This window comes from Gordionus sp. m RMFG-2023, chromosome 2, assembly GCF_954871325.1.
Source record: "Gordionus sp. m RMFG-2023 chromosome 2, tfGorSpeb1-WG-v2, whole genome shotgun sequence".
NCBI classification, from domain to species: Eukaryota; Metazoa; Nematomorpha; class Gordioida; order Chordodea; family Parachordodidae; genus Gordionus; species Gordionus sp. m RMFG-2023.
In genome coordinates, this window is record NC_088776.1 from 1,815,869 (window position 1) to 1,876,816 (window position 60,948).

General features: G+C 24.3%; 2 protein-coding genes across 2 annotated transcripts; both read left to right on the plus strand.

Moving 5' to 3' along the window:
• Positions 1–37,423: 37,423 nt before the first annotated feature.
• On the plus strand, positions 37,424–38,876 carry LOC135923110 (uncharacterized). Its single transcript, XM_065457686.1, has 2 exons — positions 37,424–38,347; positions 38,388–38,876. Exons 1-2 carry the CDS (start codon positions 37,424–37,426, stop codon positions 38,832–38,834), a joined length of 1,371 nt encoding a protein of 456 aa, XP_065313758.1. The 3' UTR covers positions 38,835–38,876.
• A 15,779-nt stretch (positions 38,877–54,655) lies between these two features.
• On the plus strand, positions 54,656–55,838 carry LOC135923113 (uncharacterized). Its single transcript, XM_065457693.1, has 4 exons — positions 54,656–54,959; positions 55,394–55,459; positions 55,623–55,694; positions 55,753–55,838. Exons 1-4 carry the CDS (start codon positions 54,656–54,658, stop codon positions 55,836–55,838), a joined length of 528 nt encoding a protein of 175 aa, XP_065313765.1.
• The last annotated feature ends 5,110 nt before the right edge of the window (positions 55,839–60,948 follow it).

A 60,948-nucleotide genomic window follows, 5' to 3' on the forward strand; every position in this document is an offset into this window, starting at 1 on the left:
TCATGAAGTTATATAATAAAATAATTATAAATTGGGATATTTATGTTGATAAAATGAAATTGATATGAATAAATAAAAATAATCATAAGGTTTTTATAAAAAACTTTTACCAAAACTCATTCAATGAGCGAAATAGTATACTAATTTAAATCGACTCTTATTTAATGTCATCCTTTTAAAGAAATAAATTTAACAGATAAATATTCTCCACAAAGATACCTTAAAAAATGTAATCGTACAAAAGTCATGAATTTTTAAAATTTTAATTTTAAAATTTTTATCTATAATTTAAAATGTACCAAAATGAAATACATTGAATTTTAAAAAAATTTCAGTTTACTTTCATTATCCACTTGTTCTTTCGAGTCATTTACTTAAGTTGATAAAAATAATTGTTAACATATATTAAAAAATATTATCAGCATTCTTTCATAAAGTTAAATATAATTAAAAATTAAATAAGAATTATTATACCTTGTTTATGTTCTGTAAGGGCTATTGATAAAAGAAATTGATAATAAAAAATAAAAATAATCATAAGGTTTTTATAAAAACTATTACCAAAATTCATTCAATGAGCGAAATAGTATACTAATTTAAATCAACTCTAATTTAATGTCATCATTTTAACGAAATAAATTTAACAGATAAATATTCTAAACAAAGATACCTTAAAAAATGTAATCGTACAAAAGTCATCAATTTATAAAATTTTAATTCTTAACTTTTTATCTATAATTCAAAATGTTTCAAAATTAAATACATTGAAGTATAAAAAATGTTTCAGTTTACTTTCATTATCCACTTGTTCTTTAGAGTCATTTACTTAAGTTGATAAAAATAAATGTTAACAATTATTAAAAAATAAGCATTCTTTCATAAAGTTAAATAATAAAATAATTATAATATAAATTAGAATTATTATACCTTGTTTATGCTCTGTAAGCGCTATTTAGGTTGATAAAAAGGAATTGATATGAATAAAAAATAAAAATAATCATAAGGTTTTTATAAAAAACTATTGCCAAAATTCATTCAATGAGCGAAAAGTATACTAATTTAAATCGACTCTAATTTAATGTCATCATTTTAAAGATATAAATTTAACACATATATATTCTACACAAAGATACCTTAAAAAATGTAATCGTACAAAAGTCATCAATTTATAAAATTTTAATTCTTTAACTTTTTATCTATAATTCAAAATGTTTCAAAATGAAATACATTGAAATATAAAAAATGTTTCAGTTTACTTTTATTATCCACTTGTTCTTTAGAGTCATTTACTTGTTGATAAAAATAATTGTTAACAATTATTAAAAAATAAGCATTCTTTCATAAAGTTAAATAAAAAAATAATTATAATATAAATTAGAATTATTATACCTTGTTTATGTTCTGTAAGCGCTATTTAGGTTGATAAAAAGAAATTGATATGAATATAAAAATAAATATAATCATAAGGCTTTTCTAAAAAACTATTACCAAAATTTCAATGCGCGAAATAGTATACTAATTTAAATCGACTCTAATTTAATGTCATCATTTTAAAGATATAAATTTAACAGATATATATTCTCCACAAAGATACCTTAAAAAATGGCACCGACCAAAAGACATCAGTTTTTAAAATTTATATTCTTTAATTTTTATCTATAATTTAAAATGTTTCAAAATGAAATACATTGAATTTTAAAAAATGTTTCAGTTTACTTTCATTATCCACTTGTTCTTTAGAGTCATTTTCTTAAGTTGATAAAAATAAATGTTAACAATTATTAAAAAATATTATCAGCATTCTTTCATAAAGTTAAAATAATTATAAATTAAAATAAGAATTATAATACCTTGTTTATATTCTGTAAGCGTTATTTAGGTTGATAAAAAGAAATTGATATGAATAAAAAATAAAAACTATTACCAAAATTCAATCAAGCGAAATATTATACTAATTTAAATCGACTCTAATTTAATGTCATCATTTTAAAGAAATAAAACAGATAAATATTCTCCACAAAGATACTATAAAAATTTGAATCGTACAAAAGTTATCAATTTATAAAATTTTAATTCTTAACTTTTTATCTATTATTTAAAATGTTTCAAAATGAAATACATTATATTTTAAAAATGTTTCAGTTTACTTTCATTATCCACTTGTTCTTTAGAGTCATTTACTTAAGTTGATAAAATTAAATTTTAACAATTATTAAAAAAATATTATAAGCATTCTTAAATAATTAAATAATTATAAATTAAAATAACAATTATTATACCTTGTATATGTTCTGTAAGGGCTATTTAGGTTGATAAAAAGAAATTGATATGAATAAAAAATAAAAATAATCATAAGGTTTTTATTAAAAACTATTACCAAACTTCATTCAATGAGCGAAATAGTATACGAATTTAAATCGACTCTAATTTAATGTCATCATTTTAAAGAAATAAAACAGATAAATATTCTTAACATAAATACCTTAAAAAATTGAATCGTACGAAAGTTATCAATTTATAAAATTTTAATTCTACTTTTTACCTCTAATTTAAAATTTTTCAAAATAAAATACAATTTTTAATATTTAAAATATTTTATTTAAGAACTGAATATAATATCAAATGAAATAATATTAAAATTAACATATCAAATATAGGATAAAATTAAAAAAAAATAATATATAAAAACGGAGGTGGGACTATAAGTTCTCTAAAAACATGTATAATTATATTTTAAAATAATGATTTGCATGTTTTGTCTTAAAAAATAATATTCTTTTGGTTCTGATATAAGGGCTCTTATCTTATCGCCAATATTTTTTAAGAATTTTGAGGTTCCGCTTGTCATGTGTCTAAGGGAAGATATAACAATCGGTGTAAATAAATAATTTGTGAATTTGGAATATTTCATTGTTTTTTATCTCGGCTATATCAACAAGATTTGAATTTAAATTTTTTAGGAAAGAAGATAAGCATGTGAAGTCCCAAATTAAGGATTTCGCTTAAGACCAAGGCACGGAAGTTAAGCCATCTGGTCTTAAGCCATCAGCTAATGATAAATTTGTAGGCTCCAGGATCTTTGGTATCCGGGCCGTGGTATGAGAACGGCTAATAGCTAAATTTATTGCTGCATGCTTGCATGCCTGCCTTGACTATATATACAATTTAGACCATGTCACCATTTGGAGTCAACGAATTTTTTACATTTGATGCATGTATGTGGTTGAACAATGTTACATATAATTCGATGGCCTATGGCAACTCTTAATTGTTCATCTGATAAGAGGTTACTTAGGTTACGACTTGGTAATGCTTCCAACCATTCATAACCACTAGTACAGCCAGCATTCTGTAATAGTTGAATATACTCCAAAGGGGGGTTTGATGAGATTATTATAAAAAAATTTTTTAATTAAAGGTTCGAAAATAGATTGGTGTGTTAAGATTGTGGGTAAAACAGCTTCAGGTGGAGCTAAAGATACCCAAGCTGTCAAGGCTGAGTTTTAAAGATTATTTATAAAGTAGAGATTAAAGAAGATATCATGGCGTTATTCATCAAACGCGATGCCAAAAATGAGGAAAGAGATAAAAGATTTAAAGGATATAAATCTAAGCCACCCATTTTCGAGGGTAATTGTGAGAAACCCCAATTAAAATCTTTCAGTTTAATATTTAAAATATTTTCTAATAAACTTCGAAAAAATTCATGAACACGATTAATAATTTCATTATTTAAAAAAAAGGAAGAAGATCTAAAAATATGTAAAATTTTTGGTAAAAATAAATATTTTTTTAAAAGAAAAAAGCTCTGGTGTGAAGGAATTTCTTTTAAAATATTTTCAAGTCCTAATAAGCCTTTGAAAAAATATTCCACGAACACCTCACAGTTGGAAAAACTGCTTAAAGGTGAACCTAGAAGATTAATTTCGCTTTTTTTAACGATTTTAAACCCTTGGACTTCGAGAGTATTTGAATTTAAAAAGCATATTTCAGATTTAGCTTTATTTAGAGTAAGGCCTATGTTTAGAGAATTCTTCTCTATATATTCTATCGCTGCAAGAATATTTTTAGAAGGTCCGCAAATGTTACCATCATCTAGATACCATATGTTTAAATCTAGATTAAAAATGGATTTTAGACAATGAACTAGGTTATGTATACCTAAACTAAAAATCAAAGGGCCCAAAGGGTCTCCTTGTTGAATACCTTCGTCAGATGGAATTGTATATTCCCTGAATTTGAAAGGGGTTCTACAGCCATAAGTTTGTTCAATAAATCTTCATAAATTGGGAATTTATCATAAAAAATATTCAAAAATATTTTTCTGGATAAAGAATTAAAAGCATTTTTAAAATCAAGCTTACAGACGACGGCGTCTGGAGGAGGATCTTCGATATATATGCGAAGAGGTGAGCGGCTATTTCGCATCCCCCTTTAGTACCAAAGCCTAGTTGATATGTTTGGAACATTTTTGAAGCATCAGGTTTGATGCGCTAAACTATTATCTTAACTAATAGTCTTCTAAAAAAGGACCCTATTGCAATCGGCCGAACTCCACCATCAGGTTTAAAAAGGCAATTAATCTTGCGCCAAAAAGAATTTGGTGAACTTGACTAGGTAAATCATTGTTCAATATATTTTCACTAAGTATTACCAATATGAATTTACAATTGAATCTTGGTGAGGATTTATAGAGTTAATTAAAAATTGGAAATAAGAGGGACGAAAACCGTCAATTCCCCCTTAAGAGTTTTTATTAAAAGATAAAACTGTTTTAATTAGTTCTTCCTTACCTATTTCGATTAAATTAGATTCTATAGGGATAGAAAGATCTTTAGGAAAAGCCTGAGGGTGCAATTCTTTTAATAAAGTGAAAGTATGTTCATCAAATGAAGCCAATTTATTATTAGATGAAGCTAATTTAAGAGCTCCACATACGTCCCCTTGGTCTATTTTTTTTGATATGATTTTACATTTATGGGCAAAAAAATACATTAATTTTTAAAAAATGTTTCAAAATGAGATACATTAAATTTTAAAAAATGTTTTTACTTTCATTATCCACTTGTTCTTTAGTGTCATTTACTTAAGTTGATAAAAATAAATGTTAAAAATTATTAAAAAAATATTAAAGCTTTCTTTCATAAAGTTATATAATAAAATAATTATAAATTAAAATAAGAATTATTGTACCTTGTTTATGTTCTGTAAGGGCTATTTAGGTTGATAAAAAGAAATTGATATGTAAAAAATAATAATAATCATAACTTTTTTATAAAAAATTATTACCAAAATTCATTCAATGAGCGAAATAGTATACTAATTTTAATATTCGACTCTTAGTCATCATTTTAAAGAAATAAATTTAACAGATAAATATTCTCCACAGAGATACCTTAAAAAATGAATGGCACAGTGCAAAAGACATCAATTTTTAAAATTTATATTCTTAACTTTTACCTCTAATTTAAAATGTTTCAAAATAAAATACATTGAATTTTAAATAATGTTTCAGTTTACTTTCATTATCCTGTTCTTTAGAGTCATTTACTTAAGTTGATAAAAATTAATGTTAACAATTATTAAAAAAATATTATAAGCATTCTTTCATAAAGCTAAATAATAAAATAATTATAAATTAAAATAAGAATTATTATACCATGTTTATATTCTGTAAGCGTTAAGGTTGATAAAAAGAAATTGATATGAATAAAAAATAAAAATAATCATAAGGTTTTTATAAAACTATTACCAAAATTCATTCAATGAGCGAAATAGTATACTAATTTAAATCAACTCTAATTTAATGTCATCATTTTAAAGAAATAAATTTAACAGATAAATATTCTCCACAAAGATACCTTAAAAAATGGCACAGTGCAAAAGACATCAATTTTTAAAATTTATATTCTTAACTTTTTACCTTTAATTTAAAATGTTTTAAAATGAAATGCATTAAATTTTAAAAAATGTTTAAGTTTACTTTTTTTATCCACTTGTTTTGTCGAGTTATTTACTTAAGTTGATAAAAATAAATGTTAATAATTAAAAAAAATATTATCAGCTTTCTTTTATAAAGTTAAATAATAAAATAATAGTATAAAATAAATTTTTACTTCGTTTATTTTCTGTAAGCGTTATTTAAGTTGACAAAAAGAAATATTGATATGAATAATAAATAAAAATACTCATAACGTTTTTATAAAAAACTATTACCAATTCATTCAATGAGCGAGTATACTAATTAAATCGACTCTAATTAAATATCATCATTTTACAGAAATAAATTTATCAGAGAGATGTACTCCACAAAGATACCATTCCGTCACAAAAATACATTTAACAAAAATATACCACTTATACAATAGCATAGTACAAAATACATCAATTTTTAAAATTTATACTTATCTTTTTACTTACATTATTTACATTGAATTTGGATTAATATTTAATTGTCTTTTAAATCTGATATTTATGGCATAACAAGAACTTTTAGTTTTATTTTTACTAATATTTATTTATGCTCTTCTAGTTTTCATAAATTAAATTAGTCAACTAATATTTCAAAGTATATAAAACTTAATCTAAAAAGTTTCAAAATGAAATATAGGGTTATAAAAAATGTTTAAATTTACTTTCTTTATCTACTTTTACTATCGAGTAATTTATTTAAGTTGATAAAAATAAATATTAACAATAATTAAAAAAATATTATTTTTATTCTTTCATAAAGTTAAATAATAAAATAATAGTAAATATAAAAAAAATTATTATACCTCGTTTATGTTCTGTAAGCGTTATTTAGGTTGATAAAAATAAATATTAATATGAATAAAAAATAAAAATAATCATAATCATAATATTTTTATAAAAAACTATTACCAAAATTCATTTATTGAGCGTAATATAATATTAATTAAATCGACTCTTATTTAAAGTTATAATTTTACAGTAATAAATTTAACAGAAAATATTCTGCATAAAGATACCATAACGTGATAAAAATACATTTAACAAAATTTACCACTTATAAAATAACACCGTACAAAAGACATTAATTTTTAAAATTTAAATTCTTAACTTTTTACCTATAATTTAAAATGTTTCAAAATGAAATACATGTTTTAAAAATTGTTTCAGTTTACTTTCATTATTCACTTGTTCTTTCGTATCTTTTACTTAAGTTGATAAAAATCAATATTAACATTTATTAAAATAATATTATCAGCATTCTTTTATAAAGTTAAATAATAAAATAATATTAAATTAAAGAAAAATTATTATACCTCGTTTATGTTCTGTAAGCGTTATTTAGGTTGATAAAAACAAATATTGATATGAATAAAAAATAAAAATATTCATAACAATTTTATAAAAAATTATTACAAAAATTCATTATTTGAGCGTAATAGTATATTAATTAAATCGACTCTTATTTAATATTATAATTTTACAAAAATAAATTTAATAGCGAAATATTCTCCGCAAAGATATTATTCTATGATAAAAATACATTTAACTAAAATATACCACTTATAAAATGGCATCTTACAAAAGACATCAATTTTTTAAAAAAAACCTTAACTTTTTACCTATATTAATTACATTCAAAAAATTTGGATTAATATTTATTTTGGTGTTTGTCTTTTAATTATGATATTTTTGGTGTAATAATAACTTTAAGATCTATGTCACTATTAATTTTTAATGCTCGTTTTCATAAATTAATTAAATGAACTAATAATGCTAAATAAAAAAAAACTTAATTTAAAAAGTTTCAAAATGAAATACATTGTGTTTTAAAAAATATTATAGTTTACTTTCTTTTTCCACTTGTTGTTTCGAGTTATTAAGTTAAGTGGATAAAAATATGTTAACAATTATTAATAAAATTACAGCATTCTTTCATAAAGTTAAATAATAAAATGAGAAAAACAAATTATTATACCTCGTTTTTTTTCTATAAGCATTATTAAGGTTGATAAAAAGATATATTGTAATGAATAAAAAATAAATATAATCATACATTCTTATAAAAAATTATTACCAAAATTCTTCATTTAGCGTAATAATAGTAATTAAATCGACTCTTATTTAATTATATATTTTACAGAAATAAATTTAACAGAGAAATATTTTCCGCAAAGATACCATTCCGTTAAATAAATACATTTAACAAAAATATACCACTTATAAAATATCATCTTACAAAAGACATCAATTTAAATTTGGATTAATATTTATTTTTGTGTTTTTCTTTTAATTCTGACATTTTTGGAATAACAAGAACTTTCAAATGTATTTTCAATAATAATTATTTATTATCTTTAAGTTTTAATAAATTAATAAACTAATGGTGCAAAGTTAAAAAAACAACCTTAATTTATATAGGTTCAAAATGAAATACATTAGGTTTTAAAAAATATTTCAGTTTACTTTCTCTAGCCACTTGTTTTTTCCAGTCATTTACTTAAGTTGATAAAAATATATGTTAAAAATTATTAATAAAATAGAGCATTTTTCATAATTTCAATATAATTAAATATTTGTGAATTAAAAAAAAAATTATATCTCGTTTATTTACTGTAAGCATTATTAAGGTTTATAAAAAGAAATATTGATATGAATAAAAAATAAAAATAATCATAAGGTTTTTGTAAAAAATTATTAAAAAAATTGATTCATTGAGCATAGTATATTAATTAAATCGACTCTTATTTAATGTTATTATTTTAGAGAAATAAATTTAACAGAAAAATATTCCCCGTAAAACCATTACGTGACAAAAATATATTTAAGAAAAATATACCACATATAAAATAAAATCGTACAAAAGACATCAATTTTTAACATTTAAATTATTAACTTTTTACCTATTTTAATTATATTAAAAAATTTGGATTAATAATTAGTTTTGTGTTTGTAATTTAATTCCGATATTTTTGCTATATTAAGAACTTTTAGATCTATTTTCACTAATAATTGTTTATGCTCTTCTAGTTTTCATAAATTAAATAAATCAACTAATAAAGCTCAAGTAATTAATAAAAGATTTAATTTATAAAGTTTCAAAATGAAATAAATTGTGTTTTAAAAAATGTTTTAGTTTACTTTCTTTATCTAATTTAACTATCGAGTCATTTATTTAAGTTGATAAAAATAAATGTTAACAATTATTAAAAAAATATTATTTGCATTCTTTCATAAAGTTTAATAATAAAATAATAGTAAATATATAAAAAAATATATACTTCGTTTTTTTTCTGTAAGTGTTATTTAGGTTGACAAAAAGAAATATTTATATGAATAAAAATAATCATAAGTTTTTATAAAAAACTATTACCAAAATTCATTCATTGAGCATAAGAGTAATTAGATCAACTCTTATTTAATGTAATAATTTTACAAAAATAAATTTATCAGAGAGATATTCTCCACAAAGATATTATTCCGTGACAAAATTACATTTAACGAAAATATACCACTTATAAAATAACACCGTACAAAAGACATTAATTTTTAAAATTTAAATTCTTAACTTTTTACCTATAATTTAAAATGTTTCAAAATGAAATACATGTTTTAAAAATTGTTTCAGTTTACTTTCATTATTCACTTGTTCTTTCGTATCTTTTACTTAAGTTGATAAAAATCAATATTAACATTTATTAAAATAATATTATCAGCATTCTTTTATAAAGTTAAATAATAAAATAATATTAAATTAAAGAAAAATTATTATACCTCGTTTATGTTCTGTAAGCGTTATTTAGGTTGATAAAAACAAATATTGATTTTAATAAAAAATAAAAATATTCATAACAATTTTATAAAAAATTATTACAAAAATTCATTATTTGAGCGTAATAGTATATTAATTAAATCGACTCTTATTTAATATTATAAATTTACAAAAATAAATTTAATAGCCAAATATTCTTCGCAAAGATATTATTCTATGATAAAAATACATTTAACTAAAATATACCACTTATAAAATGGCATCTTACAAAAGACATCAATTTTTTAAAAAAAACCTTAACTTTTTACCTATATTAATTACATTCAAAAAATTTGGATTAATATTTATTTTGGTGTTTGTCTTTTAATTATGATATTTTTGGTGTAATAATAACTTTAAGATCTATGTCACTATTAATTTTTAATGCTCGTTTTCATAAATTAATTAAATGAACTAATAATGCTATATAAAAAAAAACTTAATTTAAAAAGTTTCAAAATGAAATACATTGTGTTTTAAAAAATATTATAGTTTACTTTCTTTTTCCACTTGTTGTTTCGAGTTATTAAGTTAAGTGGATAAAAATATGTTAACAATTATTAATAAAATTACAGCATTCTTTCATAAAGTTAAATAATAAAATGAGAAAAACAAATTATTATACCTCGTTTTTTTTCTATAAGCATTATTAAGGTTGATAAAAAGATATATTGTAATGAATAAAAAATAAATATAATCATACATTCTTATAAAAAATTATTACCAAAATTCTTCATTTAGCGTAATAATAGTAATTAAATCGACTCTTATTTAATTATATATTTTACAGAAATAAATTTAACAGAGAAATATTTTCCGCAAAGATACCATTCCGTTATAAAAATACATTTAACAAAAATATACCACTTATAAAATATCATCTTACAAAAGACATCAATTTAAATTTGGATTAATATTTATTTTTGTGTTTTTCTTTTAATTCTGACATTTTTGGAATAACAAGAACTTTTAAATGTATTTTCACTTATAATTATTTATTATCTTTAAGTTTTAATAAATTAATAAACTAATGATGCAAAGTAAAAAAAAAAACCTTAATTTATATAGGTTCAAAATGAAATACATTAGGTTTCAAAAAATATTTCAGTTTACTTTCTCTAGCCACTTGTTTTTTCCAGTCATTTACTTAAGTTGATAAAAATATATGTTAAAAATTATTAATAAAAAAGGGCATTTTTCATAATTTCAATATAATTAAATATTTGTGAATTAAAAAAAAAATTATATCTCGTTTATTTGCTGTAAGCGTTATTAAGGTTTATAAAAAGAAATATTGATATGAATAAAAAATAAAAATAATCATAAGGTTTTTGTAAAAAATTATTAAAAAAATTGATTCATTGAGCATAGTATATTAATTAAATCGACTCTTATTTAATGTTATTATTTTAGAGAAATAAATTTAACAGAAAAATATTCCCCGTAAAACCATTACGTGACAAAAATATATTTAAGAAAAATATACCACATATAAAATAAAATCGTACAAAAGACATCAATTTTTAACATTTAAATTATTAACTTTTTACCTATTTTAATTATATTAAAAAATTTGGATTAATAATTAGTTTTGTGTTTGTAATTTAATTCCGATATTTTTGCTATATTAAGAACTTTTAGATCTATTTTCACTAATAATTGTTTATGCTCTTCTAGTTTTCATAAATTAAATAAATCAACTAATAAAGCTCAAGTAATTAATAAAAGATTTAATTTATAAAGTTTCAAAATGAAATAAATTGTGTTTTAAAAAATGTTTTAGTTTACTTTCTTTATCTAATTTAACTATCGAGTCATTTATTTAAGTTGATAAAAATAAATGCTAACAATTATTAAAAAAATATTATTTGCATTCTTTCATAAAGTTTAATAATAAAATAATAGTAAATATATAAAAAAATATATACTTCGTTTATTTTCTGTAAGTGTTATTTAGGTTGACAAAAAGAAATATTTATATGAATAAAAATAAAAATAATCATAAGTTTTTATAAAAAACTATTACCAAAATTCATTCATTGAGCGTAAGAGTAATTAGATCAACTCTTATTTAATGTAATAATTTTACAAAAATAAATTTATCAGAGAGATATTCTCCACAAAGATATTATTCCGTGACAAAATTACATTTAACGAAAATATACCACTTATAAAATAACACCGTACAAAAGACATTAATTTTTAAAATTTAAATTCTTAACTTTTTACCTATAATTTAAAATGTTTCAAAATGAAATACATGTTTTAAAAATTGTTTCAGTTTACTTTCATTATTCAATTGTTCTTTCGTATCTTTTACTTAAGTTGATAAAAATCAATATTAACATTTATTAAAATAATATTATCAGCATTCTTTTATAAAGTTAAATAATAAAATAATATTAAATTAAAGAAAAATTATTATACCTCGTTTAGGTTCTGTAAGCGTTATTTAGGTTGATAAAAAAATAACAATAATCATAAGGTTTTTGTAAAAAACTATTACCAAAATTCATTCATTGAGCGTAATAATAGTAAATCTATTAAATCGACTCTTAATTAATGTTATAATTTTAGAGAAATAAATTTAACAGAAAAATATTCTTCGCAAAGATACCATTAAGTGACAAAAATATATTTAACAACAATATACCACTTATAAAATAAAACCGTACAAAAGACATCAATTTTTAAAATCTAAATTGTTAACTTTTTGCCTATTTAATTACATTCAAAAAATATGGATTAAAATTTTTGTGTTTGTAATTTAATTCCGATATTTTTGGTATAATAAGAACTTTTAGATCTAATTTCACTAATAATTGTTTATGCTCTTCTAGTTTTCATAAATTAAATAAATCAACTAATAAAGCTCAAGTAATAAATAAAAGATATTTATATGAATAAAAAATAACAATAATCATAAGGTTTTTGAAAAAAACTAATGCTAAAATTATTGAGCGTAATAGTAAATCAATTAAATCGTCTCTTATTTAATGTTATAATTTTAGAGAAATAAATTAAAATATTCTTCGCAAAGATACCATTGTTACATCTGAATATTTATTATTGTAAAGGTTAAGATATATTTTAAAAGGACGTTATTTGATATTATAACTTTCCGACATGTAATATTATATTATAGAGGTTAATCAAATTGCATATTATTAGATTGGATAATTATATAAATGTATATATACCAAAAGAATTTCAAATAAAATTCATTATCGTTTTTTAAACTTTAATCGATTTAATATTTGACGACGAGGTAAAAAGTCACGCGGTTTTCGGTCTTCGGTCAAGTTAAATGTTATATAGAATCATAAAAAAAAATTTCTGTTTATAAAAACAATAATTGATTTGTTTTGAAATTATGGATAAAAGAAGAATGAGATAAATGGGCTGACGACTATAGACACATAAAATATCCTCAAAATTTTCTATTGATAGAGGACAATTGATTTTATTAGATTAAGTCGCAGCCCTACTCAATCCGTGATGAGCTATATAAAAAAAATATATATATAAAGGAGCTAGCTCGAAGATGCGAATTTGAAGATAACGTAGAACTAAGAATTCGCGATCAATTAATCGTTGGAGAACTATGTTTACGATACCCAGATATTAAAGACGAAGACCAACCGTTAAACTTAAACAAAGTTATAGAATTTATGATAATAATAAAGGGCACTATCAAAATGATTGATGCAGCCTATTTAGATTTCCATGGATTATAGAATTTATGATAATGATAAAGGCACTATCAAAATGATTGTTGCACCCTATTTTATTTCCATGGATTATAGAATTTATGATAATGATAAAGGGCACTATCAAAATGATTGATGCAACCTATTTAGATTTCCTTGGATTATAGAATTTATGATAAGGCACTATCAAAATGATTGATGCAGCCTATTTAGATTTCCATGAATTATAGAATTTATGATAATGATAAAGGGCACTATCAAAATGATTGATACAGCCTATTTATACAACCTATTTGTTTTTTCGTGGATTATAAAATTTGACTTATCGTTACCAACATATGTAGAAATTAACATGATCAACAATATAATAATAATGGTAACGTGAATATTGACAAACTATATAGAGTAACCTGGAGTACTCCAATGGTAGTGGTACCTACAACCTTAGGTGAACTACAATTATGTGGAGAATAATTCTACCAACGAATCGCAAAAATCGCTATAGATCTACAGATAAATGATGATAAAATAACAAGCGAATATAAAACAGTGATGTGGGAACAATTGAACGAAAAACTAGAATCGCCATCACAATCCTGGAAAAGGGGAAAAAAATAAACGTACAAAACCGTATTAAAACATCCCGATCAACTACGAATAAGGGAAGAACCAGACGAAATCAAATCAATAATAACAATTGAACCAAGTCAAAAAGGAAGGAAAACATCCAACAAGGGAACTAAAGCCAACAAAAAAAAATTAATAGATGCACTTGAACTTGATAAATAAAAAGATTGATAGACGATCTTCTTGGTGGGAAAGAAGATATGTTACATCTGAATATTTATTATTGTAAAGGTTAAGATATATTTTAAAAGGTCGTTATTTGTATATTACATTATAACTTTCCGACATGTAATATTATATTATCGAGGTTAATCAAATTGCATATAATTAGAAGTTAAATTATATAATTATATAAATGTATATATACAAAATAATTACAAATAAAAATTCATTATCGTTTCTTTAATCGATTTAATAACCATTACGTAACAAAAATATATTTATAAAACCTTACAAAAGACATAAATTTTTAAAATCTAAATTGTTAACTTTTTGTCTATTTTAATTACACTCAAAAAATTTGGATTAAAATTTAGTTTTGTGTTTGTAATTTAATTTATTTTTGGTATAATAAGAACTTTTAGATCTATTTTCACTAATAATTGTTTATGCTCTTCTAGTTTTCATAAATTAAATAAATCATCTAATAAAGCTCAAGTAATAAATAAAAGATTTAATTTATAAAGTTTGAAAATGTAATAGTGTTTTAAAAAATGTTTTAGTTTACTTTCTTTATCTAATTTAACTATCGAGTCATTTATTTAAGTTGATAAAAATAAATGTTAACAATTATTAAAAAAATATTATTTGCATTCTTTCATAAAGTTAAATAATAAAATAATAGTAAATATAAAAAAAAAAATTTATACTTTGTTTATTTTCTGTAAGTGCTATTTAGGTTGACAAAAAGAAATAATTATATGAATAAAAAATAAAAATAATCATAAGCTTTTATAAAAAACTATTACCTAAATTCATTCATTGAGCGTAAGAGTATATTAATTAAATCAACTCTTATTTAATGTTAAAATTTTACAATAATAAATTTATCAGAGAGATATTCTCCACAGAGATACCATTCCGTGTGACAAAAACATTTAACAAAAATATACCACTTATAAAACGGCACCTCACAAAAGACATCAATTTTTAAAATTTAAATTCTTAACTTTTTACCTATAATTTAAAATGTTTTAAAATGAAATACATTGAATTTTAAAATGTATGGCATACATTGACGAACATATTATACAATGTCTTTATCGCAATTAGGCCACCAACAATACATTCTAAAAATTGATTTCATAGCATTTATTCCTGGATGTCCTCTGTGTATAATCGTTAATATTGATTTCCTCAAAACGGTTGGAATTACCAACATTCCATTCAATAACATCATGATCTAGTGACAATTCCTCTCTAGATTATAAAAACAAACTAACTGTATCTTTTTTCTCATCATAATCCACCCATCCATGTTCAATGTTTTTAACTACTTTTTTAAACAAGCTATCATTCCTTGTCTCTTTATGGAGTTCAACTTGAGTAATATTTATATCGTGCAAATTTATAGCTCTGATTTTTAACGCATGTTTTTCATCGTTATTTGATTCTATGCCTTCTACTGGAAGCCTAGATAAAGTATCAGCTACTTTATTTTCTTTTCCTGAAACATATTCAATATCAAAATCATATGCGGATATTTTCCAAACCCAACGTGTTAATCGACTATTGGATATTTTTGGTAGTTCCCGTTTATCACCAAATAATTTTCCCAAAGGTTTACGATCTGTTCGCATTATAAATATTCGACCAAATATGAAAGTATAAAATTTTTCCATTCCAAACAATAGTGCTCGTGTCTCTTTTTCTATTGGTGCATAATTTTTCTCTGACTCAAATGTTCGCGAGGCAAATGCGATAGGTTTGCTAATACCTTTTTTTACTAAATGACACAACACAGCTCCAAAACTAGTGTTGGAGGCGTCACATCCAATATAATTGGCAAGCATGGCGAATATGGAATTAGCGTTTTTGTTGACAAAAGCTGTTTTATTTTATGTTCCCTGTCGGACCAACCCCAGCAACATTTAATGCTTGTTTGTTTATGCAGTGGAGCGGCAATTCCATGCAAATGTGGCAAAAATCTCTCGTGATAATTCACATGTCCTAAAAAAGATCGTAATTGGTGTATAGAAGTTGATATCCTTCGAATAGCATCTATTTTTACTTTCGCTGGGTGTATTACATTTTTGTCTATAGAAAAGATTCATTTAAAAAGCGTATTTTGGCCCATTTTGCTTTCATACCCACCTGTTTTAATTTCATTAATACTTTTTTTACGTTATTCAAATGTTCTACATCATTTTTCCCCGTTATGATAATATCGTCAAGATGTCAAGATATACTCCGGTCATTTGGCAGTCTTGTAATAAATTATCATATATCTTTGGAAAATGGTCGGCGCACTAGAAAGACCGAAAGGCATACATTGATATTGGAAATAATCTTATCTCTCTTTTATTGGCAATTGTAAATATGCATCTTTCAAATCTATTACCGTAAATTTCAACCCATCTTTTAATTTGGTTAAAAGATCATCCACCGTTGGTATAATATGATAATAGTATAAAATATTTGGGTTTAATGTCACCTTAAAATCCGCACAAATCCTGATTTCTCCATTTGTTTTGCGAACGTTTACTGTTGGAATAGCCCATGTCAAACGTTTTTTTGTTGGGTCAATCTCCTTCTATATTCCCGATTTAACATCTATCGATTTCTATTTCAATTGGTTTTCGTAATGAAAAAGGTACTCTACGAGCTGGCCATGATTTCGGCCTTGCTGCCTCACTCAGATGTATGCTAACTTCCATATCATTCACCCGTCCTGGCTTGTCATCAAAAACACTGAAAAATTCTGTTGTCATGCCAGCAATTTGTTTATCGGTTGTCATAACCTCTTTACTTGTAATAGTACGTCAAGTAACTTGTCGTGGGATAAACATATTAAATGCCAATATCCATGGTAGTCCAAATAATGGAATGTCATTTGAACCGGTTACCACAAACGGTAGTGATCTGCTTATGATTTCAAGGCGAACCCTTCCCATAGTCTCACCAAGTACATCCAGCGGTTGGTTAACGTTATGGTTGTCCGAGCTTTGGTGGGCCAATTTCATCCCAATATTGTTTCCATATAACCGATACCTGTGCCCCCGTATCATAGTCAAATTCTATAGGTACTCCATTTATCCTAACAGATATCTTCGTACTATTTCTACCAATTTGGGAAATATTATTAATTAAATCTGATGAGTCATTGTCATTTTGATGCATAGCATGTAACTTCCGTCCCTTTCAATATTTAGCAAAATGCCCCACCTTTTGGCAATTATAACATTTCACCCTTGATGTAAAACATTGAAAAGATGGGTGAGTTCTTCCACATTTTGAGCATTCATATTGTTAAATTTACTGTTATCTCTAAACTTAAAATTAATATTATTGTAATAACTAAAATTTCCTTTTTCTTTATTATTATTATATGGGTAATTTTGATTAGAAAAATTTCCTTGATTATTCTCTATCTGCTCCTTAAGTTTATTAATTTTTTTACCATCATATTTGTCACTTCATCCTCAGCCCTTTCCATTGCCAAAGCCAATTTAAAACCTTTTGAAAACTCACCCTTTTTTCCATGTCATTTATTCCATCTGGAAATCTGGCATGAATATCTTTCTCCAATGCCACCAACTGATCCCTCAATCTCCCATCCAGATCAGATTCAGATTTACACTCTTGTGCCAATTTTTTAAGTCGGTCTGCAAACTCAGCAACTGCTTCACCATCCTCTCTTTCTATCCGAATAAACTTAATTCTCTAGATGAATAACGTTGACATAGGCTTAAATATTTTTTTACCCAATTCAATTATCCCCTCATAATTAAGTTCTTTCAAAATTTTTGGATGTACAAAAGACCTCATCTCTGCCAAATTACTAATCCCCATATAGGCCAATAATATTTTTTTCTTGGTTTCATTATTTATTAATATACCTCTTACATCCAACACATCATCTATATATTCAATATAATCTTGAATGTTGTTTTGTTCGTTATAATTTTCAAATTTTATTTGTATAACATTATTTACTTGATTAGTATTATTCGTTTCATTTTTCAATTAACCACTAGTAATTGGTTTATCTTCCATAATGAGATCGTCGCCAATATAAAATTCCTTAATTTACTATGAATATATCAAATGATTAAATGGTATATTATTACAATTCGTATATACATGCATGTTTGATTTGTATATGACATTTATAACATTAATAATATATATAATATATCTTATTTATACCAACAAGATATATAAATTTATTTTATTTGATATGAACTATTAACAAATAAAGGTAATAAACTATTAGTTACCGAAATATTTCACAAAATAAAAATGTTGATGATAAAAACATAATATTTAAAAAATATATATTTAAAAATATTATAGTAAAAGTAAAACTTAAGTAATTAAATAAGATAGATATTATATTTGTGGTAAATCAGAATATTATTTTTTGTTGTTTCTTAATACAAATATTTTATTTCAAATTTTTAATTAAAATATACTTATTAAATTTGCTAAATATATACCATATATCTCAAAATTTAATTCATCATAAAAAATAGTTGATAACATCTGATCATTTTACTTCTATGTCTTCATTTTTAATATATATATAAAAAAGTAATTATTAATACCTAAATCTGAACCTATATATATTTTTTATAAAATATATATTTAATATATTTTATATTTTATTTTAAAAATATATTTCATAAATTTGTTATATTTATGTTTCATGTTATTGGAGATATCTTAAACAATATAAAATTTAATATTTTAAACAAAAATTGAGCAAAATCAAGCCAAAATTTGATAGAAAACTTGTTATATTAGCCATAAAAGCATTAATTTTTATAAAGACCTGCTATCCATATTAATAAAACCCTTAAATATATAAAAATTAGTTACTTGTTAAGAGATCATCTTCGGAAACCGAATTATTATATCAAGAAAATAGAAAAAAATGATTATGACTTGGCTTAATCATTGGAATGGATATTAAATAGAACTTTAAAATTATTCTCTATAATATTAGTATAAAATTAAAAGATTTTTTTGAATGTTAATCTAAATAAAGTTATAATAAAACTTTATAGCGGCAACTTATTTAAATTCAATTATTTCTAAAATAGCTAAACTCATACAATTTTATAAAAATTATTGAGCTTGATGGGGGCTTTTAAAAACACAAAGAAAACTTAATTTTATTAGAAAAAAAATAAATATTATCTTTCAAGCATTTTCGTAAAAGGCTCTTACTCCAATTTTTGACCATCGCTATCTCATGAACTTCTATTAGTATAAAATCTTGAATTAATTTTTAATTATTTTCTCTCATACGAAAATAAGTTAAAACGTCGCGTTTTAACTAAAGCCCGAGAGTGTCAAAATTTTTATTTTTTAATATATTTATGATAACTATTATTTGTTTCCTTTATCAATCAGTTGAAATAATTAAGGTTTGCAACCTAAAAGCATTTAAATTTATCTAAAAATATAAAATATTGGTGATTAAAAAATTCTTAGTAAAATTAAACTATTAAAATACATATTCAAACCTATATTAGTTAACGATTCTAAATCTGTAATAAAATGAAATATAATGAAATGGAAAAAAAAATACTAAAAGTTATACAAAAAACTATTCTTGACATTTTATTTATTTTTTGAATTAGTTTAAATATACTTTAAATAATACCAAAATTTAAGAATATAAATTTATTTTTAAAAAACATGTATTCCATATATTATATTTTTGTTATATATTTGGGAGATTATGATGTTCTATGATTTATATATATAAGATTGGGATATGGAATCTATAGCAGTTTGGTATTTCTCAATTTTAGATATTTTTATTTTTTAATTATGTAAATCTAATTTCAAAAATATATTTCTACAGAGTAACTTCACACAATTTCAGCTGTTGTACCTTGTATATTAATCAATTTAAAAATGAATATAGGTTAAAGAGTTCAAATGTTGAATTGTTAAATTTCTGTTTTTACATTTCCGGTCAAATCAATTCTTTATAATTTAAAAATCGTGAACCATATACTGTTTTAAACGAATAATTCCTTATCTCAATACGATCTATATAAATATTTTTAAAATTTTAGATGAAAATGTTCACATGAAATACGTTAAATTTTGTTTTTGCATATGTTTATTTGGTTAATTGAATGATTTATTTATATCTAACATGAGATTTTTTAATTTATACATATACATTTAGTTTACTTCAGAAAATAAATTTTATTTTGGAAATTCGTTATAAAAATATTATCACTACAATTCAGACTTTGTTATTTAAATTCCAATAAATCGAACCAATTCTCAGTACTACCACATCCCAAAATCCCTACGAGTTAAATTTAGATATATAACTTGTTATATTAGCCATGAAATTATCAATAAACATAATACCCTTAAATATATAAAAATTATAACCTGTTATGTGATTAGCCTCTATAACTGAATCTGATATATTATCTCAATAAAAAATATAAAAAAAACTGATTACTATTTACCATATAATACAAATGAATATATAAATATAACTTTAAAAATATTCGATTTTGACTGTTAATACAATTAATATTATAATAAAATAAAAGTCCAACGCGATAAGCTATTTCTAAATTCTAGCTATCATAATTTAAAAAACAACTAATAAATTACAACTTATATAATTGCCTTTTATTTCTCAGAGTAAAATTTATATGAAAAAGTATATTAGTATTTAAAATACTTATAAAATTTTTCAAAAAATGCATTATACTTTGTGTAGGCATTTTTTCTTGAGTGTCTATTCCATAGTTTATATAAAAAATTTTGATTAGGAATAATAAATTAGTAATAATTAAAATCCAAAATTAGTATTGCATTTTAATATGGTTGTTGGTTTAGCTAATGTCGGAGGGTGATACATTATTAAGTGTTAAAAACCTTGATTTAGACTTGATTTTTTTTATAAAAATAACCAAATCTTTATTTCAGCAAAACAAATATTTTTAACGTCTAGAAATTTTAACAAATATTTCAATAATTACTTTTAGAAATATAAATTTGTAAATAATATTTATTCAGCTAATTTCGATTTTAGAAGCCTATATATTTAGCATGATATATCCTACTTCACGGTATTGATGCTTGACATTATCCATTTTTTTAAATTAAAACGAACACTGGTAATTAATATTAGTTTAGCCTCATAATACAATCGTTCAATGCTTATAAGGTTTCCGATAAAAATAAGTATACACCTATTAATAAAATGATCACACTCTAATTAAAGGAATATAGGTAACAAATAACTAACAGTCCTCCAAATTTCTCATAAATTAAAATTCTCAAAAATGTATACATAAATATAATAAACGAATAATCAAACCTTCATTATCGCAATCTTTAATAATAAAAAATATACATTAATTAAAACTTGACTTAAATTAGATTTAAATCGTAAAAATATTTCAATGCATATGATTAAAAATATTGAAATTTTTTTTGTTTTGCTAGAAAAATTGATATATTTTGATATTTTATATTAAGTAATATTAAAAATTGTTATTTTTTTTTGAAAGTAATTCCGGATAGTACCCAGCCTTCTACAATTTTTTTAATTTTCCCAGCACGGACCGTGGGTGTTTTGGGACTAGCTGGGCCGGGCTTCTTCGATCTTTGATATATTTTAATAATTATAACATAATTTTTAAATAATAAAACACGAAAACTATTCAATATTTGATCTAAAAATTTTATTAACTAACTTAATGGATATAAAAACGCCATCAAGACATAGAGGGGGTTGTGTATTCGTATAATAAAAATATGGTTGGATCGTATGTAACAATCTCAGGAATTTTTTCTTCTTATTAGAATATATGCAATGGATTATATAATTTATTGCTAAAATTTTTCGATTTAAATTTTTTTAAAAATATTTACAGCATATAAAATATCGATAAAACGATAAATATTTCAAAAACTCCATAATTTAGGTGGAATAGACGATTAAACTGAAAAAAACCTAAAAATTGATTATTTTGATTCCATATGATTTTAATCAGTAATGGATACGAATTAAAAAAACGCATAGAGAAAGTAAATGAAAAACATTTTTTTTAATTTACAAAGTATTATATTTTAAAATTATTTCTCTTTAATATAATATATATAAAGCTTTTTGTAGGCTTATTAATTTAATTTTGAAAAAACGAAGTTAAATCTATTAGAATTGGTTTCATAGTTGAGAACTTCGGTTAGTATAATTTTCAATTGGGAAAGCAATCTTGTTAATTCTACACAGAAATATCCTAATATTAAAAAATGAAAACACTTTACAAAATTCCGATAAGTATAGAAAATATTTTATATATCCTAGAAGGTTTACGCTTCCATCCTCATTAAGAGCGTCTAAGGGAAAATCTATTTTATATAAACTAAATTTTATCCCACATATGATAATTCAATGGAGCGTTATTAAAGGGAACGTTCGCAAAAAATTTTATATAGCCAATAACTTGGCGCTGTTATAAACGTTCTGTCAGTATTAATATATATATATCAGAATATATATAGTCCATTCTCTCTTGGTATGATATTCACAACAACTAGAAAAAATGAGATTCTTCATGATATAGTTGAGAAGGGGATATTTTTTGATCGACAATTAATAGACAGTTTATGGGAGACTCTTAATAGTTTTGTTTGCATTTCTATGAGTTATTGAAGACGTATAATCTAGGCGCTAGTTAAATCAATCAATTCAAAATGCTTCTAAATTTTTATTTTCTAATAATTTAAAAAAATAAAACCTATTATTTTAAAGGAAAAAACTACAAAAAAAATAAATAATTATTTTAAAAAAAATGCACTTATAAAAGTATATAAAAAACTAATAATTTCTATAAAAATTAATCCAATATACAAGTACGGTTAAGAAGACCCTATTGGTAAAATTTTACAAATATTTTTGATTTATTGACACACTTTACAATTTGATTCAATATTATTTTATTAAAATAAACTTAACATTTAATAACTACAACGGAATTCCAATGCTACAAAAGCAAATCTTTATAAAAGTATCTATATCTCGATACTATTTTCGAGATATCTGTAAATCACTAAACATTATGTCCGATTTTATATTCATTATCAAAATGGATGATTACAACATGCTAAATTTTTAATTGAAGATCATTGAAGTCCATTTAAATATCAGATTTTCAGCACTTCTTAGAGGACGTGAATAATGATATAAATTTTTATACTTATCAAATTTTGGAATTTTTTCTTTCTTTCTTTCTTTCTTTCTTTCTTTCTTTCTTTCTTTCTTTCTTTCTTTCTTTTTTTAACTGATAATAATCTAGATCTATTTTAATACGATGTCTACATCTAGCATTTGAAAAGAATCTTTTAACAACTCAAATATTAAAATAAACTTATAATCATGTCTCATTATATTGGTCTTTGAGTTTAATATTTTTAAAATAATATGAAAAAAATATTTTCAACAAAGTACATCCCACTTCTTTTTAAAGAGATAAAGAAAAAGTGCATTTAATTTGAAATTGGAAAAAAAAAATTATAAAAATAACATGAATATAATATACATTTGAATGTTTGCATAGTGGCTAACTCTCCCAATCCCTCATTATGATAGACGACGAGAACTTCTAGAAAATATTTGTCGCATTTCTTTAATTTATTTCCTATATGGAATATGATGTTGGTCTATTTAAAAAAAAATTTAGTAAATTATCATTAAATAATAGTTAGAAAATACAAAAAAATACCTGACTAAAATCTTTGAATGGGATTATACCAAAGTTAATAATGTCGCCTTTGTTGGTTCTGTCCTTTGCGGAGCCGTATAATATAAAAAAATAACCTTCAATTGTTTTATTTGGAGGAGGCGAAATACGATCAAATGATACCTTTACATTATACGTGGAGCTACTATTTAGGATATTGAATCCGACGAGTTTTATATCTTTACTATGAACTGATTTATTTAGCAATCCATATAATGTGCCATTGGATTCGAGGATAACTTCATCTGATGTAAGTTTTATAGGGTTAAAAAAAATTTAATAAAAATTATAAAGTCCTTTTATTTTTAGTTGAAAATTGTTTTCCCTCTTGCCAATTTAATTTCTTTTTCTTGAAAAATCATTTAGTATACTATTAAATAACTCGAGATGTTTTGATATTATAAAGTTCTAACTATAAAATTATTAAATTCGTTATCATCAAAATGTTTCTAAAAATAATTTTTTTTTGTCTAGTAAATTCTAGTGGAAATTGGATATAATGCGAGCTCTAAATGATAAGCGTTAATGTTATTAAACTATAATTTTTAAAAGGTATATCAAATTTTTTAGCTAGATTATCGGCAAAACATGTCATAATGACCTGGGAAAATCTCAAGGTTGAGATAATATTTATATGCAACGTATAAGCTATGAAAAATTCTCTATTGTTTAATAAAAGATTTAAGAATACTCCAGGTTTCTCAGGAACCTCATTTAGATGCATTGTATCTTCTATTGATAATTTGTGCTAAATTTAAATTTCTGTAATATCTTTATACGTATTTTTATTGAATGTTTTTGATAATAAAAACTCTAAGGAAGAAGAGCAGATTTTCCACTAGGTGGCATAGGAAATGATTGGGGTTACCCTTTCTTTCATATATAGTATTTATATGGTAAAATTTTATGTCTTTAGAATATCTGGAACAATCTATACTAAAATATTTATACCTGAAAAAAAATTTATTAAAATTTAACCATATTTTAAGCACATTATAACTTATTGACAAAATTCTTAAGATTTAAATATTTTTTATTAAAAAATAAAATATATAAAAAATAATTGTGGAAACTGAGTTCCTCGCCAAAGATGCTATAATCCGGATGGGATTGACATATGAAATAATTTTACTTTCAAGTGTAAGAGTGCACTTGACTTGACATTAGCCATTACCTTATAATCAGTCGATGTAGTGGAACTCGTATTTTATTTTTATTCAATCTTAGATCCTGATACAATTTATAAATGTTTTTATTTCGCTAATAACATGTTTATTTATACTGTCAATTAAACTTAAATGTATATGGTTATTATAAGAAAGCATTAAATAATTCATAAATTTGAAATTGTATAATCAAATCAAGTTTCTAAATTTCATTTTTCAAATTTTAAAACCTATAAAATTTAAATTAAACTGTGGAAAAACACAATATCAGACAAAATGACATTTGACGAAATTATGAAGATAAAAAGACACCATACAAAAGTAGCGAATTTTAAAAATAATTCAAATTCAAATTATACTTTTTTAAAAATGCACTTAAAATTTTTTTCTAAAAATCTTATTCAGTGTTTTCTGTATAAGATATTTTATGCCACTTTTGGTCTAAGACTCCCTTTTCCCTAATTTTTTTGTGCAGGAATTCACAAAAATAATTTCGTGACTTTAAAAAATAATTTTCAACTTAAAAAAAAACTTAGATTTTAATTTATATTATTATAAAAGAAAAATATTGTTATTATTAAAAATTATAGTTTTGTAAATTTTTTTAATGAATTTATATAATAATAATAATTTAAAAAAAATATATATATAATGTAAAGATATATAATTTGTTTTAATTTTTATTAAAATAAAAAAATACTTTTAAAACAATGAATTAACAACTTTTTAGAAATATAACCAATTAATCTTCCTAAAGAACAAATGGGATAAGGTACCTAACTAAAAAATGGATTATATTAATCTTTATTAATATAGAACGTTTTACAGCGTCACTAGTTTAGGATAATATTTATAAATTTCAAAACATAACCTTATAAAATTATAAATCTTAATATAATATATCGTCTTTTTTTCAAATAAAATTTGGTATTTTATTGAAAAGGGGTATGAAGCTCAATATAACCAAAACGTGTAGAATTTGATCTAATAAAATTTCAGAAAAAGTGAAAATTAAATCGGCTAATGGGTTTTTAACTGTAAAATATAAACCGAATACTTTGCCTTTTTTTATAAAAACTATTTTCACCGTGTATTATTTCGATCATAAAAATATGATTAAAACTTTGCCTCCGATTATATAAAAAACCCGAAAAAATTAGTCGATATTTTATAAACGAAAATATTATCAAAAAAATAATTTTTTTATAATGATTAAACAAGTGGAATATTTGTGCAGTTGAAACGTTAAAGCAATTTCGAATGACGGGATTCGTATTTATGATTCACAAGAAGTGCAGCAATCGACTTATGTTTGTTGAGTTATATTGCATGGGTTGAGGAAATTCTCTTAGTTTAAAGTAATAATCCCAGAGATTTACACTTGGAAGTAAGTATTCAAGGTATTCAGAGGATGAAAGGGGTTAAAGCAATAAGAGCATTTAGAATCTATCAGTTCAGCATTTAGAACATATCAATTCAAAATAATCTATCAATTCAACCTCGCGTTTATAAAGAGGTTTCTCTGCTGTCAAATTGTATAAACCAAATTATGAATCAGAGATTAGATTTGGACTAAATTAAATGGATAAAATAACGTTAATTTTTATGTCATTAAAAAATATCACCTTCTCCACATCTTACAAGATATTTAAAGATATAAAAAAGGTATTTTGTAAATTTCTCGTTTTTTAAAAATAATTCGTATTTGAAATGTTAGGATTTGGGAATTAGGGAAGACTAAATAAGACCACATTTTAGATCATGTAAAAAAATTATATTTTAACATCGAATCCTTATATTAACACTAAAAATCTTAGATATTATGATAATAAATGCTAATCAAGATATTGTTGAATTCTTCATAATTATATATAAAAAATTCATATAGATAAACTTGAATTCTATATGTATACTAAATTTTTATAAATGTTTTTTCATGATATACCTGTATCCGAGTCTTCTGTAATAAATTATATTTTATTTTGAAGAAAAATTTTAATATCTATGTTTTCATAAAATGCTATTAAAAGATATTTTCAACTCAAATGTTCTTAAAAGATATTTTCAACTCAATGGAATAAATATACATGGAAGATAGGATTTGAGATATTTTCCTCATTTGATATTATTACATTAAAATAATCTGTTTTATGATGATATCTTCGAAGAAAAAAAATAGGGATTTGTGAACAAATTCTATAAATGAAATAATCTTATTTCTATTACTTAGCTTCACTTTTAGTTTTGTAGAAAAAATTTATAAATAAATAAAATTCATTCAGGATATTTCTTCTTTCAATTAAAAAATGCGTTTAAATTGTTAAAAAATATTTTGAAAAATATAAAATATTTTTAAAATTTGTTTATAAAATATGAAAAATAAATTTTATTTTTTGAAAATGATAAATTCCCAATGGCTCTATAATTTTGAGGAGAGAATCCTTAGAAGCATATATCTTCAGCATGATATTTCTTTCCTCGTAGTATAGATGCTTAACATTTTTCATTTTTTGAGCTTCGAAACATTCATTATTAATATTAGTCTTGCCTCATTATTCAATCGTTCAACTGAAATTTCAATAAAGGAAAATGTTTACGATTAACATTAAGTTACATATACTTAATAAGATAAAATTTTATAAAAAAATGAACGTCGCGTTTTTAAATTATAAGAATGTTTAAAAAAAAATTATATTTTGTTAACTATCTGTATATTTGGCAACACAAAATTTTTTAAGATACTTAGGGTTTTCGCAAGTTTTAATGAAAGTTTTAACTGGCTTCTCTACAGCATTACTTCTCTTAAATAAATATAATATCTGCCTCATAGATTTTAAGGTTCAAGATAATATTATTGTCAAAAAATTATTTTATCTCTCTAATAAGATTTTTGTAAATCAATGAGTTTTAATAGTTTAACACATTTAAATAAATTTATATTTCAAAAAATACTCCAATTATTTTCTTGCTGACAAACGTGACAATCATTTTAGTCTCTTTGACCCATCATGATATGCAGGACCCAATTTACAGAAAATAAAATTTTTATTTGTTGATAACCGTGATAATCATTTTGTCACCATAGCTCATAATTGCTTAAATGTGCAGGATGAAATTACTGGCTCCACCTCTCATTAGTTTACCACTTTTACATTACATTTAAAACTTAAAAATAATGTCAACTATTTGCAATATTTGTGCAAAATTAATCAAAGTGACAAAGGCAAATCTTTTATACAAACATAGTTTCAAAGGGATTGCGTGTACTACAAATCAAAAACCCCCCAACTAATAAAATTATAACAATATTCAAACCTTTATATTAAATATTACTGAGTCCTAACCTTCTAATAATAACACAGATTTCTTAAAAAAAATTTCAAATGGAAAAAGGGCTCCCACTGAAACATCTAGCCATAAAATCTAGAAACATAATTTTTAAATTTTGTTACAAATATCACAAAGTTAAAATAACTTTAATAGCTTAAAACAACATTTTAAACACTTATCAATTAAGTTTTGGGATTAATGAATATACAAGGAAGACCCGCCACCATAGTTTACTTTTATCAACAGCAAATAGATTATTAAAGGAAAAAAATATGAATACCCTTTAGACGAAGAAATAAATGATTTAATAAAAATTTATGTCCAATAAATCTCAAAAATTTCTTCATTTATTTGAATAAACGAGTGAAAATATTGTAAAAATCTAACTTATAATTGTCTCTTTAATTCGATTAGAAATCAACGATTAAACTCAAAAAAACATAAAAATTGATCATTTAACCAGCCAAACATGAATTGAAACCGACAATTTAATATATATCCTACCCAAGCCTATAAATAAAAAAATCCGAATAATTTTACCTGAATAGTCTTCATCTGTAATATATTATTTATTTTCGAAAATATATTTCGTTATATTTATGTTTAATGTATTAAAAAGATAACCTAAACAATTATAAAATTTTAATATTTTAAATGAAAATTGTACTAAACCAAGTCAAATATTTTATGGAAAACCTATTATGTAAGCCCATGAAAAAATAGTGTTTATAAAGAATATACTTATAATTAATCTAATACCCTCCTAGATATCAATATGTAAAAATTAGCATGGTTTGTGATAATCTAATACAGTTAAATATAAATTATTATACCAAGAAAATAATCAAAAATTGATTATGAGTAGGCTTAATCTCTATATAGAACATTTATAAAAATTGAAGATATAGCAGATTGATTTGAATATTAATACAATTAAAATTATAATAATAGTTCAGAGCTTAAAAATTCTAAATTCAATTATTTCTTAATTAGCCAAACTACTCGTTACTTTAAAAAATATTTTTTTTTATTTAGTTTGATATGGGCTTTTAAAAACAGAAAGGGAATTGCATTTAGTTTACTTAAATCAACCACTAAAAGTGATAAAGAAATAAAATGAATATTATTTTTATCTTTCAAACTATTTTTCATGGTGCTGCCTTTATATTACTAAATCTTTACTTAAATTGTTCTTTCAAGATATATACAATTTTTTGTATTATTAAAATTATAATTCCATCCTACTTTTAAATCTATTTTTAGAGAAATTTTAAATATAATTGGATATTAGGTAAAATTTCAATCAATTTAACAATAAGACGAAAGCTCTTGTGATATGATTATGCATGCTTGGTATTTAATAAATTCAAATTTTATCCATGTAAAATAAGCAATTACTTATCTATTATAATATTAAGATTTCTTTCTTTCTTTCTTTCTTTCTTTCTTTCTTTCTTTCTTTCTTTCTTTCTTTCTTTCTTTCTTTCTTTCTTTCTTTCTTTTCTCCTTTCTTTCTATTTAAAGAGTTCGAACTTAGTAATTAGAGAAGATTTGGGATTAAATAAAAAATTTCTTATTAAAAGCTCTTATAAATTTTATGAATATTAATAAAAAATATTGCGAATCTTAAAACCTAACATTTCAATTTTTCAAGTCATCAAAAAAAAAGTATATTGACACAAATAAAGGGGTACATAGCATATAAAAAAAATAAATATAAACATGGAATTTTTGTATTAATAAAGATTGGGGGGAGGGGGCACTAAACTTAGATTTTATAATAATAATTAATTGCTAAAAGTGATCATCTATATCCAATCGTTCCGATATTTAGCCTAGTTGAGATGGAAGAAAATATAAATAATAAAAAGCTCACCTATGTGATAAAAAAGGGTTAAAGCTTTCATTTTATTATATTCTCCTTAAATTTATTAGTCATACTCCAGACAAAATTATTCGGACATAAATTGTTTACATTTTTATTTTAGAAAGATTTCACATAAGGGAAATTCTTGGGAAATAGTGAATGTCATGATTATATTACAAATCTTAACCTAATATGATTAGTATCCTTATTCTCTAACTTATAACATCTTAATACTTAATTTTTTGTAAAAGGTCATTTCTATAAATTTTGACCATTTCTATCTCATGAACTATTACTAGTACGATAAAATCTTCAATGCTTTTTATTTATATTATCTAATACGTGAATGAGTAAAAAAAAGTTTTTTAACTTTAACCCTAAGTTAAATCACTATATTTTTATTTTTTGGATATTTTCATAACTATAAATGTGTTTCCTTTTATCAATCAATTGAATAGAAATAATTAAAGTTAAACAAACTCAAAGTATATTAAATTTACAAAAAATAAAAAATATTTCTGAAAAATTAATCTTCCCAAATTAAATATTTAAATATAAATTTTCAAACTGGTAAAATTTTCCAACATCGCATCTTTAATAAAATAAAATTAAAATTCATTGTAAAAAAAAATTAAAATATTATATACAAAATACTATTCTAAAAATTTAATCTATTTGAATTAGGTTTAATTTATAATTATAAATGCTTTAATATAGATCAGATCATTTCAATTCTACGCCTAGATATATACAATAACTATATAAGATTTTAATATTACATAAGTCAATGTCTATAAATATATTTTAAAAAATATATGTATTTCATATATTATATTCATATATTGTATTTGAGGGGGATTTATAAGTTTTATATATGTATGATTGGGATTATATACATAATCCATGGGAGTTTGGTATTTCTTAATTTTATATATTTTATTTAAGGCTGTTTTTTAAATTTTGGAAAATCTAATTTGTCTATAATGTATTTCTGCAAAACTATCTTAATTTTGGACAGTATTACCATTGTACCTTGTATATTAATCAATTCAAATGAAAATCTATATATAATAAAATATAGGTTGAGTGGGGTTCGTATGTTTAAGCGAAATTGATTAAATTTCACAAAGCGGCTAACTTTATACGTATTTATACCATTTCCGGTCAAATTAGATCATCAAAAAAAGATGGTGAAACCTAAATGATTTAAATTATTAAATTTTAAATATAAAATCTTTGTTTAAGAACTTTATGACTGTGATAGCACCTAAGTGACTAAGGCAATAGTGAATTGAAAATAACTCCCACCCACTTTCCTACAAAGATAAAATTCCTTCAATTATCTCTAAAAAAATTTTCATAATCGCTTGAAAAATAAGCCAATAATCCACGAATAAACAATATTCTGAGTATATAATAATTTATTTGTTAAACATTTCAAATTTTTTAAAATATGAAATATTTAAAAAAATATTCTAAATATGAGGCCTTTCCCTAAAAACGCTATGATTCAAGAGTAGAATTAATCAAGGGTGGTTAAATTGGACCTTATCTGGAGTGCTCTTTGAAAAATCCAACACAAATTGAAGGGAAAAATTTACAGTTCCATTGTACAACATGGCCAACCAAAGAATCAGACTAGAGAAGTCTACAAACTATGGTGATGAGAATGCTGAGGAGATTGCTGGGGTAACAAGAAAGTATAAAGTGCGCAGTACAAGTATACTAGAGAGTTTGGAAGTAATGAGAAAAAGTAAATGAAGAAGGCCAAAACTTTTAAAGTGGAGAGAGATAATGAAGGAGCTTACCACCAGAAAAGGTGCAAGCTAAAGAGAAAGAAAAAAATAATATTTTTATTGAAAATGTGTAACCAATAAATTATTATATCAAGAAAAGAAGCAAAAATTAATTATGATTTGGCAATCATTATGAATGAATATGAATATATAACTTTAGAAATATTTTTTAGAAGATTTGTTAATACAATTAAAATTGTAATAAATGGTCTATAGCGACAAGTTCTAAATTCAGTTATTAATTAATTAACAAATACTTTTTTTTTAAAAAAAAATTTTTTCCTTTAATTAGATATGGTTTCTTCAATAACAGAAAATGAATGGCATTTTATATTACTTTTGATAACCGGAAAGAAGATAAAAAAAGAAAAAAAGGGAATTACCTTTAAGCCAAGGAAAAATATGATAGGATAAAACTTAATATCTAATAATCTCAGAAATTTCATAATCTATTCGAATAAGATGGAAGTATTCAAAAAATCAACCATATAAATTGACTCTTTATTTCGATTGGAAACACAACCCTGACCCGACAATTTAATACCAGCCTAAATAAAAAAAATATAAATTTTGTTTTTTTTACCTAAATATCCTGTAAAAAATATTATTTATTTTTAAAAAGATATTTCAATATTTTTCATGTATTTGGAAGATAACTTAAACAATTATTAAATTTTTTAATATTTTAAATAAAAATTGAACGAAACCAAAAATTTTGATAGAAAACTTGTGCCATGAAAAAGAATTCGTTGTTTATAAAGACCTGAGATATCCATATAATTAATATAATACCCTCAACTGATATCAATAAAATTAGTTACTTGATGTGTGATAATTGTCAGGAACTAAATATGAATTATTATATCAAGAAAATAAACACAATTGATTATGACATAACCTAATCATATGAATGAATATATATATAACTTTAAACATATTCTTTAGAAGATTAACAGATTTTTAGAATGTTAATACAATTAAAATTATAATTATAGTTTAAAGGAACAAGTATCTTCAAAAACAGAAGAAAGAAAAGTGCATTTTATTTATTTTACCACAAAAAGATGTTTGAAGAAATATAATGAATATTATTTTTCATAAGTCTGTGCTGCCGTTATATTAATAAATCTTTTATTAAATAGTGACATACATTTCATATTTCAAGTTATATTTTTTGGTAGGGAAATTATCTTATTCACCAAATTTCATCATAAAACTTAATATAAACACTAATTAATTATTAAAAATTATATATTCCATTCTACATTTAAATATAATTTTTAGAGACTATTATCTATTCTTGGGTAAAATATTATTCAATTTAACCATGCAAAAATTATATACGCCCAATATTTAATAATATAATCAAATTTTTCTATGTTAAATATTATGTAGTATTTTTGTAAAGGCAATTACTAATCTATTATAATAATTTAATTTGTTTTGGCTTAACAAGTTATCTATAAAAATTTGAGGTTTATATATATGAAAGGAATTTTGGAAATAGGCCGAATCCATATTTGAAGAGATCTAATTTGTTAATTAGGGAAGCACGGAGTAACAAGGATTTTTAGATTTCAAAAACTCTTATAAAATTTAAAAAAATATAGCCATCCTAAATAGCAGCGTTTATTTAAGTTAAAAAAAGAGTATATTTGCCCAAATAACGTAGTCAGGGTTTAACATTTGCTCAAAATTCAAAAATCTTCACAGATCGTTGCTCTTTTGAAGATCAAAAAATGCGAAGATTTTTTCGCTAAAAAAAATTTTGAGCTTGCTCAAAGAAGATTTTTGAGCAAAATAAAAAATATTTTTTGTAAAAAAATCTTCTATAATTTTGAGAAAATATTTTGAGAATTTTATAATAAAATAAAATCTTTTGTAAGGAAATCTTTATTAAAATATTTTTGAAATTTTGATCTTAAAATTTTTTGGTAAATTCTTTAAAAATAAAATTTTTGATATATATTTTTTTTTATTTTATTATGTTAATGAAAATATTTTTTTTGAATAGGTTGTAAATGTGAGAATTGGTCATAATACCGACTGCATTTTTTTTAATATTTGGAATAAGTAATAATGATTATTTTAAAAATGTAATGTCATAATTTTAATGTTTTATATTTAATGTAAACTATAAAAGTGACAATTGTCATAATACTCATCTCAGAACCTTTAAAAATAATTATAATTAAAAAAGGCTAGTTGAGCATGTTTTGAGATGGTTTCAGTGATTGTAAAGCATATAAAGGTGACAATTGTCATAATACTTATTTCACATATGTTTTAATTGGAAATAGAGAAAAATGATTATTTCAAACATGAATTAATATAATGTGTAAACTATAAAAGTGACAATTGTCATAATATTCATAACAGAACCTATAAAAATAATTTTATTTTTAGGTATTAAATAGGCGAGAAAAAATTTTTTGAGCATGTTTCGAGATGGTTTTAATGATTGTAAAAATTGTCACAATCGTTATTTTTGAACTTTTTTAAAGCAAGTAGATAAAAATTTATTAAATATAAATAAATGTGGATGTACCATAGAGCAGTGACAATTGTCATAATCGTTATTTTTGAACTTTTTTGAATTTTTTTGAAGCAACAGAGTAAAATAATAAATTGTAAACATGTTAAATTGAAATTTAAATGTGGATGTACCATAGAAAAGTGACAATTGTCATAATCGTTATTTTTAATCTTTTTTGAATTTTTTTGAAGCAAAAGGGTAAAATTATATATTGTAAACATGTTAAATAAAAATTTCAGTGAAGATGTACCATAGAAATGTGACAATTATCATAATTGTTATCTTTGAACTTTTTTGAATTTTTTTAAAGCAAATAGGTAAAAATATATATTGTAAACCTGTTAAATTAAAATTTCAGTGAATATGTACCATAGAAAAGTGACAATTGTCATAATCGTTATTTTTAATCTTTTTTGATTTTTTTTGAAGAAATTATATATTGTAAACTTATTAAATTAAAATTTCACTGAAGATCTACCATAGAAAAGTAAAATTGTCTTAATTGTCATTTTTAATCTTTTTTAAATTTTTTTGAACTTACAGGGTAAAATAATAAATTGTAAACTTGTTAAATTTAAATGTGGATGTACCATAGATAAGTGACAATTGTCATAATGGCCTTTTTTAATCTTTTTGGAATTTTTTTGAAGCAAAAGGGTAAAATAATAAATTATAAACATGTAAAATTAAAATTTAAATGTGGATGTACTATAGAAATGTGACAATTGTCATAAACGTTTATTTTAATCTTTTTTGAATTTTTTTTAAGCAAAAGGGTAAAATTATATATTGTAAACATGTTAAATTTAAATTTCAGTGGAGATCTACCATATAAAAATGACAATTGTCATAATAGTTATTTTTAATCTTTTTTAAATTATTTTGAAGCAAAAATATAAAATTATATATTGTAAACATGTTAAATTAAAATTTAAATGAGGATGTACCATAGAAAAATGACAATTGTCATAATCATTATGATCATTTTAGAATTTATTTGCTGAAACGAGCAGGTTTTTAGCTGAAGCCCGTCCATGGGCGGCCTAGCTTAATAATTTTAAAAAGTGCGAGCGAATCGGTTACAAAATTTTAACAATTAGCGGGCTAAAAAATTTTAACTTTAGTTTATTATTTAAAATCTATTAGGTAAACATTAAAAAGAATCTATGAATATAATTCCCAGGAAATAAAATTCCCATTTTTTAAGATATTAAAAATTACAAAATTAGTAAAATAGTCACTATCTCCAGGTCTCTTAAATCTTTCTACATCTACATGTTGGTACCAATTAACATTATATTGTTTATTATATATAATCTTTTAGATTTTTCCTCACAGGAAGAACCATCTTATTCTCAAAATATTTCAAATTCAGTTTTATTTGGTATAACAAATAATTCTTAACCCAATCAAATAAATTTTTCTACAATAAACTCTGATAACAAAAGAAATATAGCAATTGGAGTCAGGAAAAAATTGCAATAGCCATAAACAGAATAAGAGGCCATCCGTCAAACTCGCTCCTTCAAGGGGGAAAACGTATCGGTTTTGGGTACCATTACATTACAGCAATGAAAATTAAAAAAATATAAAAAAAAAATTATATAATACTTTTTTTCAATCTGGTGCCGCCTCGCTGGCACCAGCAAATTTCATTTTTTTTAGATTTTTATTTTCTTTAATTCATAAGGCAAAACATTAAATAAAAATAAATAAAGGAGGGAGAGAGAGACAATGGGAAAAACGAAAAGAAAAGAAAATGCATTTTTTATATTTTCATTTAACATTCGATTTTTTATAAATATAAATAAAAAAAACATTAAATAAATGTATCCCATCCAAATTTATAAATGGGGGTTTTATTTGGCCTCAATAAAACAATTATTTTATTCATTTTTTTTATTTTATATAACATTAATTCCTGATTTTTTATTTCAAAATATAATAAACAAGTGAAAATAAAAATAAAAGGAAAAAACAAGAAAGTTAAAATTAAAAATTACAAAATTTTTTTTTTATATATAATGCAAAATAAAAAAAATCTTAAAGATATTCTAAAGGAGCATTTTTTAATCGATTCTTCTGAAAATTTAGCGACGTGCAGCATGTGTGACAAAAAGATGAAGTCAATACCATGTAAAATAAATTATTTAATGTATTTTTCAATATATTTTTCTAGCAAATCTTAAAAGACACATAACCTCTCAACACCCAAACGTAATGAAAGCAGATGAATCTAATAGTGATTCGTCCTTCAATGCTAGAAATACAGCAAAAGAAAAATTCCCAAAAATTAAGATCGATAAATCTAAAGTAATTAATATTTAAATAAAGAATAAATAATTATTTTTTAGGTTTTTGAATGTATAGTATGGTTGATTACAGTCCATAATTTACCCATAAATTTAGTAAATTATGAGGGTTTCCGTATTTTACTAGACCCTATATGTCATTCTCTTCAAATGAAAATAAATACTCGGTCAGTGGTCGACAAAATAAAATATACCGCATCCGAAATTAGACTTCAAATTATACATGAATTAAAAAACAAGCTCATTTCTTTAAAAATTGATACTGCTACTAGATATAATAAATCAATATTAGGTATTAATGTTCAGTATATAAAAGATGGCCAGATACAAGTACGAACACTAGGAATGATAGAACTAATAAAAATTCATACAGGTATAAACCTAAAAGAAGAAATCCAAACAATTTTAAAAAAATACCAGATAGATTTAAAACAAATATATAGCATTACTGTGGATAACGGCGCCAATATGCTGAAAATGGTTGACACTATGGCTAGAGATCAATTAAATAATGATAATGATCTATCTAATTCTAATGAAAACAATTTAAGCCAGATATTATTTAATACAAGTGTAAGTTATCAGGAAAATGTATGTATTGATGATGAAAATGTCTCCGTTTATTCTGATGAAGAAACACCAGAGGGTATTGACGAGGAAAATATATCAGATGATATAAGCAAAAGCTTTGGCTTAAGTTGCATTAGATGTTCTGCACATACTATACAACTTGCTGTAAACATGTTTATCAAAAAATATTTAAAACTAGACTTAGAGAAAATTCGTATTATAATTAAATTGATAAAATCTCACAAATATAAAAGATTATTTATAATGGACAAAGTTTCGAAACCCACGCTAGATACTGTTACTAGGTGGAATAGTACTTATCTAATGATGAAAAATCTAATGGATAATAAAACCTTTTATACTAAAATGGGTGAATTATACCCAGAAACTTTTATTAGTTTCGATTTATGGGATATTATCCTATTAGGTACATCAGTCCTTTTCCCATTATACAAATTCACAATGAAATTACAAAAAAGTAATATTGTAATAGGTGATTTTTTTGCTTCATGGCTAGAATGCAAAATGGAGCTGGAGGAAATGGATAATAATTTATCTAAAAGTATGTTGGAATGTTTAAACATTAGAGAAAGCTATCTTTTTCAAAATGACGCATTTCGTAGTGCGATATATATGGATCCTAGATTCCATTATGAAAATGGAAAATATCCTTTGGAAGAAGATAAAATATTGGCCAGGGTAAATTAATAAATTTATAATATACATCTTTTTATTTTAGGAACATATATTTGCAACTTGGAAACAATTGCAAGCTATTGACCCTCATGAAGAAAATACAACTCTAGTTATGCCTTCCACTAGTGATTATAAAAAAACAAAACTTGACCTTTACATTGAGCGTGATTGCAAGAAGGGACCTATATTTTATGAATTATGTAATAGCGATATCAAGCTAAAAATAAAATCGTTATTATACAACAAAAGATTGCCATCCTCACAAGATATTTTGCAATATTGGGTTTCAAGAAAACACCAAGATGCAGAATTATTTAAATTATCTCAAATAATTCTTGCTGCTCCTTGCACCCAGGTCTCAGTTGAGAGAGCATTTAGTGCATTGGCACTAACTGTAACCTCTCTAAGGACAAGATTAGACAAAGATATACTTGATGATATTTTAATTATAAAGCTTAATCGTACATTGTTAAATAATGTGATATTTTAAATAATTATTTATATAACCTATTTCATTATAAAGTTATTGTTTACATTGAAATTTTAATAAATAAAAATTCATATATTTGACTGATTTAGATTTTTTGTATGAATAGTATAATCAGAGGGGGGCGTATTTTACTAGATATACCCAAATAGTAGTTTCTAAGATCTAAAATTGATTTAAAAGATTAAAGAAAAAATATTTTTAAATTTGTTGTTCCCAAAAATATCATGTTTATATTGATGCATCTTTCTAGTTCAACTCCGTTCCGGTTGGCTCTAAAAATTTAACATATATGATACTATTATCATCTGCCCAGAGGTTTAAGTGTTTCCCAACAAGATCATATTAACCTAATTTAAAAATAATGGATATGATGATGAGTAATGTGATAATTTCAAAATATATATATTAAAATAATTTCAAAAGAGAGTTGAGAATTAGATATGTCACTTATCTATGGTACATATTCACTGAAATTTTAATTTAACATGTGTACAATTTATTATTTTACCCTTTAAGTTCAAAAAAATTAAATAAAAAATTAAAAATGATAATTGTCACTTTTCTATGGTAGATCTCCACTGAAATTTTAATTTAACATGTTTACAATATATAATTTTACCCTTTTGCTTAAAAAAAATTCAAAAAAGATTAAAATAAACGTTTATGACAATTGTCACATTTCTATGGTACATCCTCATTTAAATTTTAATTTATCATGTTTATAATTTATTATTTTACCCTTTTGCTTCAAAAAAATTCCAAAAAGATTAAAAATGGCCATTATGACAATTGTCACTTATCTATGGTACATCCACATTTAAATTTAACAAGTTTACAATTTATTATTTTACCCTGTAAGTTCAAAAAAATTTAAAAAAGATTAAAAATGACGATTAAGACAATTTTACTTTTCTATGGTAGATCTTCAGTGAAATTTTAATTTAATAAGTTTACAATATATAATTTCTTCAAAAAAAATCAAAAAAGATTAAAAATAACGATTATGACAATTGTCACTTTTCTATGGTACATATTCACTGAAATTTTAATTTAACAGGTTTACAATATATATTTTTACCTATTTGCTTTAAAAAAATTCAAAAAAGTTCAAAGATAACAATTATGATAATTGTCACATTTCTATGGTACATCTTCACTGAAATTTTTATTTAACATGTTTACAATATATAATTTTACCCTTTTGCTTCAAAAAAATTCAAAAAAGATTAAAAATAACGATTATGACAATTGTCACTTTTCTATGGTACATCCACATTTAAATTTCAATTTAACATGTTTACAATTTATTATTTTACTCTGTTGCTTCAAAAAAATTCAAAAAAGTTCAAAAATAACGATTATGACAATTGTCACTGCTCTATGGTACATCCACATTTATTTATATTTAATAAATTTTTATCTACTTGCTTTAAAAAAGTTCAAAAATAACGATTGTGACAATTTTTACAATCATTAAAACCATCTCGAAACATGCTCAAAAAATCGGGGGGCGGGAAGGGCAACGCTGGCATCCCCTCCCTTTAGGGATCTATTGTGGCAGACTCGCCTATTTAATACCTAAAAATAAAATTATTTTTATAGGTTCTGTTATGAATATTATGACAATTGTCACTTTTATAGTTTACACATTATATTAATTCATGTTTGAAATAATCATTTTTCTCTATTTCCAATTAAAACATATGTGAAATAAGTATTATGACAATTGTCACCTTTATATGCTTTACAATCACTGAAACCATCTCAAAACATGCTCAACTAGCCTTTTTTAATTATAATTATTTTTAAAGGTTCTGAGATGAGTATTATGACAATTGTCACTTTTATAGTTTACATTAAATATAAAACATTAAAATTATGACATTACATTTTTAAAATAATCATTATTACTTATACCAAATATTAAAAAAAATGCAGTCGGTATTATGACCAATTCTCACATTTACAACCTATTCAAAAAAAATATTTTCATTAACATAATAAAATTAAAAAAAATATATATCAAAAATTTTATTTTTAAAGAATTTACCAAAAAATTTTAAGATCAAAATTTCAAAAATATTTTAATAAAGATTTCCTTACAAAAGATTTTATTTTATTATAAAATTCTCAAAATATTTTCTCAAAATTATAGAAGATTTTTTTACAAAAAATATTTTTTATTTTGCTCAAAAATCTTCTTTGAGCAAGCTCAAAATTTTTTTTAGCGAAAAAATCTTCGCAAAAAATTGATCTTCAAAGATTTTTTCCTCAAAATTTTGGGCGAAAAAAATCTTCAAATTTTTATTTGAAGATTTTTGTAAAACACGTAGTACATCGGATCATATATAGAATCATATTTAAAAAAATATATTTTTAGACATGGAATCTTTGTATTAATAAAGATTACGATCCTATTTGTTAAATTAGTATTTCATTATATAATTTTAAGAAAGTTTGTATTTGATATATACATAGTTCCTTCCATCTCGTTTATGTTTTGCTTAATGAATTGTTTTAGCTTTGAGAATGCTTAAATTATTGCACTATCTTTTATATATCATTTATACTTAAAGCTAATTTCAGGTAAGCAAATATTTAGTATATTAAAAAAATGTTTTATTTTACTTTCTTTATCCACTTGTTCTTTCGAGTCATTTACTAAAGTTGATAAAAATATATGATAACAAAAATATTATCAATATTCTTTCATGAAATAATAATATTATAATTAAATGGAGTTTGTAATTTCATGGTTAACTAACATCCTCGATAAAAGTATCGTATCAAATGTAACTGAGCAAAAACGTAAATGTTTAATATTTTCATAAAGAAATACTTTTTAAAGAATTTAAAATAAATTTTAAAAATTTAGGTATTTTCATATGGTGATGCGTATCTTTATCTAATTTGTTTTTCTTCTGATAATTCTGTATGGGATGTATAAAAAGAAGATGTTATATAGTTTAGACTATTTGGGTTTTCTTAGGTTAAAAAAAACTCCTATATTAATGATTTGGAGGGACTAATAAGTAATTTTCATACCATCACATCTTAATTTATCTACGTTAAATCGATTAGCTATTAGATTGTATGGAATGTGTGCGGCTTTATGCCTTCAGTATTTATATGATTTTAGAGTATGGCACAGGAGTTTCTTATTGATATATTTGAACATCATTTATAATAATATAAAAGAAAAATTCTATCATTTAAAATGTAAAAAAATGTTTTATTATACTTAGTATATATTCTGAATGCGTTAGTTATATTGATATAAAAAAATTTATATGAATAAAAAATAAAAATATTCAACCTTTCTTTAAAAAAATATTACCAAAACTCCTTCTTGCGAAATAGCATATTAATTAAATTGACTCTAATTTAATGTAGACAAACAAATTTAACATAAAAATATTTTCACAAAGAGACCTTTCCGTGACAAAAATACATTTTATGATAATATACCACTTATAAAAAAGCATCGTATAAAAGATATCAATTTTAGAATTTAAATTAATAATTTTTACTTATTTTAATTACATTCAAAATATTTGGAATAATATTTTTTTTGTGCTTGTCTCTTAATTCTAAAATCTTTGATATAATAATTCTAGCCCGATATTCACAAAAATAATTGTTTATGCTCTTCTATTTCATAAGTTAAAAAAATCAACTAATAATTCATAAGTAAAAAAACTTGATATAAAAAGTTTCAAAATGAATTAAATTAGATAAAAAAAATGTTTCAGTTTACTTTCTTTATCCACTAGTTTTTTCGAGTCATTTACTTAAGTTGATAAAATAAATGTTAACAATTATTAAAAAAATATTTAGCATTTTTTAAATAAAGTTAAATAATAAAATATTTAAATGGAGTTTTTAATTTCAAGTTTATCTAATATCCTAGATAAAAGGATCGGATCAAAAGTAACTGAAAACTATTTTCAAAAAAATTACTTTTTAAGGTATTCAAAATAAATTTTAAAATAGACGCATTTTTATACTGTAATAATTATATATGTGCTTATATTTATCTAATAAGCTTTTCTTCAGATAATTCAGTCGGATTTATAAAATGAAGACATTTGCTTCAATTTTGAAAACCAAACAAATGTTCAAATGTTATATACTTAATTATACACTTAAATATGTTGTACAAAAATACCATTACACAGAAAAAAGTACACTCGGATAAAAGGATACATCTAAAGACAGCAATTTTAAAATTCATTTATATGTTTAATTTATTTCAAAGATCCTATAAGATATCTTTTTAATAACTAAAATATGATGATAAAGATACTTTTTAGAGTATTAGACATTTTTAAAAAGGCAAGTTTGTTTTCTTTACCATCGCGTTATATAAGATTCAAAAAAGTTTCAGATAATATTAAGTACCATACGCACCCTTAAATAGAGGCATTTTTTAAAAAATTTTAATCATAATAAAAAATAGTTTATATAGATCAGATCCTTTTAATTCTATGCTTCTATAATATCAATTAATAAAAGATATTTTAATATAATACCTATGCCTGAAACTATAATAAATATATATTTTTTAAAAAAATTTAGATTTCATTTATTATATAAACATGTAATGTATTTGGGAAATTTATATTATCTATATTTTTTTTTGAATTTAATTTCATAATAAAAATAGTATAGTTCAGATCGCCTATGCCTCTATAATATCAATAAATAAAAGAGTTTTTGATAATACCTAAGCCTGAACCTATAATAAATATATTTTATAAAAAATTTGCATTTCATATATTATAAAAATGTTATATTTGGGAGATTTATATTTACCTATATTTTTGTATATAAATATATCATAAATTTTAAATGAATATCAAACGAACAAGTCGAAATTTTTATAAAACTTGTTATGGCCAAGGAAAAATTTGTTGGATAAACCAGTCTGAACCCCGGGTCATATACAAAAAAAAATTTCAATTTAAGAATTTATTTAAACATAAGTTTTTTTAAGATTATAAACCTTTAGCAAGATTTTTGTAATTTTGGATTTTAACTTTTTTTTTAAAGTTTACTTTTTTCCAAAAATTTTGAATTATAATCTTATTTTAAAAGGTTTATTAATACTAATTATTTTCCTTTCAAATTTCTTCTTTATCTTGATATATAGTAAAAAATTTTTGGATGAAAGGGTGAAGGAGTAGGGGGTTGGGAGGCCTTAATAGTGGAATTTTTTTATTAGCTTAAAATGTTACATGCGAGAGCTGGCAAATTTCCGATTACCCTACTTAGGTGTTTTAGGGAAACAATAGATTGGAAAAATTTTTAAATTTGTATATTACCTGTTGTCTAATGTTTAAGCTATTCTTGCTTGCTTTCAAGTTAAAATGAAAAATTAATACTGACTAATAGTTCTCAACACACTATTTCTTGATAGATTTAATTTAACCTGATTTTCAAAATGAAATTTATTTAGCCTCCAGCGTGAAGACCTACATATTATTTACGCGGCCTAGACTGGGTCGGATTTTACCCTATTTAGGATTTTTATTTTCAGACTTGATCAGGTTTTTTTAAAATAATTTAGGGCCGGGACCGAAGGTCACTAATATATAAATATAAAAGAAAATGAATTTCGGTATTTAAAAATACTCATAAAATATTTTAAAAAAATATATGTTTTATACTTTCTTTATGCAATTTTCGGTCCAAATCCATTTTTTGAAGTTAAAAAAAAAATGATAAAAGTTAACATAAGATTTTATATTGAAACATTGGCATAACATATATGCCACATGGGCATTCGGAATATCTTAATTTTAGACCCTTTGCCGAAGGCGATTATAAAAAAAATTAAATCCGATTTAACGGGAAATATATTTTAGCATGTGTAGAGTATTTACCCTATAAATTTCGGCCAATTTTACCTCGAACTTTAGAACTACTTATAATTATATTGAATTATATATAAATTTTTTTCATATTAAATAAAGAAAATACCCAAAATGTCTATGGCTAAAATTGGCTGAAATTTATAGGGTAAATACTCTACACATGCTAGAATACATTTTCGGTTAAGTCGGATTTTAAAATTGTTTAGATCGCCCTTGGCAAATGATTTAAAATCTGAGAGATTCGGAATTCGTAAGACATATATATAAATAAATCATAATAAAATGGACATATATACCAATAGTAAAGTTTTTGGTAATGCAATCAAGTCCTATCTTATTCTTATTATCATATGGGTAAATAAATATTTGGTGTTCGCCCTTTTTCATAAGTATGATATACAAGCTAGTACTATTCGTGGAAGTCTACAAAAAAAAAATCATATTTTATAGTATAAAAGAAAAACACACTAAAATTTTTATTTTTCTAACCCAGAATTCTACTCTTGATTTATAGACGATGTCGTAGATTTCTACATAATAACCTTCGGATTCTGGAATCGCGTTCCAATTCAGGAGGTAAGTTCTTCCTTGATATTTTGAAAGCTGTATTTCTTGCACTGGTGTACAGTTACTATTTGCTAACGACAAATATATGGTCGCATGACTCAAAGTCATCGATATGAACAAAATTTTATAGAATTTTTTTGAGGTGGACATTTTTATTTTAGAAAAAATTTTTTATAATAACAAAAAATAAATTTTGATGGAAAGAAAAGAAATAATAAAATTTTAAGATTAAAAATTAAAAAAATCTTTTTTTTTTATAAAAATATTATTGAACTTTTAAAAAAATTGAGGGTGATAAATTTTATTTGCTTAATTTTTATTATCGCCTTTTGTTTTCTGATAAATTTATTTAGTTAGAAGGTTGAACTTCTTGTACTTGTTGATGTAGTATTATTTTGTATCTGATAATACGATTTATGATATATTTTTTTTAAAAAAAGGTGAAATTATAAAATATTATTAAAATATTTTTTATAGAAAATTTGCATTTTATATGTTTTATCTAAATTATAAGAATTGAACTCCACACTACTTAGTACGAATTTACCAGAAAAAGAAGGTAATAACAAAATTAAGCAAATAATAAAAAAAATCGGAAATTATAAAATTATATAAAATATTTTTTATTTAACTAAATATTTTTTTTAATATATAATCTGCAATTAATATATTTTACCTAAATTATAAGAAATGACCTCCACATTACTTAGTACAAATTTATCAGAAAAAGTAGGCGATAATAAAATTAAGCAAATTAAAAAAAATTAGTTCTTAGAATAAGTTCAATAATTGAATAAAAAATATTTAAAAAAAAAAAAATATAATGGAAGATGGGGGGGGAGCTATTTTTTAAATTTAATTTTTTATTTTATTATGTTAATTCTTTTATGTAATTTTTTTTTTTTTCTTTTTCTAATTGGTTATTTTTTTTTATAATTATATTTTTAAATTAATGTATATCTTTTTTTTATATTCAAGATATTTAATAGTCATAACCTAATCCATTCTCTAAAAACCAATTTTAACTTAGATTTAAACATATGGTATCTAGATGATGGTACCATCTGCGGACCTTCTAAAAATATTTTAGCTGTGGTAGATTATATCGAGCAGAAATCTCTAAATATAGACCTTACTATAAATAAAGCTAAATCTGAAATATGCTATTTAAATTTAAATACTCTCGAAGTTCTGGGGTTTAAAATCATATAAGAAAGTGTCTTGGTTCATTTAAGCAGTTCTGTGGGGTATTCATGGAAAAATTTCTCAAAGGCTTATTAGGACTTGAAAATATTTTATTAGAGATACCTTCACACCAAAGATTATACATATTTTTAAATCTTCTTCCTTATAATGAAATTATTAATAGTGTTCATGAATTTTTTATATATATTTTAAATATTAAATTAGAAGATTTTTTGGGGTTTCTCACAATTACCCTAGAAAATGGGTGGTCTAAATTTATTTCCATTTAAATCTTATATCTTTTTCTTCATTTTTGGCATCGCGTTTGATGAACAACGCCATGATATCTTCTTTTAACACTCCTAAAAACCTTTTAAATTTGGCTCTGGCTGCTTGGATATCTTTAGCTCCACCTGAAGCTGTTTTACAATCTTAACACACCATTCAATTTTCGAACCTTTAATTAAAATTTTTATAAAATACTCTCGTCTAACCCCCTCCCCCCCCTTGAAGTATATTCACAAAATGCTGACTGTACTAGTGGTTATAAATGGTTGGAAGCATTACCAAGTCGTAACTTAGGAAACCTATTATCAGATGAACAATTAAGAGTTGTCAAAGGCCATCGAATTGAATGTAACATAGTTCAACCACATACATGCATCAAATGTAAAATATTAGGTGACTCCAAAGGGAGACATGGTTTTAATTGTATAGATAGTCAAGGTACAAGACATGTAATGATTAAATCAGCTATTAGCCGTTCTCTTACTATGGCCTGAATACCAAACATCCTGGAGCCTGCTATTTTATCATTAGATGTTTGCCTAAGACCGGGTGGATTAATCTGTACCTTGGTCATTAGGGATATCTTTAATTTGGGACTTCACATGCGTATCTTCATTTCCAAAAAAATTAAATTCTAATCCGTTGACATAACCGAGAAAAAAATACAATTAAATATTCCAAATAAACAAATTATAATTTTTTACGGTTATCTCTTCCCTTGGACATATGCCAAGTGGAACTTTAAAATTAAAAACAATAGGAGGCAAAATAATAGCCCTTACATCAGAAGAATTTTATTTTTTAAAACAAAATCTTTTTGTTTTTATATAGAATAAGGTTCTAATTTATTTATTTTATTTTGTTTAAAATATAGTTTTGGATATGGGTATGTTAATAAAAAAAAAAGAAGAATTTAAATCCTTCAAAAAAAAAATTAAATTTGTATACAGCGTTTATATAGGAGAGAATGGGGGTGGGAAGGGTGGGATAATTTTTTCTACATATTTCCGATTATATTCTTAGTTCCGATTATTATTAGATTATCTATAAATATCAGAGACCTGCAGGCCCGGCCCTAAAACCGACCCGGGTACCGGCCGGGTTGTATTTTAAATTTTAAAATATACCCGGGCCGGGTCGGGCCTAAAATTTTTTTAAAAAATACCCGGGTGGTCGGGTCGTATTTTTTTAAAAAATTTATACAACAAGAATTGTTATATTCGTCGATTAGATATGGTTATACTGATTATATATATAGTTATGAATAATATAATGATAGTAGTAGCAAAGGTCTATAGACATAATGTATCGAAATTTCGAGGCTTTGTGAATATTTTTCTGGCCAAAATATTTAGCCGTTTTTAAAAATCATCTCAAAACTAGCCATTTAACATCATTAGCTAATATGATTTGCTTATTAAATGATAATACTCGCCGAAAAATATGATAAAATACGAAATAATGAATTTTTTGTATAAACCAGGTCCAATATAATTTTAAAAAAATTCGAGCCGGGCCTAAAAATATATTTTTTTTAAAATCCAGTATCTAACCAATTGCATGAGGTTAATTGATTCCATTAAGAATCAAATGACAATTCACATTACGGTTATAACCTGAATCTATTAACATACTAGTCGGCAGTTCTGTTCATTAACTGATAATTTTTTAGAATTGTTTTTTTTGAAGCAATTATAAAAAGTGGAACAAGATGATAATATTTGAAGGCTTTGCTGAGATTTAATATAAGAACGATCACAAAACTTGTATATATTTTTTTTATTTTAAGAAATGCTAGTCCAGATAAAATTAACTTATGGCCATAGCGAAATCACATTTCGCTTAGGGCATGTGAGGGGGTTGGCGAGACATGGGGCACTTTAGCGGAAAGAGATACGATGCGTTTGCTTCATTATGATGGTAGGGGGGGATTATCTCAGGAGGATACTATTCGGTGGGGGACATTAGGCTATTGGCTTAGAAGGGTATGTTGAGACAGCATATTTATATCATATTCTATTAGCGTAGTCAAGGTAAGGGGGGTGGGCACTATTAGTTGAGTTTTTATACTATAAATTTTATTATCTTTAGGCCCACTTAGTAGACCTTATTTTAGGTTTTAAACTATAAAATGTATTTTTATAAAATTCATTATAATATTGTAGGTTTCATTATAAAAAAGAATAAAAATCAATTGTTAAAAAATAAATAAATAAATTTTATTACAAAAAATTATTAACTTTTCACTTGTTTTTCTTTAGTTAATAAGTGATGTTGTTAATACTATTCATACTAATAGCTAGTAGAACTTAATCTCGTTCTCAGGGTAATAGCAAATTCTTTTTAAAAAAATGGGAGGGTTTTTTTAAAATTTAGCAAGATTCATTATCTCGAAAATTAACTCCAACCAGGCACTTTCAAACAATTTTCGCCATAAATTTTTACTTTTCTTTTATATGAAAATAAAAAAATTATTATTAGTTTAACGAGGTAGGTTCTCTACTGTCTGAAGGTAAAGGATATCAAACGCTTAAAATTTTATGGAAATCCAAGAGCAGTGAAAGAGAGCCCCGAATTTAGAAAACACCTCGTCCATGACATTAAGTCAAAAATTTTAATAACGTTTAATAAAACATGAGCGTAAGCGTTAAAATTTTATCTTCTATAATTTTAATGTCAAGGAGGTTAAACGTTCTGTTCCCATAGTGGAGCGCATATATTTTAGAAACCTTTGAAGAGTTCAAAATAGGAACAGAACTGAAAGGAATAGAATAGCTAATGTTATAGCACGTAATTCAACTATATTTTTTTTATGATTATTTTATGTATTACAATGTTAATGAGAGTAGAAGAAAATTATTATATAAACGATGGATCACATTACGATATAGATTGTATTTGTAAGTTGTTATTATTACAGCCAATTTATTTTTAAAAAAACTAAATAAAATAAAAATACATTTTTTTCTAAATGAGTGCTAATTTTTTAAAATTAGCTTGCAAAGCTTTTTGAAAATCTGGTAATAATATATATATAGATTTGCTAAGAAATTTTAAAAATTGATTGTTATTTTTTAAAAGGTGGTGCTGAAACCTTAAATAAAATGCTTTGCTATCGACGGGCCGGCATATTAATATTGTGTTGGCTGATATCATTGAGAAAAAAAATCTACATAAATTTTTTGATAGTTTTTTTTTACATAAGATTCATATGTAACCAAATTCTCTATATTTTTCTTAAAGGAAGGATTGTACAAACCATTTCCTTTGCGTCATCATATTCTACTAATCTCCTTTATTCCTTATGCCAAAAGTAAATCCTCCATTGATTCCTTCACATCCTTCAACCACAAACTTATTTAGATCCCCGCCTAGCATAATGACCTCCTCTAGAAGCATTTAGATTTATGTTCTATTAAATTATCTCAGAATACATCTTTCTCTTTTTCAGCTCTACCAAAATCAGGGGCACACAAAATAAATTATTACTTTACAACTATCACTTTGTACTTACTTTTTCACGAGAAGAACATCAACCCCAGCGTTACTGCTGCTTTGCCAAAAGAACTTATACTTTGCATTTGTGATACCTATCATTCTCGCACATTTTCCTTTTTCATCTCCTTCTTTGACTCAACCCCTTTTCCCTCTTTTCCTGTCATACTTTCAGTATTCCACACATAGAAAACTTTACATTGTCACTACCAATCAAAGTTTTATCGTAGAGTCAAGCCATTATGACGTCATATGTTTCGCTTTCAAGATTTGCAGGTCGATCTATTCTCCTATTATTATTTTTTGGCAGATTATGCTCCCACGATATATTTTGAGCTTACCCCCCGCCCATTTTTTTGTTGTTCTCATAGAAGGAAGTAGAGCAAAATAAATACGATAGGGTAGCAGCCTATCTGGTAACAACCTAGTTGATTTATACAACTCGACGAAAAGGCGAATATCTTATTCTATCCCAGATTACATGGGGAAAAACCTTTTTATACCTCCAGGATCGTTTATATAAATTGAAAATAGATTCATCGTAGTATATAGGTAAGGGTCGTTGGGAACTTGTTATTAGAGTAATGCATTAGATATATTCAATCAAAAAGTTCATGATTTGGATTCAGTAATCAATTATATAAATGCTACTAACTTGTGTAGCCCTTATACGAGAACTGCAATCGGTATGCCAGAGTTGTTAAGATACCCTTTCAAAGAGATCTAGATACAGAGGATACAGATAGAATTTTTTATATACTTAAATAAGTTTTATTTAAGATTCAATAGTTAAAATTAAAATTTTGAAGTAAGCTAAAAAATTTATTGAACTGATATCATATGTATATATAGGTGTGCATATATATGTCGTAAATTTTAAAGGGATAATGACTATCCGGGATCTTCACGGGTTTTAATAAAAATTTAGGGTTTTAAGTTAAGGAATTATAATACGGTATTATCACGTTTTACCGTGATAAAGAGGAATCTTATTTTAAAAAGCGTTTTATGCGCGTTTCGTTTTATTTCTTTTTAATTTTATTGTTATTTATAAATTTTCAATGTTGTTTTATTGGTCTTATGAAATAAGTTAGGTCTAACATAGGGTATCAATCGAGAGCTAATAAAAAGATCTATTCAACTGGAGGTCAATCTCTCCGCCGTAATGGGCGAGTCTAGGTCTGGGGGGTCAGGAATATTTTTATAAACATAAAATATCGATATGGGTATCAAACAAAAGCTAATTTAAATATCTTTTGACTGAAAGCATTTATTCTTGGTCTTGGTGGGTTATGACTTGGTCTTGGGGGGGGGCGGATAGAGGGGGGTGGGGTTAAAAAATAGTTTTTTTGATATGGGTATCAAAAAAAAGGTAATTTAAATATCTTTTGACTCTAAGCATTCATTCTTGGTCTCGATGGGCATGACTTGGCCTGGGGGGTGAATGAAGAGGGGGGGGGTAAAAAAATAAGTTTTTTGATATTGGTATCAAATAAAAGGTAATTAAAATATTTTTTTTATTGTAATAATAATAATCACTAAAAGCGGGTGGGTCTAGGTCTTGGGGGGTCAGGAATATTTTCATAAACATAAAAATCAATATGGGTGTCAAATAAAAGCTAATTTAAATTTCTTATGACTGAAAGTCTTGGCCGTGATGGGTATGACTTTGTCTGGGGGGGGGAGTAAAGAGGGGGTGGGGTAGGGGGTAAAAAAATAATTTTTTTTGATATGGGTATCAAATAAGAGGTAATTAAAAAGTGTTTTTATTGTAATAATAATAATAATCAGTGGGAGGGTCTAGGTCTTGTGGGGTCAAGAATATTTTTATCAACATAAAATATCGATATGGGTATCAAATAAAAGCTAATTTAAATATCTTTTGACTGAAAGCATTCATTCTTGGTCTTGACGGGTATGATTTGTTCTGGGGGGTGGGTGAAGGGGGGGGGGGTAAAAAATAAGTTTTTTTGATATGAGTATCAAATAAAAGCTAATTTAAATATCTTTTGACTGAAAGCCTTCATTCTGGTCTTGATGGGTATGACTTGGCCTGGGAGGTGGATAAAGAGGGGGGGGGGTAAAAAAAATAAGTTTTTTTGATATGGGAATCAAATAAAAGATAATTAAAATATTTTTTTTACTGTAATATTAATAATCACTTAAAGCGGGTGGGTCTAGGTCTTGGGGGGTCAGGAATATTTTTATAAACATAAAATATCGATATGGATATCAAATAAAAGCTAATTTATTTTGACTGAAAATATTCATTCTTGGTTTTGATACAGGCGAGTACGCAGCGGGAGGGGAGCAGGGGGACAAATCCCCCCCCCCCCCCAAAGCCAAAAAATGCAGATGCCGGATATATTTTTCAAAAATATTTTTGTTTATATTTTATAATATTTATTCCTATCTCTTTCTTTTTAAATATATATTTAATTAATCACATTCATTTACTAAGTTATTTTATCAATTAATTTCGATTTCAAGTTTTCCTTGGCGTAAATTCATCTATTATTTTCAAATTTCTAATGGCGTAATATTTATCCATCATTTTCAAATTTCTAGTCAAATAATAATTATGGACATAAGAAATTTTTTAAACATATTGATCCTAAATCTTACAAAAAAGCAAAAAAGTACAAATACTTTTATAACATTTTATAACTAGCCTAAAAGAAAGACATATACTTCTTAAAAAGGCATAAAAGATACCTATGATAAATATTTTATTTAATAATAGATATATATTCCACCCCTAATATCCACAAATTATATGTGCTAATCGAAAGTTAAAATTTCAAAACAGCTATTTTACTAGATGGTTATGGCTAGCATACTCTATCCGAGACAATGGAGCTTATTGCAAGATATGTATCTTGTTTGACCCAAGATATGCTGGAAGAAATTTAGTTATGCTTAACAGTCTTGTTAAGAATCCATTCAACAAGTACAAAGATGCTGGAGAAATCTTTGACAATCATCAAAAAATAAATTATCACAAAAGCTGTGAACTGATGATTTCTTCAAATTAATTCAAAATGGGGATATGATTCCCATTTTATCACATATTGACAAAAATAGAAATAAAATAGCAAAAGAAAATAGATGTAAGATCAAACTAAGTAGAGGCCATTCTATATTGTGGATTGCAGGTCATAGCATTACGTAGCCATTCGGATTCAAGAAGCTTGAATTTCAATAATAAAGATACTGAAGATAACTTTCGTGGTCTTGTAAAATTTAAAGCATTAGGGGATTCTGCATTAATGGTAAACCCCAAGCAACATAATATTTTAAACAGAATTATTTCTGAAACTCTTTGTCCAACAATGAGAAAAAAATTGCAAAAAGCTTGTCCAACGAGATGGAGTCCTCGCCATCAAGCAGTAACAGCTTTTATGGAGTAAGAAGAACCGATTATTAATGCTCTTACTGAAATATCACAATGGCCTGAAAGAGATATTTCCTCAGAAGCAAGCAAATTATTGGATTAAATCCTTATACCAAATTATACAAATATTTTATGTAATACTTTTAAAAAACATGACATTGCTTAATTGAGACGATGAGAGTAGCGGAGAGCATTTTTTTAGAACTCAAGAAAATTAGGGCTATTGTTGATGAAGAATTTCATATTTTATATATTGTTGAATCAAAGGCAGAGCTATACGAGTTTAATATTTGTCTCCCTCGACTTGCAGCAAGACAAACTCATCGTCCAAACATTAATATAGGGTAAGTAGAAATTATAAAATAAATGTCTTTATCCCTCTCTTAGATACATTTATAACCCAAATAAATGAACGGTTTTTAATTCATCAGGCAGCACTTACCAATCTGCAGATATAACTTCCATAAAAACCTTCCCAACCTTTTTCAGATGGTGATAGAAAAAAATAAAATATTTAGCAGATTTTTATCATGAAGATGTTAAATTATCTTATGATGCCTTATTAGCTGAATGCCAACTATGGTATAAAAGATTAACTATGGTTGATATAAGCCCAAAAAATGCTATGAATGCTTTGCATCATTTCAAACATAGATTATTTTTCCAATGTATTAAAATTATTAATTCTCGATAAAAAAAATTAACACAGGGTATAAATTTTTGCCGTAAGATGTGATAGAAGGTTTTATCATCAAACAAGACTAGTAGCTTCAACATGAAAAAACATAACGGTAATATATCAAATAAATTCAATGTCAATGTGTAGCTCAATCCTTAATCTGTAAAATAAAATTAGAGCATCTATGATAGTTTTTGAGCTAGATGAGTTTATATGAAAGTTGATTTTCTGCCCCAGTCTAAACATGATATGTTTCAACATAGGTGCGCTATTTTTAAAATAAAATTATTGATTTGTCTAAAAAAATATTTATAGATAAAATGGTCAAACTATGTTAATGGATGATTTTCCAGGGGTAATATTCGCACATTCGCGACCACGCCACCCAGAAACCAATGGTTTAATTGAGCGAGCAAATGGAACTTTAGAGTCGCGAATAAGCGGTTACATGTTGGAAACAAAAAAATATGATTGGGCGACTGCGCTCCCTAAAATTGTATTTAATATCAATCTAGGATTTTCTAGAACAATTAAAAATACCCCATTTAATGTATTTTTCGCTAGAACACCTTATTCGGTTGATAGCGAACCGGAAGTGATACCAGAAATAGTTAATGTGGATTCTGATCATGAAGAAATGAGTAAAAATCTATAATATTTAAGAGGGCTCAATATAAAAAATAATATATCGAGATTTATAAAAAAAAAATTAAAATTTTTAAGGGCTATATAATTTTCAAAAATTTAAATCTCCGCATCGCCACCAGCCTCCGAATAAAAAATAATTATTTTATATTTAAAAATATTTACCCCCTAATTCTATAAAGGTTTGGTTCATCTTTTCCGAGGTTAACATCAAGAGAAAACCCATTAGAATATCCTGGTGAAATCAGTAATAATAAAATATGTTAGAATTAAATATATAATTGTAACTCTTAAATTTTTTAAAGGTTTAATTCAAAATTTATAAAAAAAATTAATAATTTTCAGAAAATTTAAACCTCTGCATCGGCACAAGCCTCCAAATAAAAAATCATTATATATTTAAATATATTTACCCCCTAATTTTATAAAGATTTGGTTCATACGATTCCGACATCAAGCGAAAACTCATTGATAGAATATGATCCTGATGAAATCAGTAATAATAAAATATGCTAGAATTAATATATAAATTGTAACTCCTAAATTTTTTAAATAAATTTTTTTTATAATTTTCAGAATATTTAAAATTCTGCATCGCCACTAGCCTCCAAATAAAAAATCATTATATTTAAATATATTTACCCCCTAATTCAATAAAGGTTTGGTTCATACTCTTCCGAGGTTATCGTCAAGCGAAAACTCATTGATAGAATATGATCCTGATGAAATCAGTAATAATAAAATATGTCAGAATTAATATATAATAGTAACTCCTAAAATTTTTTAAAGGTTTAATTCAAAATGTTACACCAAGCTCACCGTTAAATGATAACTTATTGATCGATTCTAGTCCCGATGAAATGAGTAAAAAATGAATGATAATAAATATTGTAAACTTAAAATTAAAAGGTTTAATTTAAAATTCTATTTGAAGTTCATCGTATAATGTCAATGGATTGATAAATTATTCTTTTATCTGATGAATATAATAAATTTAATGAATATTTTACTAACTCTAGCCTACTAATTTAACTCTTCATTTTTATATTTTATTTTAAACCAGATTTCCCCAGTGTTTCAAATTCAACATATACAAATACTTTATTTCTTCTTTATAACCAGAATAGTAGTAATACTCCTGAAGGTATAGTTATTGCACAAAAAATAAAAAGGAAAAATTCATACGAATCATATTATAATATTCAATATATTCTTTCGGACAAAACGAAATATAAAATAGGAAACACAATTGCATGGCAAGATAAAAATACAACTAATTCAATTGGGAATACTATAGAAAATATTTTAGCAAGATTGCTTCCTTTATTGCATATTTATTGGATAGGAATAAGCAACATAATGCTTACCAAAATAAAATTAAAAAATAAAATTATCTAGGGATCACGTACTGATCCCAATAAATAAAAATGATAGGTCTAATATATGCCCCAAAAATATTGAGGCCAAAATTATCCAAATGGAGGGCGATAAACTATGGGTTGGAACTCAATTGTGAAAAATTGATTCACCATTTTTAAAAACGAGTGTTCATAAATCAATAAAATTTTCCAATTTAACCATTCCTGATATGACCATTTCCATAATAACAGCATCAAGAAGTGCATCTTCTTATGGTAATTGTAAATCAATTTGCAATTGCCAAAAAAGTTGCAACAATAAGAGATGCCAATCTTTTAAAAATGGGATTAATTGTTCCACAAAATGTCATTTAAATATTACTTGTAATAATAAATAACTGTTCAAAATTATATTTAAATTTCAATTATCAAAATAAAATAAAATATGTGTTGATTACATGGTTTGAAGAAAAATATAATAATAAGGATGATTTGCTTCTAAAGATGTGTAATAATTTGTAACTGTAGAAAGAAAAATTTAATATGTCATTTTAAAATTTGTGAATCGATGGTTTCAAATATAGCCAGGAATTTTGAGATTTAAATATATAACATATTAGAATAAGTTGTGAGCAAATAATTTTATTAGGTTACAATAAGTTTTTAAAAAGCATTGACAATGAGCTCTGCTTATAGTGATATTTATTATTGAAGTCTAAATATGTTGTATTTAATTTTATTTACCCATGTTAATGTTCTATAAGAATAAAAATATTCATAACATTTTAATACGCCCGCTTAGAGAAATAAAATCAATATAATCAACCCCTCCATCCACCCACCAAACCAAGTCATACCCATCAAGACCAAAAATGAATGCATTAAAAGAAATTTAAATTTTTTATTTGATACCCATATCGTTTTTATGTTTATAAAAATATTCCTGACCCCCCAAGATCTAGACCCACCCGAGTGATTATTATTACAATAAAAAAATATTTTAATTACCTTTTATTTGATACCCATATCAAAAAAACTTATTTCCCAACCCCCTTCATCCACCACCAGACCAAGTCATACCCATCAAGGCCAAAAATAAATGCTTTCAGACAAAAGAAATTTAAATTAGTTTTTATTTGATACCCATATCGATTTTTATGTTTATAAAAATATTCCTGACCCCACAAGACCTAGACCCACCCGCTTAAAGTGGTTATTATTATTACAATAAAAAAATATTTTAATTATCTTTTATTTGATACCCATATCAAAAACTTATTTTTTACCCCCCCCCCCCCTCTTCATCCACCCCCCAGACCAATTCATACCCATCGAGACCAAGAATGAATGCTTAGAGTCAAAAGATATTTAAATTACCTTTTTTTTGATACCCATATCAAAAAAACCATTTTTTAACCCCACCCTCCTCTATCCGCCCCCCCCCAAGACCAAGTCATAACCCATCAAAAGAATGAATGCTTTCAGTCAAAAGATATTTAAATTAGCTTTTGTTTGATACCCATATCGATATTTTATGTTTATAAAAATATTCCTGACCCCCCAGACCTAGACTCGCCCATTACGGCGGAGAGATTGACCTCCAGTTGAATAGATCTTTTTATTAGCTCTCGATTGATACCCTATGTTAGACCTAACTTATTTCATAAGACCAATAAAACAACATTGAAAATTTATAAATAACAATAAAATTAACTTTTAAAAATAAGATTCCTCTTTATCACGGTTCAAACGTGATAATACCGTATAGTTCTTTATCCTTTTAAAAATTGAAATTTTAAAGGGATCCCTTTAAAACCAGTGAAGATCCCGGATAGTCATGATGCCTTTAAAATTTACGACATATATATTGGGAATAAATAAATTTATTATCCACTTCTAACTCATAAATTTTAAAAATGTCGAGTGGAGCATACCAATTCTAGACCGACAACGTGTTAAAATAATAGGTGGGGTGAAAAACGATTAAATTCGTTGGATTCCAATAATTGGTGAATATGCAATCAATGTTTAAGGTGTAAGAAATTTATTTTACTTGTCAAATAAATCTAAACCTGTCTTAAAATATATTTTTTTAATATCTAAATTTGTTATACCAATTATTTTCAATTATCAAATATGTATATACACTTTATAATATTTATAATTCGAAAATTAATTTTATTTTTCGACAATTATTTATTAAACACTTTTATAATATTATTATTAAATTAAATACCATACATAATCTATATAAATTTCTATAATTGATCAATAGAAGTTGATTTTACCTAATAATTATATATTTTATTGTAATATGTCAAGTTAGTTGATTTAAAAATAATTATTTTATGTTATATAACATTAAAATATGATAGGTTTTAAAATATTTTTCCATAAATTTTTAACAACTCTCTTTATATAAAATCGTTTAACCTGCCATAATTATATATAAATTATCTTATATTTTAAAAATGGTAAAAAAAAAATAAATGGGAGATTTTAAACACTAGATAAATTTGTGATTCAGAAGCTTATATTTTGGAATTAACGCTCCGAAGCGTATATAACTCTAAATTCATAGTTAGAGCTGAATTCACGGCTAAATATATAAAATATGTAATTTCTGTATTCTTCCGCCACGAATTAGCGCGTTAACTAAGTATTCCGAGTTAATAAACGAGTATTGCTTAGATAATTTGGTGCGATTAGTATTTTTTTTATCGTTGATATAGCGTTTGTCTTTTTTTTAGTATAATTATATTATTTTTTTGGTCAAATGAATATGTTTATTTTACAGATTTGTCCCTAATATTTTAATAGGCAAGAGAATTTGATCAGTTAAATGTTATCTTTAAAAATAAATATATCCTTCCAAGATTATATGGAGGAGGAAATCCCTATAACCTTTCCCCCCCCCTAAGTGAAGCGAAATTCCAAGGATTATTCCAATGAATATTAATGAGATAATAAAATCTTCAAAGAAATTTGATCCCCCCCCCCCCATTTCCTCCTCTTTTAAAATATTGCCCTTTCCATCAGTATTTGTTTAAAAATATTCTTATTATAATACAAGAAATAAAAAATTAAAATATTGTTTGCAATTTATATATCTTCCTGGGTGCTTTTAATGCCTTTCATTTTACAAAAGTATTATTTCTTTTTAAAATAAATGTTTTATCAAAAAAAAAATTTTTTGTGTCTAGTATTAGATCTGGTTATTAATTTTTCTTTTTTTAAACGTATGAAATTACAGATTTTTCTTTCTACTGTTTTTTATTCTTATTTTGTTTATTCTTTACGTTTTTTTTCCTTGAGGTATTATTCTCGCAGTTTTTTATTCGTAGTTTTTTTCAGCAGGCTTTTGTTTCTCATCGCCAGCAATATATATATATATATATATATATATATACCTTAAAAATTAAGGGATATAGGTTGATTGAGCTGTCAACTTTTAATATTACAAAAATATTTTTTTTCTTAGGATAATGTATTTTTTTGTGGATTTTGAATCGTTAATAGATTTGCAAGAGCATAACCGTTTAGATCTGAGACATAATTTGCATTCACGATAATCTGCCTTGTTAATAATTTAATTTATTGCCAAGGATTTTTTTAATAATAATTAGTACAATTTGAAATCGAAAATTACTGCTATGGTAGATGGATCTACTACGCTGTCTAATAAACCCGTCTTGGTTATTTGCATAATAGATAAATCCATTTTTAATTTCTAGACCTAATTTAGCTGGAATCTAAATGTTCATACCTTACTTGATTTTCTTAAATCCGTTGTTATTTCTTATTTTTTTGCAAATTTATTAGCAATGACCCCAGTACCGTGAAGAGATCTGTTGTTTAGAAAAGCGTCTTTGGGGTTTCATTTGATGATCATATCCTGGCACTGTTTAAATCACCGTTTAGATACGTTGCAATAAAGAGTAGACGTTATTCACTTTAGAGCTTTTACTATAGTTATTAGAGTCAGTCTAATTTTTTCGAAAGAGGCAATGTGGCTGAATTTGATGAAGATTAGAATACTTGTATCTAGCAATCTTCATACTGGCAGTTTGAATAAACTATCAAGCTTTGTATAACCCATTTTAAAAATTTAGCAAATTCTAGCAACAGAGCAGTATTTAAAGGGCTGGCCAACCGGGTTACAAAGTGGGGAATCATTTTCAGATATTGAATTGATGTATGATGATATTTAAATTAACCAATCTATCTTTAAGACTTCAGAATGAGAACAATCAATTTGATTAACGCTTAAAAAATAAATAAAGGGAACAATTCGCGTTTTCCAAAATTGTTTAAGGATAGGCATGGTAGGTTCCATGTTTATAATTTCTATGAATGTTTACTTAAAATTTTGTCGCCTAAATTAGGTTACTTCCATTTTTACACAAATCAATTTGTTTCTCCTTATATATATAAAACTCGACATACATGAAAGTTAAATTATAACCAATATAAAGTTAACCATCATATATCTTAAGAATAGTGTTGTTAAAGGGCTCGATTTGAATAGATTTAAAAACGGTTAACTCAAGATTTTAGTCGCAAAAATATTGCTCAGGTCTTGAAATTTTGCTAATAGATTTCCAAACCTTTGTGCCTTCTAGAGGAA

What these genes read in the sequence shown, in the direction of transcription:
- LOC135923110 (XM_065457686.1), top strand. Translation starts at nt 37,424, where the DNA reads ATGATAGAACTAATAAAAATTCATACAGGTATAAACCTAAAAGAAGAA. An exon ending in AAGATAAAATATTGGCCAGG is followed by an intron (nt 38,348 to 38,387) that starts GTAAATTAATAA and finishes TTTTTATTTTAG; the next exon opens with GAACATATATTTGCAACTTG.
- LOC135923113 (XM_065457693.1), top strand. Translation starts at nt 54,656, where the DNA reads ATGGATGATTTTCCAGGGGTAATATTCGCACATTCGCGACCACGCCAC. An exon ending in TTCTGATCATGAAGAAATGA is followed by an intron (nt 54,960 to 55,393) that starts GTAAAAATCTAT and finishes AATTTTATAAAG; the next exon opens with ATTTGGTTCATACGATTCCG. An exon ending in ATATGATCCTGATGAAATCA is followed by an intron (nt 55,460 to 55,622) that starts GTAATAATAAAA and finishes AATTCAATAAAG; the next exon opens with GTTTGGTTCATACTCTTCCG.